Genomic DNA, 68487 nt, shown 5'->3' with positions numbered 1-68487 from the left:
GTCACAGGAGCTTGTTTGCCACCAAAAGTTCCACGCGCCCCTCGCCCCCAGCCTCTCCCTCCTTATCAGTTCCCTTCCCTGGGTATAGACCTGAGGGTGCAGCCTGGATAGCTCCTAGCCACAGAGATGGGACCTGTCTGCACCCTGGGGAGCTCCCTGTGGCCAACTGCAGGTTTGTCAGCCCCTGACGAGGGTGGGTGGCAGGCAGCACCTGGTCCCTTGGTCCAGGTTAGCTCTCCTGGGCTGGCTGCCCCTGCTCCCAGGCTCCCCCCACCACCTCCCCCTCAGCAGGCCGGCTCTGGACATAGTGGTTGGCTGAGTCTGAGCCAGACCCTGTCTTGGCAGCTCTCCATCCTGCCTGCGAGGGCGACTTCACTTTGACTTCAAATCTGCAGAGTGATGTGCAGATTGCAGATTCAGCCCTGAGCCCCACCAGGTTCCTGGTTCCTGGTTCCTGGACGTGCACGTGGGACACAGCAGGGACAGGAGCAGCTGGCCCGGGGGCACCCCAGGCTCAGGTTCCTGGGCCCTCCCACCCCAAGGCCGCATGGGTTTCCCTTCCTCCATCCCTCTGTGCCTAGATGCAGGCCAGACCTCAAGAGGCAGCTGGGGGATGGGGAGAGAACAGAGGACTTTCCCCACAGAGCCCAAAACCCACTTCCAACCTCAGCCCACAACCCCCCAGCGCAGGCCCCCTGGCTTCTCCTTGTGAGGTGAATATGTTCATGGCCATCATTTATTTGTGGGAAACTAGAGTCTTTGGGGCTCCAGTTCCTCTCTGCTGCCCGCTCTCCTCTGCTGCCCGCTCTCCTCTGCTGCCCGCTCTCCTCTGCTGCCCGCTCTCCTCTGCTGCCCGCTCTCCTCTCCGCCCGTCCCACATCCTAAGAGTGCGCCTGTGTAAAGGGGGAGAAGGGCGTCCACCCTTACAGCTCCCCCGGTGAGGCTGAAAGGTGCCCAGTTCTCCCATAGACCCGATGTATACAGCTTCCTTGAACAAACAGAGAAATTGATCCTGCTACTCTTAAAGAAAGTTACATTTGTTTCATCTGAGTTCCCTGAAACTTACCAGCCCAGGACCTGACAATGAGAAGCCAGCCTCTCAGCCCCTATGATTGCCTAAGGCACCACCAGCTGCTGCCTGGTGACCAACTCCTCTTCCTCACCCTTTCCCAATTCCTGTTTTTCCACACATGGTTACGTTTCTTCCTGGCTAGCCCTGCAGGACCCCTAGCCTATCCACTCACCTGGATGTTGAGAAAGGGCTCTCTTGGCCCCCTTCCCTGCCCAGCTCTTTCCGTCCTCCTGCCTCTGCCCAGGTCCCCACCCCTTCCGCAGAGGCCCAGCTCCACAGGGCCTGGCCTCTGAAAAATCGCGGGGGTGGGGGGTGGTGCGCTCTGCCAGGGGAACCTGGGGAGGCGGGGCGGTTCTCCCAGTCCCCTCGGTCGCACCCCCAGCCGTTCCCGACCTTGCATACCCGCGAGCCTTCCCTGCCCTCTCTGTGCGGCCGAAAGAGGTAAACGCACGGCTTGCAAGCGGGCGCACCAGGCGAAAAGAGCGGCTGCGCCTGCAGAGGTACGGGGACCCAGGCTACTGGTGGCCTTTCCAGCATGAGGTTTCGATCCTACCCGCGTCCTGCACCCTACTCCTGCTGGCACCCCGCTCCTAGGAACGCCCTGCCCTGCCATCACCCTCCACCTACCCACTGCCCGGTCCTAACCGCGCCCCGCCCCGCCGGCACCCTGTTCCTACCCACACTCTGCTGTACCCACACCCGGCCCTGCCAGCACCACATCTTACCCGCCCCCCGCCCCCCGCCCCGCAATCACCCTGCCCCTACCGCACTCGTCGCACCCTCCCACGCGCCTCCAGCACTCCGATCCTACCCGCACCACGCGCCTACACGCTTCTCCCCACCAGTACCCCGCCGTGCCCCGTCAGCATCCTGCTCCACCCGGACCCCGCTTCTACCTGTGCCCTGCGTCATCAGCACCCTGCTCCTACCCGCACTCTGCTCCTTCCTGGGCCTGGCCCGGCTGTCATCCTGCTCCTATCCGCACCCTGCTCCTACCTGCGTCCAGCCCCGCGGCACCACATCCTACAGGCGCCCCAATCTGCCAGCACCCAACTGCTACCAGTCGTACAGCACGCCATCCTACACATGCTCGCCGCGCCAGAACCCCAATCTTACCCGCACTCCACTCCTACCCATGCCGTGCCCCGCCAGCACCCTGCTTCTACCTGCGTTCTGCTCCTTCCAGCGCCCTGCCCTGCCAGCACCCCATCCTACACATGCCTAGCCCAGCAATCACCCTACTCCTACTTGAACCCGGCTCCTACTCGCACCCCACTGCTACACATGCCCCACCACTCCAGCGCCAGCCCCTACCTGAACCCCGCTCCTACCCACACCCTGCCCTGCCAGTACCCCATACCACCCATGCCCCGCCCCGCCAGCACCCCAATATTACCCACACCCAGATCCTACCTGCAACCTGCTCCTATCTGTGCCCCGCCTCACCAGCACCCCAATATTACCCACACCCAGATCCTACCTGCAACCTGCTCCTATCTGTGCCCCGCCCCTCGCCCCCCACACCTACCCCCACCCCTGCCCCACCAGCACCCCACCCCTACTGGAGCCCATCCACACTGCACCCTGCTCCTGCCTGCACCATGATCCTACCCCTGCCCAGCTCCTGCCCGCTTGAGGTCTTCAGACTCTTAACATTTAGACAACCACACAATCCATTAGATCCATTCAAAATGTTTATTGATAAACTAAGTAATTTATGACGTGAAAGTCACACACACGTGGGAAACTGAGGACTGGAGAGACTGATATAAGAGTACAGGAGGATTGTTTATTTTAGATATACATTGGCTCAGTGGATTCGCATCCAAAAAGCTGAGCATTAAACAAAGACAGAGCGGAGTTTTTGTAAGTGGACTTATAATAAATAAAACAAAAGCAGCTAATCATATGATAGGTCACATAATTTATAGCATAGCATAACTTGTGGCCTTGCATAGCCAGTGTCCTTGTAGCTGCATTGAAAGAAAAACAAGAACTGGCTAAATACGGACATTTGTAAAACATAATCATGCTTAAGCCTGGGGAAAGAGTAACAGTAAAATAAATTTTCTTTTTCTTTTTTTTTCCTTCATCCTTGCTGTGGAAGAGGGGGTGTCTGGAGTCCATTCCTTTGGCCTTGGCTTCTCAAACAGTCTTATCTAATAACTGTCCTTGAAGTGAGCTGCTAAGCAGAGGAAAACTTGTTCTTTTCTTTTTAACCCTTGCCTTGCCTGTTACTTTTCTTGGAGTGAATAAATGCATATTTATTTTTAAATTTCTGCCTCACACAAAATATGCTGGAATTTAATTTAAAATTAAAGAAAGAGATCTAGGAAATAAGTCACCAAATTCTCAAAAATACATTTATTAGAGTAACATGTAATTTTTAAAAGTAGTTTTAGACAAAACGTAGTTTTAGACAAATCAAGGCAATTTCATTTATGGCACATAAAATTCCATAGTCTTGTGCATAACACTTTACAATGAGAACTTTTGTTAACCAGGACACATTATTTTCTATGTTCATTTTTTTGACACATAGATTCATGTTTCCCTCCTAGACTTTCTTGTAAAAATGCCTGTTTGGGATTCCTCAGAGTACGGAGAAAAAGGAAGGCTTGATCAGCATGTGGTGGATCTGAAGATTCAAAGAGGTGCCACGGCTCAAAAGCAGACATTTTGGTAAATGTGAAGAAGTGAGATTCAATGAAGATGATAAGAAATGAAAGGTGTTGCCAAAAGTGAGTATGTGTAGCTATGCTTGTCACGCAAAATAGGCTTTAAGTCAAAAAAGCACAAAAATAGAAAATAAAGGTCATTATAAAATGATAAAGGGATCAATTCAACAAGAAGGTAGGACAGTTGTCAATGTAAACACACCTGACACAGGAGCCCCAGTTATTAAAGTAAGAGTTATTCGAGCAACAGACAGAGACAGGACAGACAATAATAGCTGGGGACTCCAACACCCACTTTCAGCAACAGACACACCCTCTAGGCAGAAAAGTGACAAAGACCAGACTGACTCCAAGATAAGTCAAAGGGACCTCACAAGTAATTAGAGAACATTTCACCCACCAACTGCAGAACGTGCATTCTTCTCATCAGCTCACAAAACATTCTCCAGGATAGAACACACTTTAGGCCACAAAACAAACCTCAAAAAAGCATTTAAAAAATGAAAATCATAGCAAGTATCTTCTCAGACCAAAATGGCATAAAATTAAAAGCCAATAACAAGAGAAACATTGGAAACTCTCTAGGTACATGGTATATAAATAATGGTAATGGTCAGTGAAAAAATCAAAAAGGACAAAAACGTTTCTTGGAAAGAAAAGGAAACAAGAGAGAAAAAATGCATATAGTAGGTGTTTTTGAAGTAAAAAATGCAGAACAATAAAATTCAAAGATACGATAAAATAAACATTTTCTGAACTAAAAATTGATTTGAATATGTTTTCTTTCATTGCTAACAAAATGACTGGCAGGGAAAGGTGACGTCCCTGATTAGATTTTTTTTTTTTTTTTTTTTTTTTTTGAAACGGAGTGTTACTCTGCCACCTAAGCAATTCTCCTACCGCAGCCTCCCTAGTAACTGGGATTACAGTCATGCGCCACCACGCTCAGCTAATTTGCTGTATTTTTAGTAGAGATGGGGTTTCACTATGTTGGCCAGGCTGGTCTCAAACTCCTGACCTCAGGTGATCCACCCACCTCGGACTCCCAAAGTGCTGGGATTATAGGTCTGAGCCACCACACCCAGCCCATTAGATAGGCTTGTAAAGCCACAGCGGAAGGAGCAGCAATGTCTGTAACCGGTGGCCAAACAGTATTAAACTCCTGGGTTGTTTTGGGAGGAGTCGCTACAACTACAGCCCAACTACATTTATTATGCCAGATAACACAGTGCTGGGGGCACGTACTGGAGTTGACAAGATCCCCTGGGGGCACAAGTGGCAATGGCTGTGCACCAGTGGCTGGATATTTCTGAAAAATGAAATAAAACTAGTGGTCATCCAAGAAGATGTAGAATTAATGTATGGAAAACCATTGATGAACATGGTCCAGCTCAACAGGAAAGCTGCAGGAATCATGTACATGTTCAATGCCCACGCAGCCACTGACATCACTCGCTTCCGGGTTTGGGAACAGGTACAGAATGGACCAGGCAGCAGAGGTGGTCTCTTTTTAAAAGTGCTTTCACGGGCAGGCACGGTGGCTCATGCCTGTAATCCCAGCACTATGGGAGGCCGAGGCAGGCAGATCACCGGAGGTTGTGATGTCGAGACCAGCCTGACCAACATGGAGAAACTCCATCTCTACTAAAAATACAGAAAATTAGCCAGGCATGGTGGTACATGCCTGTAATCCCAGTTACTCGGGAGGCTGAAGTACGAGAATCTCTTGAACCCGGGAGGTGGAGGTTGCGGTGAGCGATCGCGCCATTGCACTCCAGCCTGGGCAGCAAGAGCAAAACTCAGTCTCAAAATAAATAATAAAATAAAAGTGCTTTCACATATGACAGACATTACCAATAGTAGTGTCAAATAACAGTTGGTATCTTTTCATTTTATGTATGTTCATCATATAAGTCTGATCTTTTTTTAGTGTCTTGAATGGTTTTCTGCAAAGACAGTATTGGCAAGCGGCACAGGATGGTATCCCAGTTGTAAGAGGGTTGCATGATTCCTTTGTCTTTGATTTGAAAAGCCTAGTCTTGGACCGGGCTTGGTGGCTCACGCCTGTAATCCCAGCACTTTGGGAGGCCCAGGCGGGTGGATCACGAGGTCAAGAGATCGAGACCATCCTGGCCAACATGGTGAAACCCCGTCTCTACTAAAAACACAAAAAAATTAGCCGGGTACGGTGGCGGGCGCCTGTAGTCCCAGCGACTCGGGAGGCTGGGGCAGGAGAATCACTTGAACCCGCGGGGCAGAGGTTGCAGTGAGTCGAGATTGCGCCACTGCACCCCAGCCTGGTGACAGAGTGAGACTCCATCTCAAAAAAAAAAAAAAAAAAAAAAGAAAGAAAAGCCTAGTTTTGTCACTCAAGAGCATCTCACACCCAGGACATTTTCTAATACTACATTCTGTTCAACACAGTAAATGCTTCACTGCATAAAAAACACTTTGAAGACAAAAAGAAATCTCATTTTTTGTAGCCTTCCTGATATTTATAGTAATACTATTAACTGTTTATTGACAACAAAGACGAGATATTTGCAAAGTGATGTAATTAGGATTTTTTTTTTTTGTGATGGAGTCTCACTCTGTTGCCAGGGCTGGAGTGGTGCGATCTTGGCTCACTACAACCTCCACCTTCCAGGTTCAAGCGATTCTCCTTCCTCAGCCTCCCGAATAGCTGGGATTACAGGCGCCTGCCACTACACCCAGCTAATTTTTTGTATTTTTAGAAGAGATGGGGTTTCACCACATTTGCCAGGCTAGTCTCAAACTCCTGACCTCGTGATTCACCTGCCTCAGCCTCCCAAAGTGCTGAGATTACAGGCGTCAGCCACTGTGCCCAGCCATTTTTTTTTTTTTTTTTGACCAAGTTTTGGTCTTGTTGCTCAGGCCAGAGTGCAGTGGCACAATCTCAGCTCACTGCCACCTCTGCCTCCTGGGTTCAAGCGATTCTCCTGCCTCAGCCTCGCTAAGGAGCTGGGACTACAGGCGCCCGCCACCATGCCCGGCTAATTTTTACAGTGACAGGTTTTCGCCATGTTCAGCAGGCTGGTCTCCAACTCCTGACCTCAGTTGATCTGCCTATCTTGGCCCCCCAAAGTGCTGGAATTACAGGCATGAGCCACTGCGCCCAGCTGAAATTAGATGTTTTTTAGTGTAACAAGGAATTGCCTTCCAAAATGAAGTTCATGTATTATGCTCATTTGCAATATATAATTAACTGTGCAAAATGATTTTTAAATATAGTCAATAACAAAGATTGTTCTGTATATGGTAGTGTTTAATACCTTTTTTTTTTTTTTTTTTTTCCCCTGAGACGGAGTCTCACCTGTAGCCCAGGCTGGAGTGCAATAGCATGATCTCGGCTCACTGCAACCTCCTCCTCCTGGGTTCGAGAAATTCTTCTGCCTCAGCCTCCCAGGTAGCTGGGACTACAGGCATGTGTCACGACATCCAGCTAATTTTTTATTTTTAGTGGAGACGGAGTTTCACCATGTTGGCCAGGCTGTTCTTGAACTCCTGACCTCAGGTGATCCTCCTATCTTGGCCTCCCAAAGTGCTGGAATTATAGGAATGAGCCACTGCATCCGGACAATACATTTTTAAAAATCTTGTATATTGATTTCAGGCCTGTTATTTTCTTAACAGTAGCAGCTATTTCGCCTAATTCTGAGCAGTGTTTTGTTCTCTGGGCCAGCAGGATTTTATGCATGCTTTTTGTGATCCGTGTTCAAAATCTGCATTGCCAACATTGCAGCTACAATGTAAGCTTGTTATTCAAATAAATATTTAATTTTTAAACTTGCTCCTGTATGGCTGGGTGCAATGGCTCATGCCTGTAATCCCAGCATTTTGGGAAGCTGAGGTGGGTGGATCACCTGAGGTCAGGAGTTCGAGACCAGCCTGATCAACATGGTGAAACCCTGTCTCTACAGGTTCAAGTGATTCTCCTGCCTCAGCCTCCCATGTAGCTGGGATTACAGGTGCCAGCCACCACACCTGGCTAACTTTTTGTATTTTCAGTAAAGACGGGGTTTCACCATGTTGGCCAGGCAAACTCCTGACCTCAGGTGATCCACCCTCCTCGGCCTCCCAAAGTGCTGAAATTACAGGTGTGAGCCACTGCTCCCGGCCGGGATACACATATTTAAAGTTGTTACCAAACTTCAAGGATCAAAGAAAGATTCCTAAGGAGGGTACATCTGAGAAAAGAAAAAGTTTTATTCAAATATATTTTTTTCTCAGAGTTTTCCATAGCAATGTTTAATGCTAGAAAAAATGGAATAATATGACACGTGTGTGTATACTGTACATATAACTAAAGACATATAAAATGGTCTGAAATTACAATGCACAAAGCCAATAGCATTAGTTGCGTCTGAAAAATGTACTGGAATTGAAAAGACATTGGTCTTGTGTAAAATTTTAATTTTTTCAACAGAATATGAAACAATATTAATAATAACCACCGCAACAATAAGAACAATGCTGAAGCAACCTCTTCCAAGTTATCAGGACAAAACCATGTGATCCAAACAGGTATATTCAAGTTGTTTTTTAAGTAGAAGGAAGCAAACCTCATTTTCAAATATACAAGGATAGACCCATCTCATGAAACAATTTTGATAAGCCAGAAATGACTGGAGAAGCCATGACTTTTAAAAAATTGACAGTAAGCAACCAATCCATTATAAAATTGTTAGACGATTATAAAAATGGTTATAGAATTACTTGCTGTAATTCCTCAAGGAGGAATATGGTGGGTGAGTTCGTATATATGTAACATTGATAAATGTGAATGATGTCTTACAATTTAAATTATGCCAAAAGAAGAAATGTGTTTTTGATGGTGTTATCAGATTAGATTCTTCCACAAAGGTTGAAGGATCTTTCGGAAAGATTCTAACATTAAACAAACCAGAGAATAAGGTAATAGATAGCCACTGTATGTTCCTGGATGGTATGGCAGATTATATTACTCTTAAGAAGCATTTGTTCCCTCCCCGCCCCCAACGCCACCTGCATGTACTACCCCATTTCATTAATGTTGGACTTGACCACGTGACTTTCTTTGCTCAATGTAGCATTAGCAGACTTGGTTCTGCCATTACTATTACAAGAATAACAGAAAGCTGACCATTCTTCTTCTTTAGTTCCAAAAGTAAAAATAAAATGAGTGTTAAGAGACAGAATACAAGCCACAGACTAGGAGAAAATATTTGCAAAACACATGTCTGAGAAAGGGCTTATATCTAAACTAGATAGAAAATTCTTAACAACTAAAAAAAACAATTTAAAAGTGAGAAAAAGATCTGAAGAGACATCTGAACAAAGAAAATACACAAGGGACAAATCAGCAAATAAAAAGATTCTCAGCCAGGTGCGGTGGCTCGTACCTTTAATCCCAGAACTTTGGGAGGCCAAGGTGGGCAGATGACCTGAGGTCAGGAGTTGGAGACCAGCCTGGCCAACACGGTGAAACCCTGTCTCTACTAAAAATATAAAAATTTGCTGGGAGTGGTGGCGTGCGCCTGTAATTGCAGCTACTTGGGAGGCTGAGGCAGGAGAACTGCTTGAGCCCAGGAGGTGGAGGTTGCAGTGAGCAGTGATCACGCCATTGCACTCCAGCCCAGGCAACAGTGAGACTCCATCTCAAAAGAAAAAATAATGCAATTTTACAGTAAATACGAAATTTCATTTCTGAGGGCCCCCCAAGCCCCAGTTAGGTGATCCATTTGGTATGGTTGGGAGATGTAACACTCAAGGCTGGTACATCAAAACCACGTAGTTACTGATTGAGAAATGTACATCACTGAGAAGAATGGATGGACTGCGTGTTCTCTATGCAGCTATCAGTACACCTCTCTCTAAGCTGGCTTTTGAAAAATGTGGCTGTGAGTTTGAGGTGATAACACTACCCCCTCTCCAGCAGCTCCTGTGTCGTGGTGCACGTATCAGGTGGTCTTTGTAGCCAGTGAAGATAGAATCCAGATTGGAATATGTGTTAAACAGAGGCTGAATCAGGACATGTGCCAAGCTGAAAGACTTTTCCAGTTCTGTACAACTGAGCCTCAACAGTGTCTGTTATGACAAAATTGTTCTCCAAACATTAATTTGTGGTCTGCTCCCATACACAAATAATACCAAATAATGGACTATGTGTCCATCTTGTCCATCTTTGACACTGTGTTCTACCAAGAGAGACACCTCCCAAAGCCAGAAAATCTTTATTAAACAAAATCAATGCAATGTCTGAGCACAGTCCAGGTGGCAGAGGTTTACTTCTTGAATAAATGACTTCATCTTTTAACACCATTTCACACTGAAGTCCAAATGGTCTCACAAATATTTCCTGGATCCTAACAAAGAAAATAATCTCAGTTGAAGATCCTGTATTCAATTATTTTGGCAACTATTTCTTACGTGTTTTCTTTTTCTTTCTTTTCTTTTTTTTTTTTTGAGAAGGAGTCTCGCTCTGTTGCCTAGGCTGGAGTGCAGTAGCGCGATCTCAGCTTACTGCAAGCTCCGCCTCCTGGCTTCACATCATTCTCCTGCCTCAGCCTCCCGAGTAGCTGGAACTAGAGGTGCCCGCCACCATGCCCAGCTAATTTTTTTTTTTTTGTATTTTTAGTAGAGATGGGGTTTCACCATGTTAGCCAGGATGGTCTTGATCTCCCAACCTCGTGATCCGCCCACCTCAACCTCCCAAAGTGCTGGGATTACAGGCGTGAGCAACCGTGCCCAGCCATCTTACATGTTTTCTTTGTCTAAAAGACTGAGCTGGGTGCTGAGGAGATGATGTTGGCCAGGATGGTCTCTATCTCCTGACCTCATGATCTGCCCGCCTTGGCCTCCCAAAATACTGAGATTACAGATGTGAGCCACTTTGCGCAACCAAGACTGAAATCTTGATGAAAAAAAAGCAGTTTGGAAACTTACCTGTTTTTTATTCAAAGCCTGTCCTCTCCTTCCTGTTCCTGAATGGCAGGCGTCCTGTGGTGACTAAAGAAGGGCCTACCAGCTAAGGGACTCCATTGGCCCCAGGAGCAGCTTCCGCAGGAGCTCCGGCAGGTTCCTTGGAAAACGCGGCAGTGCCGGGCCATGGTGCCCTATTCAGAAATACAAGACTCAGATTTAGTAAAGCCAGCTGTGTAATGTGAAATTCGTTTAAAAAATCCTGAACCAAAACATTTCATTTCATAAGAGCAATGTATTCCATCAACAGTTTTTTACTGTATGTTCATACTTACGGCATTAAGAATCAGCGTGATTGGCCGGTGACGTGCATCTGGTTCATCAATGTTAGTGGCAAAGCTTCCAGCATCTACAACTCTCGTCACCGAAATCAAGAATGTCTTTCTCTTCTCTTTTTACCTAATTACAAAAAAGGGACTGATTTATGAAAAGCAATATATTAACAAATAGCACAACTTATGTTCATAGCATTGCCACTTCCAGCCACAAATTAGGAGTCAGGATTAAGGAAAACTTACCTAAGTCTTCCCAGGCTATTTTAAAATTGCTTTTTTTCTACAAAAATAAATGTTAAATTCTTCTTTTGAGGTAGTCTCAATTAAGTTGCTGCTAATTGGAAAAGACTATTAGATCTTAAGATGAACTGACAATTTTATAAAATAAATAGACTTCGTTTTCTACTATTAGAAAGTTCTAATAATGAGTTCTGTTGTTATAATAATACTTCTGAATTCCCTTTTAAAATATTGTTACTATCTTGGCATTTTTCAGACTTAATCGGAAAATGTTTTAAATACCAAAATAGACATATCCGAAGTTTACAACAAGGGTGTGCAATCATGATGGACTCACTTCCTCAAACATGGAGGACCAACCCAACTCAGACCCATCACACCCTCAGCGTGTGGAAATGTTAAACTATACAAGAACCATGGCTGGACACCAAAATTTGTAGGTGTCCCTGACATAAAATGCCATAGTACTTGCCTGCAGCCTGGACACACCCTCCAATATCCTTCAAATTATCTCTAGATTACTCACAATACCTAATACAGTGGAAATGCTACTTAAATGGTTGTTACACTTTATTGCATAAAGAATAATGACAAGAAAAAAAGCTTGTACATGTTCAGTACAGACGCAACCATCCTTTTTTTTCTGGAATATTTTTGATCTGAGGTTGGCAGAGAGCAAGAATGCAGGACCTACAGATAAAGAGGGCTGACTATTTAACACACACACACATTTTCTTTTGCCTGAGTAAAAAACAAAATTGTACTTGTAACACAGCTAAAGGGTGTCAACAAAAGCGTTCTTCCCAACCTCAAATTGATAAAGACGACCTTCAAAGTCCACACAGAACCTTTTATTGCCTTTTGTATTTTTAGTAGAGACGGGGTTTCACCATGTTGGCCAGGCTGGTCTCAAACTCCTGACCTTGTGATCCGTCTGCCTCAGCCTCCCAAAGTGCTGAGATTACAGGCGTGAGCCACCGCACCCGGCCATCTCTATTTCTTATACACAATAATTTTATAACAAGAAAGATATAAATTTGCTTAATATGCAGCTTCTGTTTCTGAGTTCTATAGATGTCACTCAATAAGATAAGAAAGCTACTGATGTCATCAAATCAAGGACACAATACTGTTCCCTCAGGTAGCACCAATTGCATGGCCTCAAAATATGGGAAAGACAATCAATATTTTATGAAATGGTGTATTTTAAGGCTGACCTACGGATAGGAAATTTTTTTCCAATCCAAGCAATAAAGCTTTGATGCGAATATTCATTCCACATCCTGTCCTGATCCTCAGCTGCCAGAGGCCAGCCTGCACTTGCCTTCACACTGTGTCTTCCTTTATGGCTTCAGGCTAAGATTGCCGGGAGCCTCCTATAAATGTGGTCATCTTATGGATTAAACACTTTTTTTGTTAGTTTTGTGTTTTAGAGACAGGGTCCCACTGCCATCCAGCCTGGAGTGCAGTGGTATGATCATAGCTTTCTGCAACCTCCAACTCCTAAGCTCAAGTGATCCTCCCACTCAGCCTCCTGCGCAGCTAATTTTTAAATTTTTTTTTGTAGAAACTGGGTCTTGCTATTGTTGCCTAGGCTGGTGTCAAACTCCTGGTTTATAGTAACCCTCATGCCTTGGCCTCTAAAAGGGCTGGGATTACAGGAGTGAGCCATCATGCCGAGCTCAGATTAAATACTACTTCTTCTTTTTTTTTTGAGATGGAGTCTTGCTCTGTTGCCAGGCTGGAGTGTAGTGGTGTAATCTCAGCTCACTGTAGCCCCCGCCTCCTGGGTTCAAGTGATTCTCCTGCCTCAGCCTCCCAAGTAGCTGGGACTACAGGCACACGCCACCATGCCCAGCTAATTTTCATGTTTTTAGTAGAGATGGGGTTTCACCATGTTGGCCAGGATGGTCTTGATCTCTTGACCTCATGATCCACCCACCCCAGCCTCCCAAAATGCTGAGATTACAGGCATGAGCCACCATGCATAGCCCAGGTTAAATACTTCTTTAGAAGATGGACTAGAAATGGGTCATCAGAAATTGTTTTTACTTACATATGAAGAATTCCAATCTTCAAAAAATTTTAGAACTCAATCAGAACTTGAGAACATCTTTCAGTAGGTGCTGTGATTCAATAACCAGAATTCTGCTTTACTTTATAGTTATACAAGTATTTCTGTCATTTTCCTACTAAATTACATGAAGCGGGTTGTCTGCTTATGAGCTGCACCACCGAGCAGCATGCCTATCAGTGAGAAGGTGCCTGACAATTCTCAGTTGAAATGTCCTGACCAAGTTCCCCCAGAAATTTGTGAGTACTCGACTGTATTAAAACTAAATATATTGTTTTTAATGACAAATAGTCACTATTTAGTAAAATGATTACTGTGCTATAATAGAACAAGTCCCTAGCCCAAAATTAAATGGCCACAGATTGACATATGCATAATGCTTATCAACTATCACATATCACATTTTAACAGAAATCAAGAAGACTAATAGATGATCTCTTCTTCTTTTTCTTTTGTGAGACAGGGTCTTGCTCTGTCACCCAGGCTGGAGTGCAGTGGTGCAATCATGGTTCACTGCAGCCTCCACCTCCTGGGTCCAAATGATCCTCCAACCTCAGCCTCCCAGGTAGCTGAGGCCATAGTCGCATGCCACCATTCCCTGTTAGTGTGTGTATGTGTGTGTGTGTGTGTGCAGAGTCTCCCTATGATGCCTAGGCTGGTCTCAAACTCCTGGGCTCAAGCAATTCTCCCTCTTTGGCCTCCCAAAATGCTAGGATTACAGGCATGAGCTAAATTGTACCAAAGAAATGATATTTTAAAAGTAAAGTCAAAGGTAGAATTTAAGAACAAAGGACTTCTATTTCTATACTTACTAGTCCCAGGTAGACAAACAACATGACCTTCCTCAGCCTCTTCCTGAGTCGTTTCAGAAGAGTGTGAGCCATGAGAAATCAGAGCTGTTATTTTCTGGTTGAAACTGACACTTCAGGCTACTGTTTTCATTTGCCTGTTGAAAGACTAACTTAGCTGTATTAATCATTTAAATTAAAATTAAACATTTTGAAGGGGAAAACATGGGGAGCAGACAACATCTACCTTACTCAAGGAGGCAGGTAATCAATGTAAAAGGAATGAGAAAAATCACCATTGGAACCACGGGTGTAATCAATGTTTCCAAGAGGCTTCAGCAATGACGCTGAAACCAGCTTGTGAAGGTTGTCGGGGAATAAGATGTTCACAGTGCTTTGATGTCTCATCCCAGATGACTAATAACAAAAGGGAAAAGCTACCTTCACAAGGAGATGTCCAGTTGACACTACCTCAACCGAAATTATTAAACATAGCATCAGCAATCGTGGGACAAACAGACGCAAACATCTCCTGGTGTGAGGTGGTAAGTACGCAACACTGCCTAATCTGAATTAGGCAGTATCCCTGTTTAATCTGGATCCACTCATCAGAACACTGTTTAATCTGTATTCTTGCCAAAATGCTCAATCTATTCTAGTCAGGAGAAGAAAAAAGCAACCAGATATATCTAGATTATGGGTCACTCTACAAAACAAAGAGCCTAGATTTTTCAAAATGTTTCATGTATTAAAAGAACTACTCCAAAGTAAAAGAATAGAGAGACGTGACAACCAAAGGCAAGGTTGATCTTTGATTAAACTTTGGATCTAAAACAAAAATAAAGAACATTTTGGAGACAATTAGGTAAATCTGAATATGGGCTGTACATCAAATTACTGTATTATAGTTAGATGGTAGAACTGTAATTATGTAGAAATATGTCATTATTCACAAGAGATAAACACTGAAGTGTTGGGGTAAAACATCATGCTCTCTGCAACTTACTTTCAAATGATTCAGAGAAGAAAGTACTAACGGAAAGAAAAAGAAACTGCAAAAGGTGGCAAATGCTAGCCACTGGTTGATCTGAATGAAGAATATGTAGATGTCTATTGTTTTGCCTTTTAATTTTCTGTAGGCAAGGGAAAGATAGGAAGGAGGGAAGGTGCAGGCATTTCTTATCAATTCATACCTGTAAAAAACAGAGTTAAAAGAAAACCAAAGGTTTAAAATTCATGTAAACATCCAGTGAGATCAATAGTGATTTTCTGTCAAATTTCTGAAAAGCCATTAAGACTGTAACATACCTGACGAGGATCACCTGTAGGTAACTTTAAGTACTTTTTCTGGAGGTTCCAGTCCTTCTACTTCATATGTTTTATTCCATCATTCCTGGAATTGCCAGTTGTTCAAAATAAACCTCTAAATGATCATTGTAAGACATTTCATCATCAATATCATCCTTTAATAAAATTAAGAAAAAATAAAACAGGCTCTAAGGCAGTGACTAAACAATAAATAATTTGTAATAATTTGCTGAGATATAAATGAGTCAATAAAATTAAGAAAAAATAAAACAGGCTCTAAGGTGCTGACTAAACGATAAATTATTTGTAATAAAAAAGACTAAGACATAAATGAGTCAATAAAATTAAGAAAAAAATAAAGCAGGCTTTAAAGTAGTGACTAAACGATTTGTAATCAAAAATACCCATCAGACATAAATGAGTCAATAAAGTATACAATTTTTTTTTTTGAGATAGAGTCTCGTTCTATTGCCCAGACTGAATGCAGTGGTGTGATCTCAGCTCACTGTAATCTTCACCTCCCAGGTTCAAGCCATCCTCCCACCTCAGCCTTCCGAGTAACTGGGACTACACGCGTGCACCACCTCGCCTGGATAGTTTTTGTATTTTTTTTTTGTAGAAATGGGGTTGTCCCATGTTGTCCAGGCTGGTCTCAAACTCCTGGACTCAAGCGTTCCACCCACCTTGGCCTACCAAAGTGCTGGGATTACAGACGTGAGCCACCTCGCCTGGCCTGTTTTTATACTTGACATGAGAAAACTGTTATAACTTCAGTCAATTATAAGTCATTATAAAAAAATATTTAACCTCTTTGAGAGGACAGGACAGAAAGATCCTGACACGTTATCAAAGCTTAGGGTAGGATAAATGTGCCGTCACAAAGAATGGGGAAGAGAGCAGGCCCTTCAGAAAATGGTGTGGCAAATGGTTACCTCTATCAAAAAAGTACAGACGAGCCTATCCTAAGAGAAGTAAAAGGAAGAAAGGGAGGAGAGAGAGAGAAAGAGAGAAAGAGGGAGGGAGGACACTGCAGAAGGTTTCAATGTTGTAACACCCAGCTCAGCAAAGATAAGGTAAACCAAGAGTTCTCAGTCACGGTCTAAGCTGACACTGGCTTTTTTTTTTTTTTTTTTCAAGATGGAGTCTCACTCTGTCACTTAGGCTGGAGTGCAGTGGCGTGATCTCGGCTCACTGCAAGCTCCACCTCCTGGGTTCACACCATTCTCCTGCCTCAGCCTCCTGAGTAGCTGGGACCACAGGCGCCTGCCACCACATCTGGCTAATTTTTTGTATTTTTAGTAGAGATGGGGTTTCACCGTGTTAGCCAGGATGGTCTCGATCTCCTGACCTCGTGATCCGCCCGCCTTGGCCTCCCAAAGTGCTGGGATTACAGGCGTGAGCCAGTGCGCCCAGCCTACCTTTTTAGAGGTTAATTTTGCAATTAACATTAAGAGTCTCAAAAACACTCATCACCTTTGACTTAGCCATTTCACCTCCAATAGTCTAGTATACTAAAACACTCTAAGATCAGATACATTTAGGTCAATAATTCTTTATCCACCAATTACACAATCCAAAAAAATTTTAAAAACTCTTTTGGCAGCAAAAGCTGTCCTCAATAAATGTGATACTATTTATAGTTTCTATTTATACCACTCAGCTGGCCTTGAAAGCCATGCATACTTTTAATGTAAGTAGCCCCAGCCTACTTCTCTGGGCTTATTTACCAATGCAGCCTCCCACAGATGCTGTAAACCTGACACAGAAAGCCCCTGGCTGTACCCCAAACACTGCCCACATGCCTCACAGCAGCACCTTTGCTGATACCGTTTCTGCTTCCTGACACGCCCTCCTTCTCCCATGTCTAAGGCCTGGCACAGGCCCCATCTCTTTTCATAAAGCTTCAGCCATACCTGCCTCAGAGGTAAATTTCTGAGCCCCATGATTCCCAGGCACATTTTGGTGCTGCTGGGTGTACATAACACAATCTGCAATGCGGTTCTGCATCTCTTCTTTGCACCCGGCTGAGGTCTCAGAGAGCAGAGACTAAATACTTCATGGCTCCCTCAGTTTCTAAACACAGTGCTGTATATTGAGTGGCACCTCTAGGTGACTACTTTGTACCCTAAATGTTAAACTGAGGGATGAGTGAAACCATATCAGGATTAATAAATAAATAAATTCTTGAATTCCATCACTTAATAGAAGTGGCCATTTGAATGCTGGCAGGTAGGAAGAAAAGAGGAGGACAAAGAACCCCAAAAGTTGGCATCATAACTACTGCCACAGAAAAGGCGAATCAAGCAGAGTGGTAAGGTAAATACCAGGGAAACACAGGTCACCGCAGGACAGAAGAAACTTCCAAGCTTGTCAGTAATGTAAGTTTCTCATTTTCCAATAAACTAGTGTGGCATAGGTTACTGTTTAGAGTCTTGTCTTCAAAATATTTTCCAGCATCAAGGACAACAATCTACAAGAAACAAAATGGTGAGAAAAAGCAGCACTCATTGCTCTGAAGAGCACAGCATAAGGCTACAAAAAGGACCAAGCACCTTCTCAACCTGCAATGCGCTCAGTGTCTGTAAATCACAAGTTAGGTGATGAAGGGCTGGTAGTTTCCCATGAATTAATAACTTTCCTTCTTGCCCCCGTGTTATCTCCCTCACCTGACCCCCCCAATAAAACATCCTTAAAAGGCTCCTCTCAAATTCCTTGCAAATATTAGGCTCCTCTCAAATTGCTTGCACACGCATGGAGAGGCTCACAGTAGTTAGTACACTCATACACAACTGAACTTGAGCAACGCGAGGCTTACAAGACAGCAAAGACAACAGCAAAGCTGGGCCCAGCAGCCATCACCTAAAGAACTCTTCACTCGTTACATTGGAGCAAGTGATCTCTCTGGAACCAGGAACCACAGAACCCTGAAGGACACAGAGCTAGTGGCTAAGGATTCAAGGCCTGCAGTGAAAATGTAACATTTCCCTCCAAGTGCTTATTTCTGCTATAAACTGTTAAGTTTTGCAATGAACAACTTGATTTCTAACTGATATTAATATTAATATTTTTTCTTTTTTAAGACAGGGTCTTGCTCTGTCACCCAGGCTGGAGTGCAGTGGTGCATTCATGGCTTACTGGAGCCTCAACCTCCTAGGCTCAACCAATCCTCCTGCCTCAGCCTCCCAAGTAGCTGGGGCTACAGATGGATTCTACCGTGCCCAGCTAATTAAAGAATTTTTTTTTTTTTTTTTTTGGTGGGGATGAGGTCTCACTATGTTGCCCAGGCTGGTCTTAAACTCCTGGGATCAAGCAATCCTCCTGCTTTGGTCTTCCAAACTGCTGAGATTACAGGCGGTAGCCACTGCACCAGGCCATTAACACTTATATATGTAAAATACATACAGAATATAAATCACTACAAAACATAAAAATACTCCATCTTGATGTAACTTACCGTACTATGGATTTGTTTTAAAAATGAGGTAAAAGTCATTAAGAAAATGAAAGCACGAAAGAAGTCTATCAAAATTACAAAAACTTAAAACCGAGTAAATAAAACTTCGGAAAGAATGAAAACAATTGGAAAATAACTTCAGATAAAAATGTAAAATGGAAACAATACAAGAACAATTTGTGCCCTCTGAAAAACAGAGGTTAAAGTCAGAATTTTTTTTTTTTTTTTTTTTTGAGACGAAGTCTCACTTTATTGCCAGGCGCTGGAGTGCAGTGGCATGATCTTGGCTCACTGCAGCCTCCACCTCCTGGGTTCAAGTGATTCTCCTGCCTCAGCCTCCCAAATAGCTGGGACTGCAAGAGTGTGCCACCACGCCTAGCTAATTTTTGTATTTTTAGTAGAGACAGGGTTTCACCTTGTTGGCCAGGTTGGTCTCGAACTCCTGACCTCAGGTGATCCACCCGCCTCGGCCTCCCAAAGTGCTGGGAATACGGGCATAAGCCACCACACCCAGCCAGGAAAATATTTTAAAAAAAATTAAGCAAAGATTATAAAAGTTTTGGCTGGGTGCAGTGGCTCACGCCTGTAATCCCAGCACTTTGGGAGGCCAAGGCGGGTGGATCACGAGGTCAGGAGATCGACACCATCCTGGCTAACACGGTGAAACTCCGTCTCTACTAAAAATACAAAAAATTAGCTGGGCGTGGTGGCGGGTGCCTTTAGTCCCAGCTACTCAGGAGGCTGAGGCAGGAGAATGGCGTGAACCCAGGAGGCGGAGCTTGCAGTGAACCGAGATAGCGCCACTGCACTCCAGCCTGGGCGACAGAGTGAGACTCCGTCTCAAAAAAAAAAAAAAAAAGTTTTTGGAATAACACAGTTCCCGAAATGATCACGATCCACATCAAGTCTGAGCCATGTTGATGTCCCCACATTGGGGCCCTTCCTGTGTTCGAGGAATCTGCAACACAGACACAGGTGCAGGGGTCACTGGGGAGGCACAGAGGTGGAGGGGGAAGGGGCTCCCTGGGATGGGTGTGCAGTTCTGAGAGAGCTCCTTGGGCCCTGGAAGGTGACCTTGGGCCCCTGAGCTCCCCACAATCAGGTCTACTCAGATGTCAAGGCACTGAGCCCTGTGTGCTGCTCTCTGCTGAGGAGTTATCTGTCCACAGAGAGTGTCTGTGAGTATCATGGAGGAAAAACTGAACCTGGGCGCTCACACGGGCACCTTCAGGGGCTGGTTCCCCGGAGGGTAAAACAGACACAGAGAAACGGGGGAATTTCGAGGATACCAGGATCAACAGGCAGAGTCCCATGCCCCTGGGCCCTAAGAGAAGCAGGAGGTCTCATGACACAGGGTGGAGGTGGTGACCCTGCCTTGCCACCCAGATCCTCTGTGCCATCCACACAGAAGAGCTGAGCACGTTGAATATGCATAGTTTCCTGGAGCATGTCATTGTTATTGCCTAATAAGACCTGGTCTTTCTAGCATCCCCACCGGACCTGTCTTTGCTTAGTAATTTTTAAAATTATGCTTTGGTAAGACATAAATTTCTCATGTTCATATATTCTAGCATAAAAGGGTTACAGAAGACATACATTTGAAAGCGTGAAAAACAGTGTATATGTACACACACACACACATTCATATGTGTACCTTATTTTAAGATTGGAAAATATATTAAAAAAACAGAGGCTCCCTAAATCATGCCGTCAAACCCTCCCAAGTGAGCATGGCCCTGAAATGTCTTCAGGGGTTTGTTTTGTTGGCATTTGGCCCAAGCCAGTGCTCTCTACATACAGAAGCCTCCAACCTCATCTTGAAAAATGGAGCCATGAGGCCACCCCAGGCCCCCACAGAGGCTGAAGGACCCCTGGGACTGGAGGCCCCCAGACCCCCACAGAGGCTGAAGGACTCCTGGTACTGGGCACATTTCAGTGCTTCTTGGATCCTGCCGTGTCCCCTGCTTGACACCAGGACCTACTGAGTGCCAGCTGGCCTGCAATACTGGGTCGGGTGGGCTGCTTGCTTGTGTGACGAGGAGCCTGGGGGTGCCTCCATCCCTCTCACACCTTTCCCAGGAGGCCTGAACCAGGGGGATTCATGTCAACCCTAGTGTCTCCTCAGGATGAACTAGTGATGCTGCCTGTTGTCCTCAAGGGGCTGAGAGGACAGAGCTAGGTCCCCCCAAATGAGATGTTGGTGAGCTGAAGTGTCACTGCAGACAAATAACACAGCGCACAGCCCTTGGAGTCCTGCACATGGGGGTGCGACCAGCACCTCAGTGTCTCCCTCACTAAACAGCCTGTGGAGGGCTCAGCCCAGCAGGCTCAGGGGCTGCTATGGAGTGGGTGTCTGTTTCCTGGAGCATGTTCTCAGGGCATCCTTCACTTACATTCAGAGGTCTCTAAAATACATTAAAAATGTCCCAACAGTTCAGGACATTCCACCGGGTTTTCTTCCTGGGCTTCCTGGTTTTCTTGGGCTTTCTGGTTTTCCTGATGGGACAACAAGAAAGTGAGCATAGCCAAGAAGAATGTGGGCACGTGCCTGCTTCCCTCATCATTCTGCCTGCCGCACACTCACACTTCCTCTTCCACTTTGGTCTTTCCTGTTGCTTCTTCTGCAGGTGCAGAGGAAGGACTTGCTGACATCTGTGAGGAAGAGAACAATTGTGCATGTCCAGAGACGCCAGTGCAGGAAAAGTCCTATCTGTGAAGGGGGTGCCCAGAGCAGACCCAGATGTCACTGGGGGTCCCTCCAGCAGGGTGGGGTCCAGCTCTTCTGACCCCAGCCCAGCCCCCTCCCCTGGACCCTGTAGGGTTATTCAGCAAGATTCAAAGCTGCAACCTGGGGGCCAGTAAACAGGGCAATGCCAAGGCAGTGGGCAGGAGGGCTGGAGAGGGATTTTATCGACACTGAAGACCCGAGGATCTCAACTGTGGGATGAGACCAGGTCCTTCAGGAGAACAATCACAAGAGAGGGAAAGAGGAAAAGGGCTAGAGCTAAGAAAGGAGCTCATGAGTCAGAAAGAGGATAAAAGACAGACAGCATATGAGGAGATCAATTATCTGCCGGTGGCTGCCTTGTAATGGTGGAGTCTTCCAATTCTGTGAAGCAAGCATCAGAGTGTCCGGAGGAGCAGCAGTGATGGGGTGGCCATAAGAAGGAAAGGGGAGAGTTAGAGTCGAGAGAACCACTCAGACCCCGCTGTCCTAGGGCTGTGGAGCCCACCCCAGAGCCTCTGATGTGCTCATTTCTGGAGCCTTCTCCACAGCCTGTATCATTTCCTCTGTGCTATGAGGGAGGGACCTCTGACTTCCCACATACTTTTCCAGCCCTCACATTCCATAACTGAGCCAAGGGAGGGGAGGCCGTGTCATTCTGTTCCTCCAAGAGGCGGCCGCCCTCTTCACAACGTTGTGCATGACGTGGAATTGCCTCCCTCCTCCTCCTGTAGGGCCTGTTTCTGTTCCCTCATGAATCCCATTTCCTTTCTCCCTGTGGACCTCCACCAGTCCTACTGTTCTCCAATATAAGAACATTGGAAAGAAGGTCAAGGCTGCACTGCCAGGGCCTCCAATCAACCCATGGATCGCACCCTGGGTTGGCAGCACCTCCGACAGGCCTGGGGTTGTGCTGAGGCCTGTGGGAGGCCATGATGGCCCATGTCACTGATACAGCGACTGTTCTATGCCTGGAATGACCTTAGAGACTTGGAAAATATTCAGCCCTCAAAAGAATCCCACCAGCTTCTGAATATTTGGAAGCGATGGAACAGAATTCAAGGTAAACCCCTTGTCCCAGTTGCCTTAATCTGCAGGTGAGGCCAGCAGTTGCCAGCACAGAAATGAGGGGGCCCTCCCAGGGTTTGCCTGAGCTGTGGGAAGACTAGGAGGAAAGGCACCTGGCAGGCCTGACACAGAGAACAAGCTGGGCCTGACTGGAGTGTGAGGAGCAGGACAAGGCTACTGCGCCAGAGAGAAGGGTGTGACAAGACAAGTGACCACTGTGCCAGCTGCCCAGAGGCTCTGCCCTGGGCCCAGTGGATTCCAGGGACCAGGCTGCAGGGAGGGTGAGAGCCACTGCCTACAGCAACGCAGCAGCCCCTCCACACATATCCCGTAGGATTCCTACCAGCCACAGAGGGCCCTGAGCAACAGCTGGACTTGGGCCTCTCCAGTGAAAGCCAATTTAGGTTTCATTCAAAGCACAAGGATTTGGGATTGGATGGGACTGGGCGAGGGGTGGAGGCCAAAACTGTGCTCAATCATGTGTTCTGCCCTCAGGACTCCAGGATGCTGGGACATACGTAGGAATCCCAGAGGAAGGATTCCCTATGTCATCCGACCGAGGGAGCACCCTTAGAGCACGAGCAGACAGTGAGGACGGGACAGGAAGGTGCTGTTGCAGGTCCCGAGAGTGTAGAGAAAGACAGTGGGCTCCTTTCACCTCCGGCACATGTATGATTTGTCTTCAGGAGCACATAGCACCTGTGTGGGGCCGTGTCCCATCCCACACTCAACTTTACACCTGCATACTCATCTTGTCATCTCTATTCACAAAAAAATGCTACCTCATCAAAACCCAGGGCTCTGGTGCTTGCTGTGGCAAAGGCAGGAATGATCTGGTCTTCTGCAAAATGTAATCTTTAAACACCAGAGCAAGAAATGATGGTGACAAACACAACTCGCACAAAGCCCATGAGAACAAAACTCTTAGGACTTTCTCATTAAGATACAAAAAAATCCCAAGTCAGACTTCTACACCTGTTTCCTTTTAGTCACTTCACTGATCCCATCCTAGGCTCCAAAACAAGAATAACCCAGTTCCCAAGAACCCTCTGTCACTGGTCAACCCTGGAGTGTTGGTCCCTACCTGACCAGTCTATTTCCTCCTGGATGGATCCAGAGGTGGTGCCCATGAGCCCATGTACAGAGACACAAACATCAACACTACTGCTCTGTCCACTGTGATTCTCCCTGGACTCTGTGAACTCAGGGGCCTTTATGAAGGCACTGCTCACAGTTGTGAGCCTTCAGGTAAGACAGAGGACCTGAAATAATCCCTTTCAATGGTTCACCAACACTGGCTCATAGCATCTCTTACCTCCAATCTGAGAACCTGAGATTCCAGCCTTGATGCAAATGCACTGAGTTAGGTGGGTGAAGAGAACAGAACCTGGGCCAGACTCACAGCAGCTGCTTCCCAGGTGATTCTGGGAGAATGGAGATGCTCTCTTAAGAGTAGACTTTTGGCAACTGGGAACTTCTAGCATGGCTCTTGTGAGGAGGCTATGAATGTTTTCATTTATTTAAACATGAATGGGCACATATGCCACTGAGGACCACACCGGAATGCACAGGTCTAAACCCAAAGATGAGGAAGATGTGACTCTCCCCCCTGGTGATTCCTGGCAGAGTGGTTTGCTGCTCTGATCTGATCATTCATGGATGGGTACTTCAGGGGCACAGGAACAAGCTCCAGGCCCCCTGTGAAGTACAGGGATGCCACAACAAAAATAAAAAAGCCTTGTTCAGCAAGGGAGGACTTGTAAACAGAAACAGAGCATCTTGTGCAAAGAGAAAAGCTGAACCAAAGTGGCCAGGGTAGAGATGAGGGGGACACTTCATTGACTTCAGGAGCCCACCCTATTCTCCTGGGACCTTGGATCAGAATCCACTCAGGTTTCTAAATTACCATGAGAGACAAGGATTGAAGAAGATGAGCAGGAAGCCTTTTCACACTGGCGCTGGATCTCAGCAAAGCGGTTGGAAGCATTGGAACATTACTGGGGCCCAAGATGGGCTGCCCAGGGCTAAGCTCTGGGATGAGAAGGAACGAGGAGGACATAGTCCTTCCCCTCCCAGTGACCAGCCACAGCCAGGATTCATCCACACATGAGTAAAACAAAACGGAATATGGGACTAACAATTCCAAGACTATCTCAGAGAAAAAGGCAAAGTGATGTCTTATAGGTCACACAGGAGAGTTGCAAGGACCACCTGGACCCTGGAGCAGCCCCTCTCCCTTTGCTGAGTTCACCTTGCACTGAAACAGGGTCCCTTCTCACCTCCCCTGCAACTAGTGTGCGGCAGCTATCCTGCCTGATGATTATTTCATTAAATACAATAGAATACACCACTGATTATTGTCAGCTTTTGAAAAGGAGCTGAGGAATGACTTCACCATTCTAGACCAAAAGCCTGAGGACTCTGTGTGTTTTACATGAATGATCACACTAAAGCCCACTGTGCAATGTACCTACTCAAACAAACCCTGGGTTAGCTGACCATTGAGGCCATCCGATAACGATAGTGTTTGGGATCTGAAAACCTTTTCATTCTCCCACATGCACACAGAAGTGCTGGAATAACTTGGCCTAGCAAGAAATCATACCAGGGCTTTGTGACAAATTCAGTGTAGTAGCCCATGGCATTAACCTTCTACTCATCCCCGAGTTCACATGTACCTCTTCCATTTAAAAGACCAAGAGCTTGGGAAATTCAACTCTGCAGCATGTCCATCTGAGGACTGGGGAGATTAAACTTATCTTCAGGTACAGCCATGGTGGACGATGAATGGGTAGCTGAGTAGCTGGTATTATAGACATGTGCTCCCTGAGTAGCTGGTATTAGAGACATGTGCTCCCATGCCCAGCTAATTTTGTATTTTTAATAGAGATGGGCTTTCTCCACGTTGATCAGGCTGGTCTTGAACTCCTGACCTTAGGTGATCCGCTCTCCCTAGCCTCCCGAAGTGCTGGGATTACAGGCATGAGCCACCGTCTCCAGCCAGAACATTTTGTACGAGGTAATAAGCAACCTTTCTTCAAAGAGGTGATTTAATTGTAGCCAAAATATTCTACGTATTCACTAACCTTTTGTTTCAAAGAAGACTAAACCAAGATTTGAAAATACTCAATTATCATACCGTTTAAAGATGACCTGTACTTGGCCTGTGATATTTGTCCTTCTGCTCTTTCTTTTAACACAGTGTGCGTGTGTCATGGGGCCCGCTGCTGCTCATACTCACACTGGCTCCAGGAATGGGACAGCCCTTCATGGGTGGCAGCAGGTGGCGGCGCTGACCCTCTGTTACCCAGCTGTGCAGAAGATTCCAGCAGAGGAGATGGGCACCAGGCTAACAGCCAATTGGCTCCTTGAGATCTTGTTGGGTGCTGTGTCTTGGGTATGTGTGCTACTGAATTGGAGCATTTCTAGTGTTTGTGGTGATGATCTCATTAAATACAATAGAATATATCTCTGAATGTTCTCTGCCCTTGACCAGGAACTGAGGAATACCCCATCACTTAAGACCAAAGGCCTGGCAGCTCCCTCTGTATGTTTCATATTAATGACCGCACCAAAGTTCACTGTACAATGAACCTACTCAAACTCTGGGTCAGCTGACCATTGAGACCATTCTATTGTGGTATACAGTGCTGGAGATCTTTATAGGCCAACATACTTCCACATATACATATAGATGCTAAGGACTCTCTGATATAGTGACAAGTTACACCAGGGCCATGTTATAACTTCAGACTAGTAGCCCACAGCATCACCCTTCCACCCATTCCCGAGTTCATCTATGCCATTTCCATTTAGGAAAAGCCTGAAAAATTCAACCCTACATCATCTCCATGTGAGGACTTGGGATATTAAACTTACCTTCAGCTACAGCTGTGGTGAGGAATGAATGGGTTGTTTTTTTTGGAAAAATGCAGTGGTGATCAAATTTTGTTTCTAGAATATCAATCTTTGTGTTGTGCTTCGCATATGGGAACATATTTTCTGGGGAAAAGCACACAAACTCGCAGAGACATTCACAATCACTCCACATTGACTCATTCCTCCATACCTCCCAACCCTGATGCACAACACCCTCTTCTATCCAAATGACACTGTTCCTTCCAGGCACCAGAGTCAACGGTCACATTTCTTGACCAGGTTCTTCACTGGTCAAGACAAAAGTGCTTGAACCACATTTCTGGCAGGAAGTTCAAACCAGAGTGGCTCTCCAGAAAAAATGAGGCAAGAAAGTGTCACCTTTGTCAACACTAGAATTTTTCCTCAGCATAGGGGTGATTCCAGAATACGTACTGTCTGTCTGTGTGTCTTTGTCCACCTGCATTTAGAGAAAAACAAAACACTACAAGGGTCAGACCATGCTGTGTCCTGTGTGCACAGGTTTTCCTTTTCCCTCCCTCTCTCCCTCCCTTCCTTCCTTTCTCTTTCTTTCTCTTTCTTCCTTCCTTCCTTCCTTTCTTTTCTTTCTTTCTCTCTTTCTCCTTCCTTCCTTCTTTCCCTTCCTTTTTTCTCTTCCTTCTTCCCTTCCCTTCTCCTTCCTTCCTTCCTCTCTCTCTCTCTCTTCCCCCCTCCCTCTCTCTCTCCCTCTCTCTCTTTCTTTGCTGGAATCTCGCTCTGTCACCCAGGCTGGAGTACAGTGTCATGATCACGGCTCACTACAACATCCACCTCCTGGCCTCAAGCGATCCTGCTCCCTTAGCCTCCCCAGTAGCTGAGATTACAATAGCCGGTCAGCATGCCCAGCTAATTTTTTTATTTTTAGTAGAGATGGGGTTTCACCATACAAGTCTTTTCTTTACTTGGTGACATTAGAAAAGCAGATGGGAGACAGTGGTTGAGGTCCTAAAATAAAGCCTTGAAGACACTTCTGGAAAGGCACAAGATTTTTATGCAAGACTTTCAAGATTGTTTTGGTTGTATAGTCACAATGTTGTAAGAAGAAAGCTTTTCCCCTAAGAAAATTCTTTCTGCCATATAATTCATAACTGAAGGTGTCATCTAAGAATGCCATCTGAGATCATTTCTTACCTGGTAATGAACCCTCACATTTTCCCACCAAAACATTCTGTAAGTCCTCTATAATGTACATGGTAAGATTTTCATATCTCAATTCAAATAAAATAAAAAAGAACCAAGAGCAACAAAATTTCCATCTCAGAAACATAAAGAACTTATCATGTGAACGCCTGGGACATCTTCAGATGAAGTTTCCTGCACCAAGTCCTCATCGTGATCTAGGAAACACAGAGTAACTGTCAGCATGTTGGTTCCACCGAAGGAATCCCTTAGGCAACGTTGGGTGCTGAGGACAGGGGGCTGGCGTGTGTAAAGGAGGTGGGTTAAGGGTAGAAACTTGGCTGCCACTGGGACACCCTCCTGGGTGATGAGGGAAGGCAAATGAGACCATCAGGAAAGCCACAGAAGTTAGGGCCTTGTTCTCTGGCTAAGCCCCCCTCACCACTTTGAAAAAGGCAGAGTTCACACAGGGTGGCACACAAATGCACTGCTGATTTCATGACAGTGTCCCATCACCCCCTTGTGCATTTTGAGGCCTGGTAAATTTCCTTTTTTTGTTGTTGAAATGTTATAATGTCATTTATCTTTCCTTGATCTACAAAGGCTCCTCCTGTACTTATCATCCATTTAATTGGCTTTAAAATCAGTATTGTGGCCAAAATACATCATATTTATTACACTTCAGGGGCATCAGTGCCATTCACATTTCTGTGCAGTAAACTAAACATAATCCAAGTCCAGATGTCTTACTTTCCACCTTAGGAAACTGGAGAAAAAAGTATAGTGTAATGTAAACCAGGCAACCCTCCTCCCCCAAAATATAACAATATTTGCAGAAATCAATGTAATAGAAATAATAAAATAAACAAAGAAACTCAACAAAACCAAAAGCTGCTTCTTAGAAAAGATCAATAGAATTGGTAAACCTCCAGCCAGGCTAATCACAAAGAAAATACAGAAGACACGATGTACAAACAATATGAATAGAAGAGGAATTATCCTTGCTGATCCCATGATCGTTAAGAAAATAATAACAGAATACTTTCAACAAATCTATGCCTGCAATTTTTTAAGTGCAGGAGTGAAAGTCTATTGAAAAGTTTGAGAGTAGGAATGACAGGAAGCACAGTAGCCTTTGACGAGAACCGAGCAGGCAACTTGTCAGATTCAAGTGTCTATACCCACAAATTTCCTAGCTTAGATGAAATGGACAAATGCCTTCAAAGGGAGAAACTACCATAACCACCCAAAGGAGAGACAGATAATCTGAGTAGGCCTCTATCATTATAGAATTTAATCAGGAAGTAATAACTTTAAAAAAAAGGCCCACATAATTGTACTGGTGAATTCTGCCTAACACAACGGAAAACGTAGTCTTACCAGCAAGTGATCAAAATTCTACATATTTACCCAGCTAAATTAGAAAATTATGTTCATCTTAAAATCTGCACAAGAATGTAGGCAGCTATATTCATAATTACCCAAACTGGAAGCAGCTGAGATGGTCTTCAGGTGGTGAGTGAACCAACTAACACTGTTTGATGAAACCAATGGACTATTGTTCACTGATAAGAATTATTAAGCTGTTAAGCTTCAAAACGATACAAAAGATCTTACATGTATATTGCTAAGTAAAATAAGTTAGTTATACGTAGCTACATACTCTATGATTCCAACTCTATAAAATTCTGGAAAAGGAAACCTATAGAGGCAGTAAAATCATCCTTGGTTGTCAGGAATCCTCAGAAAAGGAGAGGAATTAGTAGATGCAGCTCAGGTCATGTTTAGGATGTGAAATTATTCCATCAGGGTGACAAAAGACATTGTCAGTTTGTCAAAACCCATAGACTGGACAACACAGAGTGACCCTTGATGCTAACCCTAGACTTCTGTTCATAAGAATGTATCACTATTGGCTCAGTCACTGATGCTAACCCTAGACTTCTGTTCATAAGAATGTATCATTATTGGCTCAGTCATTGTTACAAGCGTTATCACCCTCACAAAGATGGGATCACCAAAAAACACTGAGGAAGGTGGGTATATGGAAATTTTTGTTGCCACTTCCTCCATTTTTTGGTTACTTCCAAACAGTTTGAAGTGATGTCCATTACTTTACAAACCTGGCAACACTGTCTCAGAAAAAGATCCTTTTTAATTAATGTTTTAACAATCAGCAAAATGTCTACAATTTGCACTGAGATGTTATTTACTATTAAAAGTAAACCCAAACCTGGAATGGAAATACACCTTTACTACTCTGGTTGTAGCACTAGTGATTGACTTAACACATTTAAATATGCGCACATGAAATAAAGAATACAGCATCGCAATTTTATACTTGTCTGAAATATGAGACACTGAAGAATCTAGAAATCATGTCATGAATGAACTGAATGACTGAATTTCCACAACACCTTCCGTTGATGCAACTCCAGGGCGTACATGGCTGTGACGCCAGCGATGGAGGATTCGCTTCTTATGCTTGCGGTGGCAGACGGTGGATTCCCTTGGCACCCCGGGATCCACTGTTTCATCCCCTGCAGAACACGCTAGGAAATGAATTAAAATAAAGACAGGTTTTGGTATCTTGCCGCAAAAGATTAGAGAAATGAGTAATTATTCACAGCTTACATGTTTGATTCCATTGTTCATCATCTGCAGAGCAAAGCCCCCTGAATCTGAGTTGGGCTTCAGAAAGACTTGCACTGTGGGTTGCACGTATAACTGTGCAGGAAAATGCCTGTATTGAGATGAGACATTACAGAAAGGTAGTAGATTGGAGTGACCAAGAGCATAGGGTCTGGTGCATAGGATCTGGGCTCAGGGACTTCTGAGAAGCTACTAGAACCTGAGGAACTCCTATAGATCCCTCTGTTCCTCCTAATGGCCTACGTTATGTTAAAAGGGTAAAAATAGTTAAATGCCATAAAGTGTTCAATTATTTCATGTCTGGAAGAATAAGCCAGGCCCTTGGTAGAGGTTAATAGAGAAGCCACCTGGGGGACTCCAGGGCAGTGGAGGGTAAAATTCTCTTCATTCTTGACATGGGTCTCATGCTTTAGAACTCATGAAGAGTTTTTGTTCGAATTTCCTGTGATGCCCACATGGGCCCAGAGAGATGGGCAGAGCAGGGGCTGCCACTCAGAGTTGACGGTTCAGGGAAGTGAAATGAAGAGATTTGAAGCGACCTGCCTAGAGTCACAACACTGACGAATGATAGATCTGGGACAAGAATTTGGTTGGTTTTCTGGGGACAGAGATCCCTGAACACCTGAGGCCTCTAAATCATGGCCTGGACCCTGAACCTGGAGCTCTTTCCACTCCCTTTCTCAATCCTCCTGCACCAAGGGCTCTTCAGGAAGGTTGATGTATTGGAAGAGGTGGTGAGTCCAGAAAAAAGCTCAAATCATTTAACAAAACAAAACTCCTGTCTCTAGGTTTTAACTCCTGGGCTAAAATATGGCGCTTTCCTGCAAAGGAAGCCTCTCTGAGGAACAAATTCAAATGTCTGGTCATCCTACCCATTGCCCTGTATTGTCAGCTGTCTGGCAGTGAGCACCCCTCCATGACCAACTGACCACACCAAGGGACCAAGTTCTACTTGGCCTCCAAGGTAGTTCAGAACTTAGGACATTCCAAACTAACTACCACTTGATGGCTGTGCCAAGAATAAACTTCCCTTCAACTGAACCATCCTGAACAAGCAATTAATGGGAATTAACTGAAAATGTGGCACCCCAGTTGATTTTTCAGTGGTTCATTCTGTATCTAGTCTATGAAAGAGTGTGTGTGTCGGGGGGAGGCCAGGTGTGGTGGCTCACACATGTATCCCAGCACTTTGGGAGGCCAAGGTGGGCAGATCACAACCTCAGGAGTTCGAGACCAGCCTGGTCAATATGGTGAAACCCTGTCTCTACTAAAAATACAAAAATTAGCCAGGCATGGTGGCAGGCACCTGTAGTCCCAGCTACTTGGGAGGCTGAGGCAGGAGAATCGCTTCAACCTGGGATGGAGAGGTTGCAGAGAGCTGAGATTGTGCCACGGCACTCCAGCGTGGGTGACAGAACGAGACTCTGACAAAAAAAAAAAAAAAAGAAAAGTCCAGGCACTGTGGCTCATGCCTGTAATCCCATCACTTTGGGAGGCCAAGGAAGGTGGATCAGGAGGTCAGGAGTTCAAGACCTCCCTTGCCAACATGCTAAAACCCTGTCTCTACTAAACATACAAAAATTAGCCAGGCGTGGTGGTGGATGCCTGTAATCCCAGCTACTCAGGAGGCTGAGGCAGGAGAATTGCTTAAATCTGGGAGGCAGAGTTTGCTGTGAGCCATTATCACACCACTGCATTCTAGCCTAGGCAACAGAGCAAGACTCTGTCCAAAAAAAAAAAAAAAAAATTGGCATTGGAAACAGTGTATTTTCTAGAGAAAAGTATTTGAGGCAAAAATCTTGATAGAAGAATAAAAAAATACAAATTGAGTAATAAAACTCTAAAACATATTTATAAATCTGTACACAAATAGGGGCTGGGGAAATAAAAAAAAAATCAGAATGACCTTTAACACACAGGAAAACTGGCCCATCTGAAGAAATTGCAGTCAGAAGATAGAAATGAACATACATAGCTCTGAGGCAACAACTACAACAAGCACTTCCCATTGTGAGTCCTCTGGGACAACTAAGCTGCGTTTACTGCCAACGTTCAGTTGCCAGAATGGCAGTTAAAATGAAAGGCAAGACCTACATCATCAGATCACCTCAGCGACAGGTCACAGTAGCATTTTCACAAGCATACATGTCACAATATGGGGCCCAACTGCTGTGATCTAGAGCAGTCCACTGTCACATCAACAAGGGGTCACTTAGACTCCATGTTTCATTTCAAAAACTGAATCTCAGACACACAGTATTATTCTGTGTGTATGAAACAAACATTAAAGGAGGAAAAAGATTTGCCTCTCAAATATATTTGATAGTGAAAATTTCAGGGTAAAGATAAGAAAAGCTAATAAATTGAGAATAAAGGGAGATTCCAGGCTCAATGTGAAATGCCTTCCCCACCAATTTCTACTATTCCTGAGTCACCAGACAGTCCTGGTTTCAACAATTCTAAACTAGTTCCAAATTACATTTAAAATGCATTAGTGTAACTTCAATTTTAAAGCCAATCTCTAACAATATAATTCATAGTAATAAAAAAAAGATATGAAATGATTCAATACAACTTTCCATCACTGTTGATTCATCACAAGTTTTAAGAACTATTAAATCCAATGGGTCATTAATGAGGCATAAAAACTGCATTAATAGGGTCGTGGAGCCAAGATGGCCGAATAGGAACAGCTCCAGTCTGCAGCTCCCAGCGTGAGTGACGCAGAAGACGAATGATTTCTGCATTTCCAACTGAGGTGCTGGGTTCATCTCACTGGGGATTGTCGGACAGTGGGTGCAGGACAGTGGGTGCAGCGCACCGAATGTGAGCCAAAGCAGGGCGAGGCATCGCCTCACCCGGGAAGTGCAAAGGGTCAGGGAATTCCCTCCCCTAGCCAAAGAAAGGAATGACAGACGGCACCTGGAAAATCAGGTCACTCCCACCCTAATACTGTGCTTTTCCAACGGTCTTAGCAAACGGCACACCAGGAGATTATATCCTGCGCCTGGTTCAGAGGGTCCTATGCCCATGGAGCCTCGCTCATTGCTAGCACAGCAGTCTGAGATCAAACTGCAAGGGGGCAGCAAGGCTGGGGGAGGGGCGCCCGCCATTGCCGAGGCTTGAGTAGGTAAATAAAGTGGCCGGGAAGCTTGAACTGGGTGGAGCCCACGCAGCTCGAGGCGGCCTGCCTGCCTCTGTAGACTCCACCTCTGGGGGCAGGGCATAGTCAAACAAAAGGCAGCAGAAACCTCTGCAGATTTAAATGTCCCTGTCTGACAGCTTTGAAGAGAGTAGTGGTTCTCCCAGCACGCAGTTTGAGATCTGAGAACAGACAGACTGCCTCCTCAAGTGGGTCCCTGACCCCTGAGTAGCCTAACTGGGAGGCACCCCCCAGTAGGGGCAGACTGACACCTCATATGGCCGGGTACTCCTCTGAGACAAAACTTCCAGAGGAACAATCAGGCAGCATCATTTGCTGTTCAGCAATATTCGCTGTTCTGCAGCCTCCGCTGCTGATACCCAGGCAAACAAGGTCTGGAGTGGACCTCCAGCAAACTCCAACAGACCTACAGCTGAGGGTCCTGACTGTTAGAAGGATAACTAACAAGCAGAGAAAGGACATCCACGCCGAAACCCCATCTGTACATCACCATCATCAAAGACCAAAGGTAGGTAAAACCACAAAGATGGGGAAAAAACAGAGCAGAAAAACTCAAAATTCTAAAAATCAGAGCGCCTCTCCTCCTCCAAAGGAACGCAGCTCCTCACCAGCAATGGGACAAAGCTGGATGGAGAATGACTTTGACGAGTTGAGAGAAGAAGGCTTCAGATGATCAAACTTCTCCGAGCTAAAGGAGGAAGTTCGAACCAATGGCAAAGAAGTTAAAAACCTTGAGAAAAGATTAAACGAATGACTAACTAGAATAACCAATGCAGAGAATTCCTTAAAGGACCTGATGGAGCTGAAAACTATGGCATAGAACTACGTGACAAATGCACAAGCCTGAGTAGCCAATTCGATCAACTGGAAGAAAGGGTATCAGTGATGGAAGATCAAATGAATGAAATGAAGCGAGAAGAGAAGTTTAGAGAAAAAAGAATAAAAAGAAACAAAGCCTCCAAGAAATATGGGACTATGGGAAAAGACCAAATCTACGTCTGATTGGTGTACCTGAAAGTGACGGGGAGAATGGAACCAAGTTGGAAAAGACTCTGCAGGATATCATCTGGGAGAACTTCCCCAATCTAGCAAGGCAGGCCAACATTCAAATTCAGGAAATACAGAGAATGCCACAAAGATACTCCTTGAGAAGACCACCTCCAAGACACATAATTGTCAGATTCACCAAAGTTGAAATGAAGGAAAAAATGTTAAGGGCTGCCAGAGAGAAAGGTCGGGTTACTCACAAAGGGAAGCCCATCAGACTAACAGCTGATCTCTCGGCAGAAACTCCACAAGCCAGAAGAGAGTGGGGGCCGATATTCAACATTCTTAAAGAAAAGAATTTTCAACCCAGAATTTCATATCCAGCCAAACTAAGCTTCATAAGTGAAGGAGAAATAAAATCCTTTACAGACAAGCAAATGCTGAGAGATTTTGCCACCACCAGGCCTGCCCTAAAAGAGCTCCTGAAGGAAGCACTAAACATGGAAAGGAACAACCGGTACCAGCCACTGCAAAACCATGCCATATTGTAAAGACCATCGAGGCTAGGAAGAAACTACACCAAGTAACGAGCAAAATAACCAGCTAACATCATAATGACAGGATCGAATTCACACATAACAATATTAACCTTAAATGTAAATGGGCCAAATGCTCCAGTTAAAAGGCACGGACTGGCAAATTGGATAAAGAGTCAAGACCCATCAGTGTGCTATATTCAGGAAACCCATATCACATGCAGAGACACACATAGGCTCAGAATAAAGGGATGGAGGAAGATCTACCAAGCAAATGGAAAACAAAAAAAGCAGGGGTTGCAATTCTAGTCTCTGATAAAACAGACTTTAAACCAACAAAGATCAAAAGAGACAAAGAAGGCCATTACATAATGGTAAAGGGATATAAAGGGATCAATTCAACAAGAAAAGCTAACTATCCTAAATACATATGCACCCAATACAGGAGCCCCCAGATTCATAAAGCAAGTCCTTAGAGACCTACAAAGAGACTTAGACTCCCACACAATCATAATGGGAGACTTTAACACACCACTGTCAACATTAGACAGATCCACGAGACAGAAAGTTAACAAGGATATAGAGGAATTGAACTCAGCTCTGCACCAAGCAGACCTAACACATATCTATAGAACTCTCCACCCCAAATCAACAGAAAATACATTCTTTTCAGCACCACACCACACCTATTCCAAAATTGACCACATAGTTGGAAGTAAAGCACTCCTCAGCAAATGTAAAAGAACAGAAATTATAACAAACTGTTTATCAGACGACAGTGCAATCAAACTAGAACTCAGGATTAAGAAACTCACTCAAAACCACTCAACTACATGGAAACTGAACAACCTGCTTCTGAATGACTACTGGGTACATAACAAAATGAAGGCAGAAGTAAAGATGTTCTTTGAAACCAACGAGAACAAAGACACAACATACCAGAATCTCTGGGACACATTTAAAGCAGTGTGTAGAGGGAAATTTATAGCATTAAATGCCCACAAGAGAAAGCAGGAAAGATCTAAAGTTGACAACCTAACATCACAGTTAAAAGAACTAGAGAAGCAAGAGCAAACACATTCAAAAACTAGCTAGCAGAAGGCAAGAAATAACTAAGATCAGAGCAGAACTGAAGGAAATAGAGACACAAAAAGCCCTTCAAAAAATCAATGAATCCAGGAGCTGGTTTTTTGAAAAGATCAACAAAATTGATAGACCACTAGCAAGACTAATAAAGAAGAAAAGAGAGAAGAATCAAATAGACGCAATAAAAAATGATAAAGGGGAGATGACCATCGATCCCACAGAAATACAAACTACCATCAGAGAATACTATAAATACCTCTACACAAATAAACTAGAAAAACTAGAAGAAATGGATAAATTCCTCGACACATACACTCTCCCAAGACTAAACCAGGAGGAAGTTGAATCTCTGAATAGACCAGTAACAGGCTCTGAAATTGAGTCAATAATTAATAGCTTACCAACCAAAAAAACTCCAGGACCAGACGGATTCACAGCCGAATTCTACCAGAGGTACAAGGAGGAGCTGGTACCATTCCTTCTGAAACTATTCCAGTCAATAGAAAAAGAGGGAATCCTCCCTAACTCATTTTATGAGGCCAGCATCATCCTGACACCAAAGCCTGGCAGAGACACAACAAAAAAAGAGAATTTTAGACCCATATCCCTGATGAATATCGATGTAAAAATCCTCAATAAAATACTGGCAAACCGAATCCAGCAGCACATCAAACAGGTTATCCACCATGATCAAGTGGGCTTCATCCCTGGGATGCAAGACTGGTTCAACACACGCAAATCAATAAACGTAATCCAGCATATAAACAGAACCAAAGACAAAAACCACATGATTATCTCAACAGATGCAGAAAAGGCCTTTGACAAAATTCAACAACCCTTCATGCTAAAAACTCTCAATAAATTAGGTATTGATGGGACATATCTCAAAATAACAAGAGCTATCTGTGACAAACCCACAGCCAATATCATACTGAATGGGCAAAAACTGGAAGCATTCCCTTTGAAAACTGGCATAAGACAGGGATGCCCTCTCTCACCACTCTTCTTCAACATAGTGTTAGAAGTTCTGGCCAGGGCAATCAGGCAGGAGAAGGAAATAAAGGGTATTCAATTAGGAAAAGACGAAGTCAAATTGTCGCTGTTTGCAGATGACATGATTGTATATCTAGAAAACCCCATCATCTCAGCCCAGAATCTCCTTAAGCTGGTAAGCAACTTCAGCAAAGTCTCAGGATACAAAATCAATGTACAAAAATCACAAGCATTCTTATACACCAATAACAGACAAACAGAGAGCCAAATCATGAGTGAACTCCCATTCACAATTGCTTCAAAGGGAATAAAATACTTAGGAATCCAACTTACAAGGGATGTGAAGGACCTCCTCAAGGAGAACTACAAATCACTGCTCAATGAAATAAAAGAGGATACAAACAAATGGAAGAACATTCCATGCTCATGGGTAGAAAAAATCAATATTGTGAAAATGGCCATACTGCCCAAGGTAATTTATAGATTCAGTGCCATCCCCATCAAGCTACCAATGACTTTCTTCACAGAATTAGAAAAAACTACTTTAAAGTTCATATGGAACCAAAAAAGAGCCCGCATTGCCAAGTCAATCCTAAGCCAAAAGAACAAAGCTGGAGGCATCACGCTACCTGACTTCAAACTATACTGCAAGGCTACAGTAACCAAAACAGCATGGTACTGGTACCAAAACAGAGATACAGACCAATGGAACAGAACAGAGCCCTCAGAAATAATGCCACATATCTACAACTATCTGATCTTTGACAAAGCTGACAAAAACAAGAAATGGGGAAAGGATTCCCTGTTTAATAAATGGTCCTGGGAAAACTGGCTAGCCTATGTAGAAAGCTGAAACTAGATCCCTTCCTTACACCTTATACGAAAATTAATTCAAGATGGATTAAAGACTTAAATGTTAGACTTAAACCATAAAAACCCTAGAAGAAAACCTAGGCAATACCATTCAGAACATAGGCATGGGCAAAGACTTCATGTGTAAAACACCAAAAGCAATGGCAACAAAAGCCAAAATTAACAAATGGGATCTAATTAAACTAAAGAGCTTCTGCACAGCAAAATAAACTACCATCAGAGTGAACAGGCAACCTACAGAATGGGAGAAAAATTTTTTCAATCTACTCATCTGATAAAGGACTAATATCCAGAATCTACAAAGAACTCAAACAAATTAACAAGAAAAAAACAACCCCATTAACAAGTGGGCGAAGGATATGAACAGACACTTCTCAAAAGAAGACATTTATGCAGCCAACAGACATGTGGAAATGAAAAAATGCTCATCATCACTGGCCATGAGAGAAATGCAAATCAAAACCACAATGAGATACCATCTCACACCAGTTAGAACGGTGATCATAAAAAAGTCAGGAAATGACAGGTGCTGGAGAGGATGTGGAGAAACAGGAACACTTTTACACTGTTGGTGGGACTGTAAACTAGTTCAACCATTGTGGAAGAGAGAGTGGCGTTTCCTCAGGGATCTAGAACTAGAAATACCATTTGACCCAGCCATCCCATTACTGGGTATATACCCAAAGGATTATAAATCATGCTGCTATAAAGACATGCACATGTATGTTTATTGTGGCACTATTCACAATAGCAAAGACTTGGAACCAACCCAAATGTCCAACAATGATAGACTGGATTAAGAAAATGTGGCACATATACACCATGGAACACTATGCAGCCATAAAAAAGGATGAGTTCATGTCCTTTGTAGGGACATGGATGAAGCTGGAAACCATCATTCTCAGCAAACTATAGCAAGGACAAAAAACCAAATACCACATGTTCTCACTCATAGGTGGTAATTGAACAATAAGAACACATGCACACAGGAAGGGGAGCATCACACACTGGGGCCTCTTGTGGGGTGGGGGGAGGGGGGAGGGATAGCATTAGGAGATATACCTAATGTTAAATGACGAGTTAATGGGTGCAGCACACCAACATGGCACATGTATACATATGTAACAAACCTGCACGTTGTGCACGTCTACCCTAAAACTTAAAGTATAATAAAAAAACAAAAAAAAACTGCATTAATATAGATGTTGCAATTTTTTTCAGGAATTATCTAATTGAATGGGTGGTTAACAGAATTTGGGAAGGAACACATATTACCTGTGTAAATGGAGAATTTTAATTGTCAACAACTGAATAGAAAATTGGGCAGGTGTGCACATATAAATATACACATATATAAGAGTGAGAAAATTCAATTAAAAAATACTAGACCACAGATTTATATCTCTTAATGCCAAATTGGGAAAGACTTTTTTTTTTTTTTTTGAGACGAAGTCTCGCTCTGTCGCCCAGGCTGGAGTGCAGTGGCATGATCTCGGCTCACTGCAACCTCTGCCTCCCAGGTTCACGCCATTCTCCTGCCTCAGCCTCCCGAGTAGCTGGGACTACAGGTGCCCGCCACCGCGCCCAGCTAATTTTTTGTATTTTTAGTAGAGACAGCGTTTCACCATGTTAGCCAGGATGGTCTCAATCTCCTGACCAAGTGATCCACCTGCCTCGGCCTCCCAAAGTTTTGGTATTACAAGCGTGAGCCACTGCGCCCGGCCCCTGGAAAAGACATTTTTAAAAACAGAATATGTTAGGAAGAATAAAAAGGAATGAGCATAAGGCTTTCCTCCCTGGTGCCACCTAAGTGTTCACAGTAAATGAAAATAAATGAGTCTTTTACACTGGTAGCCAAAGTCCTTTGACAATGCTTTGTCATGGTGTCAGTGCTATACGATTGTTCAATTAATAAATCTGGAAAAATGTGCAGAAACTTAACAGTTGTTACTTTCAGAGGCAGAAGCCGGCAGGCTACAGAAGAGGAAAAGACAAGTCCAGATTTCGGTGTGCATTCTTCTGTACCTCGTGAATGTCCTACAAGTGTGTTATTCCTGATGTCTTTACTGTGATTATTTTTAAATAAAAAAAACTAATACCCCCAAATGCTGGTAGAAAACAAACATTTCAATTTGCTAATGCTTCACAGGGACAAGAATTCAGTCAAGACACAGAAAAGATAGCTTATTGGTCCTTGTTGATGTCTGGGGACTGCAGAGAAGTCTTATGGAGCGGGACTGAATCCACAGCAGGAGGTTGGAATCATCTGGATATGCCGTCATGCACAGGTCTGCAGACGAACTTGGCCTTGGATGGAGAACTTACACGACCACCACCCACACTTCCACACCCGCTCAGCCCAGCTGCAGCAGCTTGGCCAAGATAATGGGCGCTCCTGCTCAAACGAGATTTCCCAGCTTTTGCGGAGTTCATCACCAGCCTCGCTAGCAGTGACTTCTCATTTCTATGCAAAGGAAACTGCCAACGAGGTTACGATCAATTTTTTTTTTCCTAGAGTGAGGCTGGCAGGAAAAGGGCGGGCCATCCTAGTGGCCTGTGAACGACCTTGTGAGGGTCACCAGGCCCCCTCGGCTGCAGGGCTCCAGAGCCCTCCCCTGGCCGACTACATCATGCACTGGCCCTAGTCTGTCTGGGGTGATGAGGCCAAGGCATCACCAGCTTTGACCCTGGTGCCTCTGGCCTGGGCAACTGTCCCCTGTGCACTCAGCAAGGCACATGCTAATTTAATCCAATCTGTCAGCCCAGGCACCTGGAGCTGAAATGGCCTGCCCAGTTTTGCCCCACCCCAGCCCCTTTTCAACATTAACCTTGAGAGTCTGTGGTGCATTCTTCGCGAGTGGGCCGGCTCCAGGTGCTTCACCCACATCGCGTACTTCATCAAAACCACTGTCAGAGGTGGGGCCTGTTAGGATCTCTGTCTCACAGAGGAGGAAACTGAGGCAGAGACAGGGTAGGTACCCCAACTGAGGACACACAGAGAATAAGCTAGGATGGAACCTGGTGGCAGGCCTGGACTTCTCTGCTCAGTGACAGGCATGCAGAGAAGCCGGGGCACCTTAAGCTGCCATCCCTGTGCCACTTACCCACCTGCTTGCGGCCCAGGCCAAAAACATCCCCATAAATAACCATCCACAGCTGCTCTCAGCCTCCTCTAGAAGGCAGGTGCCCCAGAAGCTTCCTCACAAGCTCTTTGACATTTCAGCGATATGCGGGTGGCTGAGGAGCCCTGAAACCAGGTGAAGGTCTGGGAAGGTGAGAAGGGGGATTTAGCTCAGGCAGTGCCCTCCGGCAGGGGCAGGCACTGCAATGGGCACCTGCTCGGGAGGAACACCTGACGTGGTTTTCCCGATGCTCCATGCTCGGGGCCTCACTCATCCTTGCTGGACATAGAGAACTAACTGGGCTTCGAGGGGTCCTTCCCTCAGCCCTGCCGGGTCCTGGTGCCACCAAACACTTAAGAGTGTGGATGTGACAAAGTTAAAGAGGTGAGTGCCTGTGCACACCAGTGACATGGGACTTACAGCTGGGGATGGGTCAGGGCAGCCCTGGCGGAACAGCTGCCACATGGGGCACCCCCTGCTGTGACAGTATCAGATGTGTCTCCACCTTCCCAGGGTAGACTGTGGGGTAAAGCTGGGCTCCTCTGAGACCCACTGCAGCTCTGGGGCAGAAAGGGGTCTGGATATATCGTCATCGCAGGCTGAGAGGAGCAATGTGGGTGAAGTGGCAGTCAAGGACCCAGGCGGGGCTGACATGGACTCTGGAGCAGAGTCCAAGGGGAGCTTGGGAAGTGAGCACAAAAAGGCCTGAGGGTCTGTTGGGGTGGAGGGTAAAAAGAAGTCTGGAAACCTCTAGAGCAGATTCCAGCACAGACTGAAGGTCACACAAGCCCAGGGCACAGCCAGGCAGCCCAGTGCTGGGGCACAAGTCACCTGCATCTGCACACTGCTATGCAACGTCAGAAACCTCAATTAAAACAGATCTCAACTTCAAGAGCAAAAATTTCCATAGCTACTCTGGGCCCGGTGAGATGGCACGTGAACATGTGGTCTGGGGCCAAGGAGGACAGCTGTGAACACCTGTGCCGGGACCAAGGAGGATGGCTGTGGACAGCTGGGCTAGGCCCAAGAGGACAGCTTGGAATAACTGGGATGGGCTCAGAACGTAGGGCTACGAACACTTGGGCGGGCCCCAATGTGGACAGCTAGAAACCACTGGTATGCGCTCAGGAGTTCTGTTCATTTTGGCTGAGCCAAAGGAAGACACGTGTGAACATCTGCACTGGGCCTAATTAAGACAATGGTGAAGAGATGGGCTGTCCCCATTAAGGATGTTTGTGAAACCCTGGCCTGGGACCATGGAAACTGCTGGAAATAACTGGAAGAAGGCCTGTGATGAAAGCCATGAACACCAGGGCTAGGATCAATGGGGACAGGTGTGGACACCTGGGCTGGGCCCAGTGTGGATGGCTGTCAGTACCTGGGATGGCCTCTATGAGGGTGGCTGGCTCCAATTAGCACACGTGTAAGCAAACTGGCTGGCCTCGATGAGGACCGCTAGGGACATCTGGGCTGGCTGTCACGTGGATGACAGAGACCTTCTTGGCTGGCTTAGACGAGGACCACTGTGAACACCGGTGCAGGCCTGGATGAAGACAGCTGGGAAGCCCTGGGCTGGAAACAATGAAGACAGCTATGAACAGGTGGCCTGGGGCCAATTAAAATGGCTGTTAACCCTGGGCTTGATGTTATTGAGGGGTAGCGTGAACTCCTGGGCTTGCCTTGATATTGACAGCCATCAAAAACTGTTGCTATAATAAACTGAGTTCATACAAACATGGAAGGCTGTGAACCCCTGGGCTGACCTTGATGGGGATGGCTGCGAACACCTGGCCTGGGCCCAGTGAGGACAGCTATGAAGGGCTAGGCAGGGCCCAGCGAGGTCAGCATGGAACTCCTGGGCTGGCCCAATAAGGATGTCTGTGAACACTGGTCTGGCCCACTGAGGACAAGGACTAACACCTGGGCTAGCTACCAATGAGGACAGCTGTGAATGCCTTGGCTGGGCCCTCTAAGGACAGCTTGGAGTGTTTGGGCTCGGCCCAGAGTAGACAGCTGTCAAGCCCTGAGCTGGGCCCACTGAGTGTGGCTATGGAAACCTGGGCTGGGCCAGTGAGGACAGCTGTGAGCACCTGGCCTGGGTCCAACGAGAACAGCTGAGAACACTTGGGCTAAGCCAATAAGGACAGCTGTGGCACCAGGGACGATTGCCCTGAAGACAGCTGTCAACATCGTGGCTGGTCGCCTTGAGCATAGCTATGAATGTCTAGGCTGGGCCCAATGAAGACAGCCAAAAACACCTGCCCTGGTTTCAGTGAGAGCCACTGTGAGCACCTGGGCCTGCCCCCATGAGGATGCCTACGAACAGCTGGCGGGGCCCAAGATGAATAGCTCTCGACACCTAAACTCAGCCCAAGAAAGACGCTGTGAACAACTGGAAATCCCACTGATGATGACTATTAACACCTGGGCTGGGCCCACGCGAGGGCGACTTCGGCTGGACCCGGAAAAAATGGCTGTGAACACCTTGGCTTTCTCTGATGAAGATGGCTACGAACCCATGGCCTGGGCCCAATGAGGAAAGCTGTGAACACCTGTGCTAGCCCCAGTGAGGGAAGCTGGGAAAACCTGGGCTGGGCCCAGTAAAAGCAGCAGTGAACAACCAGGCTGGCCTCAGGAGGACAGCTTTGAACACTGAAACTGATCGTGATGAGGATGGCTGTGAATGCCTGGGCTGGCCCAGATGAGGAGCACTATTAACTCCTGGGCTCGCCCCCAATTAGAACAGCCATGAACACCTGGTCTTGCTCAAATAATGATTGCGAGGAACAACTGGGCTCAGCCAATGAGGACAGCTATGAACCCCTGCACTGAGACAAATGAGGATGGCTGGGAACACCTCAGCTGGGAACACCTCAGCTGTCCCCAGTGAGGACGGCTATGGATACCTGAGCTGTGCTCCATGGAGATGGCAACGTACACCAAGATTCAGCCAAGTGACAGTTCTGAGAAACCTGGCTGACACCAGTGAAGACCGCTGTGAAAGCATGGGCTGCTCCCAGTTAAGACAGCTTTGCATACCTGGTCTGGGCCCAGTCAGATCGAGTGTCAACATCTGGCCTGGGGCCAAGGAGGATAGCTCTGAACACCTGTGCTGGACCAATGAGGATGGCTGTGGACACCTGGGCTGGGCCCAAGGAAACAGCTTGGAATAACGGATTGGCCCAGAACGCATGGCTACCAACATCTGGACTGACCCCAATGTGGAAAGCTATAAATACCTGGTGTGGGCTCAGGAGAAGAGCCTTGTTCATTTTGGCTGAGCCCTGTGAGGCAGCAATGGGCATCTGCACTTGGCCTAATTAAGACAACGGTGAACATCTGGGCCGTCCCCATTGAGGACACCTGTCAACACCTGGCCTGGGACCGTGTGAATTGCTTGGAACACCTGGATTAAGTCCAGTGAGGAAAACTATGAACATGCGGGCTATGCCCACTGAGGACAGCTGTAGACACATGGGCTGGCCCCAGTGAGGATGCCTGTAAATACCTGAGATGACCTCTATGAAGGTGGCTGGCCCCAATAAGCACGATGGCTTATTGGCTGGCCTCGATGAGGATGGCTATGGACATCTGGGCTGGCTGTCTTGTGGATGGTAAGAGAACACCTTGGCTGGCTTAGATGAGGACCACTGTGAACACCTTTGCAGGCCTGGATGAAGCCAGCTTTGAAGCCCTGAGCTGGGCACAATGAAGACAGGTATGAACAGGTCGTCTGGGGCCAATGAAAATGGCTCTCAAACCCTGGGCTTGATGCCATTAAGGAGAATGGCGAACACCTGGGCTTGCTTTGCTTTTGATTGTTATGAAAAACTTAGCTCATGCAAATGAGGACCTACAGTTGTGAGCCACTGTGCCCCACCCTACTTTGTGTTATTAAAACACTTGCCAAACCGGGCGTCGTGGCTCATGCCTGTGATCTCAGCACTTTGGGTGGCGGAGACGAGTGGATCGAGGTCTGAAGTTCAAGGCCAGTGTGGCCAAGATGCTGAAACCCCACCTCTACTTAAAATACAAATACTACCCGGGTGTAGTGGCAGGTGCATGTAATCCCAGCTACTCAGGAGGCTGAGGCAGGAGAATCGCTTGAACTCGGGCGGCAGAGGTTGCCTTGAGCCAAGATTGTGTCACTGCACTCCAGCCTGGACAGCAGAGCGGGACTGTCTCAAAAAAAACAAACAGAAAAACATGCCAATAGGATAAAAAAAAAAAAAAAAAAAAAAAAAAAGACAAGTACTGAGCTTTAAAATGAGTTGAAATCTCCTTTCTGCCACCTTCTATATATAAAAAAACTATCCTAATCTCTTTGAGTCTCATGTTCTCTAACTAGAGAAACACTTGACCAGAATGTTTAACACAGGTTGAAGTACTAGAGGTTATTTTAATTGGTCCTATAATTCCTTAAAATTCTGTAATTCTATGTGCTTTTGATTCTGTCTATAAGAAAATTGGGAATACACAGTCAGCAGATTTTGAAAAAATAATATAACAAAAGAAAGACCAAGAAAAGCAGAGAAGAAAAAGTTTTACAACATCAAGACAGGATTATAGAAATGTCATGGAAAAAGAAAAAAGTCTAAAAAAAAGTATTATGGAAGTAAGCAGAAATAGTAGCCTGAAGGGAAAACCAAACTGGGAAGTCAAATAATTTCTAAGACTTGTCTAATCTTGCTTTTGTAAAATTATAATCCTATGGCCAAACCTTTACTTTGCCCTAAAGCCTTTGATGGTAAAATAAGATATTGGCTACCACTGAAACTGTCAAATTTATTAGGAGAAACTCTTGGACTAACCACATTTCTAACAATAACCTTAAATGAGAGTTAACATATAACTAGATTTGACTGTCTAAATTAATCTGATTCAGACATATACCTTGATCCAAGTGCTGCACAGATCTCTATCAGTCTATGCTGAGGAGCAAGATAAGGGATCTGGAAGCCAGACAGGCTGATGGTTTAACTGTGGGTCAGCTACTTTGTTAACTACGGGATCATGAGCCAATTAATCAACCTCTAAACCACAGTTGCCTATGTAATAAACAGCAGGTTATAAGAACACAGATGTTGCGATGGCTTTATGGGATGATAAATGCATAGCACGCAATAGGGGTTTAACCCAGAATACAACACTCAACAGATATTAATCTCTTCCATCTACATTTCCTTAGTTAACATAATTTTTTAAATCTGTAAAATCCTACCTGACTGCAGATTCATCAGAACTCCCAGAATCTATTGAAGAAAAAGGTATATAATGCATTATAAATAAATAATAATTGTATAGAATATTAAAAGCATAAGAAAGCACAGTGATACATGCCTGTATTCCCAACTACTTGGGAGGCTGAGGCAGGAGGATCACTTGAGGAACCCAGAAGTTTGAGGCCAGCTTGGCAAACAGCAAGACTCTACCTTCACCAAAAAGTTATGCACACTTGTGCGCAGACTTCAGACCATGTTTTTTTCTTTTCTTTCTTTTTTTTTTTTTTTTTTAAAGCATAGGACTGATGCTTTGTTATAAAGCATTCCTTTGGGAGCATAACTGGGACCTTATTAGAATTAATATTAATTATACCTATTAGTAGATAATTAATGCAGTAAGAACTCTTACTTCCCTTACTTTGTATTTATTAAATGCAAAGAAGAATAAATTTATAAAATTTGATATCTACAAGTGAACCGCAGTATACAAGTTATCCTAGCCAAACCCTATGAGACTGACTAAAAGTGGTATTGTTAGCAGAATAGGTGTGATGAATGAACAGTGTCAAAGAGCATGATTTCAGGACCAAAACATGACGGGCAGTTCAAACAGAGTATACAGTAGTACCCCTTATCCACTATATGTGTGGAAAAGACACATTTGACCTGTTTTTCTCTGCTCTCACATCACAGCAACAATCATCAACAAAGAAGGCTCCTGTGACCAAACGTGTGGAGGGTTTTTCCCCACCAACAAGCAAGAAATCATTTCTGCAAATGACACAAACTGGGCATCCTCTAAGTCAATTCTCACACTCTATCTGCAGATAGCATCAGATTGCACAGGTAAAGGGCTCAGTCCCATGAAACTGCCTCCCTACATCAGTCGTAGATTGCACAGGTAAAGGGCTCAGTCCCATGAAACTGCCTCCCTACATCAGTCGTAGGTCTGAAACTCCAGAACTTCTGACCAACTGTCTTCAAATTGGGGTTCCCAGGACTCCCTCTTTGGGTTAAACTGAATTGCTGGAGTGGCTCAAAGTACTCAGAGAAACACATTTACCAGTTTTCTATGAATGACATTACAAAAGATACAGACGAAGAGCTGCATAGTGCAAAGTATGGGGGAAGTGGCACGGAGATTCCATGCCCTCCCAGGACACACCACCCTGTAGAAACCTCCATGCATTCAGCCATCTGGAAGCTCTCCAAGCCCAGTCACTTTGGGTCTTGATGAAAGCTTCATTATATTGGCATCATAATCACTGGCCTTTGGTGACTGACAACCTTCAGCTCTTCTCTCCTCCCCAGAGTCTCCAGAGTGAGACAGAAGATCTCAACACTCTAATCAATCATGTCTTCAGGATGGTGACCAGTTCCCATCCTGAAGCTACCTAGGGGCTTCCAGCCGTCGATCATTAGCATACAAAAAAACATCACTTTGGAAATCCTAAGGACTTTAAGAATTTTACCCAAGAAGTGAGTTAAGATCCAGAGATTTTACATCTGCAGTTTTGATTTCTGTGGTTAGTTACTAATAGTCAACTGTATTCCAAAAATATACACGGAAAACTCCAGAAATAAAGAGGTCGTAAGTTTTAGTGTGCCATTCCGAGAAGCACAGTGAAACCGTCAGCCCACTCTATCCAGCCCAGGGTGTGAATCGTCCTGCAATGCATCCACACTGCACATGCTGTCCACCCGTTAGTCATCAACACGGTCTCCTCCTGTACCCAGCCACCAGCATCAAGGCCTGACGATCTAGGATCACATCATTCACCTCGGTTCATCTCATTACACAGGCATTGTATCACTTCACATCATCACAAGAAAAAGGGTTAGCACCAGCCGGGCGTAGTGGCTCACATCTGTAATCCCAGCACTTTGGGAGGCCGAGGCGGGCGGATCACGAGGTCAGGAGATCAAGACCATCTTGGCTAAACACGGTGAAACCCCGTCTCTACAAAAAAAATTTAAAAATAAAATTAGCCGGGCATTGTGGCAGGCGCCTGTAGTCCCAGCTACTCTGGAGGCTGAGGCAGGAGAATTGCTTGAACCCAGGAGGTGGAGGTTGCAGTGAGCCGAGGTCACACCACTGCACTCCAGCCTGAGTGACAGAGCGAGACTCCGTCTCAAAAAAAAAGAAAAAAAAGGGTGAGAACCGTACAATATATTTCAAGAGACCACATTCAAGTAACTTTTATTACAGTATAATTTTTTATTTTAATGTTCATTTCTTACTGTGCCTAATTTATACATTAAATGTTATCACGGTTATGTATGCGTAGGAAAAACCAGTGTGTGATTCAGTACTATTTGTGGTCTCAGGCATTCACTGGGGGTGTCTTAGAATATTATCTCACAGAGTTAACGGGGAACTACCGCACTTATTTTGTTGTAACACAACACAGCCTCTCTAGCTCTTCAGTTAAAACTTTTCAGTTTAGAATAAAACACCCTATCACCAGAAGCCAGCAGAACATAGGAATCAGACCAGCAACAGGGATCCTTGCAAAAACTTTCCAGCTGCCAGTGGAGAAGAGCTCAAGAGATCAATGTGTTACTCTGGATACTACTCTTCTGGGGAAGGTGCTGGGTGGTTTCCTTAGTTGTAGCTATATACTCTGCCCTATGTATAACAAGGCCCAAATTCACCTGCCATTTTACCTCCCACAGAAAGAACCACTGGAAAGATCACTCCTTTAAGAGCTTATCCACTCTGAACCACACCTCACATTCAGAGAGAAGCTTAAGAAACACTAGCGAGGTGTGCCAGGCAGCCAGGCAGTACTATATGATGTGAAAAATATATAGAAAGAAAACTATCAATGCCCTCTTGCTGCCAGAATGTGCCAATGCTTGCCCCTTTCCCTAGTAGGAGAAAAAAATTCTTTTTCACCTCACATAAAGCAAAACTGCCGTCCCTCATGACAGAGAATCTAGTTGCAGGTGAGTCGTGTCATCATAACACAGACTGTTTTCAAACTCATCCCTCAAAGAAAGAGGATCAGTGAGGAACATATGTATTTACCTGTAACATTCACTGCCTGGTCTTATTTCCAACCCAAAGTAAGTATGAAAGACTTTGTGATTCCATTTTTTTAAAGTACAACCTCTTGAGCTTCTCCCCTTCCATTGCTAGGGAGTCTATCTGGACCCACCTCACAGAGCAAGATGCTCCAGTTTGTGCTGTGTGGTATTGCGTGGTGTCATTTTCCTCAACCTTTTCCATTATGTGGCAAAGGTCTATACAAATCATGTTTCCTAAGTATGTAAAGCGTATGTCATCAGACCTTACAATGACAAAGAAGCTAAAGAAAAACAAAAGGACAAGGAACATCTTAAATGACTACATTCAATTACCATGGAAGTTTACTTTTTTAACTATTCAAAAAGATATCCGCTGTATTATTTCAACTATGTGACTCTCCTGAAAAAAGTAGAACTATGAAGACAGATAAAAGATCAGTGGTTTCCAGCAGTTGCTAGGGAGAAAGGGAGAGATGAACAGGCACAGAATAGAGCATTTTTAGGGCAGTGAAACTGTTCTGTCTATAATAAATAGATACATGTCATTATACATTTGTCCAAATTCACAGAATGTACAGTATTAAGAATGGAGCCTGATGTCAACTACGAACTTTGAGTGATTATAATGTGTCAATGTAGGATCATGAGTTGTAACAAATGTACCACTCTGGTGGAAAATACTAATCATGGGGGAGGCCGTGCATGTGTGGGAGGCATGGAACATAAGAGAAATCTCTGTACCTTCCTCCGATTTTGCTGTGAACCTAAAACTGCTATAAGAAATAAAGTTATTGATTTAAAAAACATATTCACTGTCTATGCATCCCAGGATTTCCAGAACAAAAATAAAAAATAAAAGATATTCACTGAATCTGTTATGATGATATATTTAAGCAGGACACAGTGGTAACCCCCAAAATTGGAGATCATTAAAGACCAAAGTAACAGCATGTGGGCATGATTTCTCAAATCGCAGTACAGAAAATACATAAAACAAATAAATTCAATTGCAAGCTTAGGCAAGAAAATATTGATAAAATGATTGAATACCTTGTCTTATTTCGTAACTCTAAACAGGAATTTAGCACGATATGAAAACTAGATTCACATAATCAAAATAAAAGACCATTTTTATTCTAATTTTAACTCAGAAATTATTATGCTTGTTCAATTTAACACTTTCACTGAAAGGTTAAAGAGATAAGGAGGACAGATTATAATTGCCTAATATTGCCATGGTAACTTTCATTCAAATACCTGTGAGTCACCAGAAGTCAAAAAAGTAGCCAGCATGCAACACAGGATGGATCATACAACAGAAACTAGTACCAGGTTACCTTACAATATTATTTGCTGTTAAAATGAAATTTTAAAACAGCACCAAAAATTAAGTTGGGGCTAAAACTGTTGTGCAGAAAAGATTTCATACAGCAGGCGAGAGACTGCCGTCCTTAGAAAGACCCACATGCAAGACTGGCCCTTGGCTGTTTAGGAAATTGGAATTGGGAGGGTTCCCACCATGCCCTAAGACTGGCTCACTGTGTCTAAAGTGTTTATAGAAACAATGTGGTTACTCTGAACAGCTGCTTTCCTTCTGAGAGTCTGGAATGTGGGTACATGTGAAGGAGAGTAACCTCCATAAAAAACACTCGGTACTGAGTCTCTAATGAGATTCTGGTACTGGTAGACATCACTGCACATGGGTTGTCAAAATGTGAGGCTGGGAGAATTAAGCAGATCCTGGGAACTCCACAGGAGAGAACTTCTGGAAGCTTGTGCCTGGTTTCCTCCAGACTTGACCACCACATGCACCTTTTCCCTCTCATTTTGCTTGTACCCTTTCATTGTAATCATTAAAGATCTCAATATGATTATTTGCTGAATCCTGTGAGTCCTTCTAGTGAATCACCAAACCTGGGGGTGGTCTTGGGAACCCTTGTCACAAATGCATTATAGAAGGTTTTTATTAAGTTGACATGATATACGTGACTATAATCAGATGGTTATTTCACAGAATAACTTTCCCTAATCTGTTTTTCTTTTCTTTCCTTGATATTTGAGTTGGAGGTTCTTGTATTTCTATATTCAACTGATTAAAGCCATAAAAGAAATAAGTGAAACAATTGTTAGAAAATAATGGGAAATAAGCAGCAATCCTAGTTTTACCAGAATAAAAAATAGGGAATCTTGATGATTGACAATATGTTCTACAATATGAATGTTTCTAGGAAAAAAAATGAAAAGGTGGTCAATTTTCTGCAACTCAACTGGGGTTAATTCCTTTTTATAATAATTGTGCAGGCCAGGTGTGGTGGCTCACATCCGTAAAATCCTAGCATTTTGGGAGGCTGAAGCAGGAGGATCACTTGAGCCCAGAAGTTCCAGACTTCCAGACCAGCCTGAGTAATATAGCGAGGAAAAAAAAAAAAAAAAAACCTTAAAAGGAAAATTAGCCAAGCGTGGTGGTGCACGCCTGTAGTCCCAGCTACTTGGGAGGCTGAGGTGAAAGAATCATTTAAGGCCAGAAAGCACAAGTTGCAGGGAGCCAAGATAGATCACACCACTGCACTCCAGTACTGGCAACAGAGGGAGACCTGTCTCAAAAAATAATAATAATAAAAATGAATAAACAAATAAATAAATAAATGATTGTGTATCCAGCTAGATGTAACTACACGTGGCTATAATCTCAGCTACTCAGGAGGATGAGGTAGGAGGACTGCTTGAGCCCAGAAGTTCCAGGCTACAGTGAGCTATGACTGTACCACTGAATAGACACCATATTCTAGCCTGGGCAACATGGAGAGAGCCCATCTCTTATAATAATGATAATAAATTAATTGTGCATCATTCAAGTAACTTGTATAACTGGAAAAAAACATAACCATTGAATATAGTATAATAGTCTACTACTGATCATAGAGTTCCTTTTACTTGCTTCTAATCTTTTCATTTCTTATAAAACTAAAACATGGTTGACCCATTAAAGGCAGTTCGTCACAGAACGAGTCAAAAAGCCAAAAGAATTGCATCCAAACTGTAGGATGTGTTATCCACTACTCCCTGCAAACAGTGGATTTGGTCATTAAGAATCAGCAGGACTTTTAACTTTGTGTGCGTGTGTGTGTGTGCGCACCCGAACGCTCATGTGTGTATGTGTGTGTGTATGTGTGTGTGTGAACTATGACAGATAAAACCATTTTGCTTATGTAAGAATATGTAACATAACTTGTGCTTCTCACAAAGGAATCACTTTTCTGTCTTCTGCACTCAGTAGGTATCTTCAAAAAATAATCTCCTATTCGTATGGGTGCACACTGGTTCACTTTTACAGTTCTTACTGCCGTTTATTTATTCCACGAGAAAGGGATTGTTGAGTTCCCGGTTCTAAAGATACTTTCTTAGTGACACAAATTAACAGGTAATACAGTTCACCCTTGAACAGCAAGGGTTTGAACTGCAGGAGTTCATTTATATGCAGATTTTCTTCTGCCTCTGCAACCCAGAGACAGCAAGACCAAGCTCTCTTCTTTCTTCTCAGCCTAATCAACCTGAAGATGATAAAGATGAAGACCTTTGTGAGGATCCATTTACGCTTTATGAAAAGTCAATGTATTTTTCCTGCTGATTTTCTTTCTAACAGCTTCACTTCTCTAGCTTACTTTACTGTAAGAACACAGTACATAATAATGCAGCACAAACAAAATAGGTGTTAATCGACCGTTTATGTTATCAGGAAGGCTTCCAGTCAACAGTGGGATATTAGTAGCTAAGTTGAGAAAATCAAGTTATACTTAGATTTTCAGCTGCACTGGAATCAGAGTCCCTAACCCCCACATTATTCATGGGTCAACTGTAATTATTTACTAAATATAAACAATTTATTATAAAAATAAACAATTTATTATAAAAATGAACTAGAAGATCCATATGTATAACAAGTCCAATTTGTTACAATGTGAGTATAGAGAAAACATATATATTATATAGGATTTTCAGGATCATAAGTAAACGAATTTTTTTCAGATAATAGTGTTTCAGGTTATAGATTAGCCACAACTACCTCCTTAAATAACTCTGAATTCCAAACTAAAAAAGTTAAATTTAAGAAACTAATTCACATATATGTATATATGTATACATACATGCAATTTACACATATTTTTAAACTTTTCTTTTTCCTTCAAAACTACCTTAATCTTACATCTTAATTTTTTTTAAATCAAGAGTAGGACCGCCACGAGAAATGAGAAATTCACTATCAGAAGTCTTACCTGGATTGTAATTTTTAAGAACCTTCTTTTTATGTTCCAAACTTTGGTGTCGAATTCTATGTATAAAAAAGTAATAAGTCAAATTGCTATTTTAATACTGAAATAAAAACTACCATATTAAATTCTTAATGTTTGGTAAATGTATAATCAAACTGATTCTTTTTTCCTCGCTGGCTATAACAAAATACACATCTTCGCACATCAACATACTTGTATATCTTATTGTCACCTTCAATGGTCACACATTATTCCATCCTATGGATGCAACTGAAATTCACTTATAAGACCCATTCTATGGGTTCTTTTTAAAATAAATGCTGTGAAAAACAAAGTGCATATATCTCTGTTTCCCAAGGGTGTTTTAGTATAACGGAATTGAAGGGTAACGGGCATACACATTTTTAAAATGTAGTACTTACCACCAAATCTATTTAAATCTTTTAAAATCTATTTAAAAAGTAATCAGCAACTTAAACTTCAGGCAGCAGTATAAAAAACATCCTCACACATATTGTGGATAGAAAACAGTTTCATTCCTCTTTTAATTTAAATTCTTATACCAGAAACGCAAAGGCTTTTTTTCCTATGTACATAAGAAACTTGCAGATCTGCAAAAAAGTACTTTGCCCCCTTTTAGAGTTTTTGATTATTTGATTGGAAAGAATTCCCTGTAAAATGAAGATGCACTTTTTCAGGCCGGGCGCGGTGGCTCACACCTGTAATCCCAGCACGTTGGGATGGCGGCTCACTGCAAGCTCCCCCTCCCGGGTTCACACCATTCTCCTGCCTCAGCCTCCGGAGTAGCTAGGACTATGGGCGCCCCCCACCACGCCTGGCTATTTTTTTATTTTTTATTTTCGGTATTTTTAGTAGAGACAGGGTTTCACCGTGTTAGCCAGGATGGTCTCAATCTCAATCTCCTGACCTCGTGATCCGCCCACCTCGGCCTCCCAAAGTGCTGGGATTACAGGCGTGAGCCACCGTGCCCAGCCCTAAAATTTTTAAAAATGTCATTACAATAGTAAAAGACAGTAGGTGTCACGCAAAAATGTTAAAACCTTGATTTTTTCATTCGGCTTATGTAAAATTGACAATCACAGAAAGAGCTCACATTTTGAGAAAAATGTGTCTTCCCATTCAGGAACACAGAACCCACCTCCCACTTCCAAGTTTCCCTCTAAGAACCTTCAATAAAGAACCGATCTACACAGGTGGATACGGATGTAAAACGGACAGTTTTAGGTGAGAGTTTTTCGCTACTGAAAATGACTCACGGTATTTTTTTTTTTTTTTTTTTTTTTTTGAGACGGAGTCTCGCTGGGTCGCCCAGGCTGCAGTGCGATGGCGCGATCTCGGCTCACTGCAACCTCCGCCCCCCGGGTTCACGCCATTCTCCTGCCTCAGCCTCCGGATAGCTGGGACTGCAGGCGCCCGCCACCACGCCCGGCTAATTTTTTTTTTTTTTTTTTTTTTTTTTCAGTAGAGACGAGGTTTCACCATGTTAGCCAGGATGGTCTCGATCTCCTGACCTCGTGATCCGCCCGCCTCGGCCTCCCAAAGTGCTGGGATGACAGGCGTGAGCCACCACGCCCGGCCGACTCACGGTATTTTTTGATAGAGGAATGAGTTCTCTTATTAGGCACCTCCCATAACGTATATAACACCATGTCTTAAACGTGTAGGTTAAAAATAACACTGTATATGCTTAGCTTTGTGAGTTAAATCACTCACATTCTCCACCAAGCGCTCCAGCCGGGGAATTATGAGGGATGCAGAGCAGCTGAGGCTCCGTTTGGCAACCCCCCTCTGAGGGTGCCCTCCAAGGCCCCATCCCAGGGGCTGCGGGGGAGCCGGGCCTGGGGACCCCCTCCCACCCTGGGCTGAGCCCCCACCCCACTACCTGTGCTGCCTGTCCCAGGCTTCCAGGTCTCTGCTCCTGCACGCCAGGCTTCGCCCTTGACAGCGCCCTGTGGATCTTCCGATTCGGTAACCCGAACCCCTGCAGACGTGGCCTAGGGAGCCCACGACCGCCGGCCCCTGCAGCTCCCAAAGCCGAAGAACTTCTTCTTCAAGGTAGTGAGTTCTTCTCAGACCCCCAACTACCGGCTCCTGAGCCGCGGCAGCTCCCTGTCACCTTTTCACCGCCCCCGCCCCACACCCAGCCCCAAATCCCCAATCCAACTCCAAATCCCCTATCCAACCCCCAATCCGCGATCCAACCCCCAATCCGCAATCCAACCCCCAATCCGTGATCCAACTCCAAATCCCCGATCCAAATCCCAATCCGCGATTCCAAGTCTGCGTTCTAGCCCAGAATCCGCGATCCCGCCTGGTCCACCCTTCAGCAGCGACACCGGCAGCCTCCGACCTCTGGGACCTAGTGAGCCTGGCAAAGCCGTTAGGCGCGCGCCTGCACCGCGAGGGGCGCCCGGCTCCCGGAAGCCGCAGGTGCAGGCGCCGCTGGGCTCGCGGGTTCTCCTGGGCGGGTCCGGGCTGCCCCAGGACCACAGGCGGAAAGTCGCAGGCGCGCGGCCCACCCCGCCTGAGGGGGACGGCCTGTCTGGCCGTGCGGCCCGCCCCGCTCCTCCTTCCGAAGAGAGATCTGGTGCTGGCATGGGCACCCCGCGGCCACCGGAGTGGCTTCCCGGATGAGCCTGGCTTCAGCGCTGACGCTCTGGCCCTGGGGGCTGCCTGGCTGGTGTCAGGTAGCGGAAGACGCCTGGAGAGTCACTCGCTCCTTCCCCCACCCGCCCCCACCGCCGCTCGTGCCAGGACGCGCAGTTTGCAGTTGCAGCTCTGGCACTGGCGCGGGATGGCGGAGCTTCCCTTGGATGGCGTCAGGGTCACCGAGTGCACAGCCTACCTGGTCTGAGGGTCTGCTCCTCCTGGACACCTCTCCGGATCCTGATCCCCGGCGCTGGGCAATCCACAGGATGAGACTGATCGGCTGCTGGCGAAGCCGACCGCCTGCTTTGCTGCCTGGGCGGCTGGCCCCGGGATCCGCGCTGCTGGGGACGTGGGCCTGGTCTGCGGTGTCCAGCCACTTGCTGCGGGCGCGCCACGTCTAGGCTGGTGGCTGCAGCCGCAACTCCGCGCCTGCGGGGGCTGGCGGGCCTGGTACCTGATGTCCTCAGGGTCAAGTGCATCGCTCACCCACCTGAGGGTCTGCTCTGCCTTGACCTCCTCCAAGAGCGCAGGGGCCACCGGGGAGGCAATTTAGGAATGCCTAAATGGAAGGAACCATCCTTTCTCTGTCTTTAAGAAATAAGTGGCTTTTGTCGTTGTTGTTTTTGTGATACCCAGCTACAGCAGAAAGCAAAGGGGATGCAGAGGTGAAGGTCCATAGCCAGTTCCTCTACTGATTCCCTCCAGGCATAAATGTTCAATCTAACGACTTTGGTTGGCACTTTCACCTCAGCACTTACCTATGCCTGCAGATTTGTTCAATCGCAACTCTTGGATTTTGAATTAATACCCAATTATTTCATAATTTAATACCCAAACTATTTTAATAGTTTGCCATCTCTGCAATCCTGAATTAATTTTTTGTTTATAAAACAATCGCTATGGTAAGATAAAAATCACAAAACACTTCCACATTTCATTGGGTTAAAAAAGCATTAAAACATTATACATAAAAGATAAAAAATATATGTTTCATCATAAAAATTATGGCTTTGCAAAATTTTACATTTAGCTACATTCTTACGATTCTTTAACTTTTCACTGTTATTTTATACATTTTTAAAACAATGCATACCAGTGTTTAAAAAATAAATGCAGCATTTCATCTAGAACTGAACATATAACGCTGGTCACTGGTCAGCTTTTTCAGCATCGTGCAGGTGTGGGCCTCAGGCTACTTTCTATTTACATATATCAAATGACATGACCATCTTAACTGCACAGATACCATCTTCTCGGCTTCTTTCTTCTCCCCCAAAACTATTTAATGTTACTTTAATGGCAACATCAATTTAACTAGTTTTGTAATTTCTGTATTTAATTGTCACATAACATTATATCAGTTCTTTTTCTTTTTTAAAGGAAAGCACACAATCTTAGTTGCTGGGCCAGTTCTTCTGAATCAATTTGAAATCACCTTTTTTCTCTTTCATAATAACTACTTATTTTAATCAACAAGTCAACTGTTATTGGATATTAACTTATTTTTTCTAGTTAAAATTTTGCTATCTTTCAAATAATTCCAGCTCTTACACACACATTTAATGTACATAACTGTAATATATACATATGTAAGCACAGGTTAAGCCAGATCTAACATAAATTTAGATATGCCAAGAAAGCCACATGACCATTATTTACATAAATATGACCAGTGTTGACATTTACCAAGGCCAATGAATATTACGGTGATTGCTTCAATAAGAAATTAGGTGAAGAATTATTTGTTGAATATTGTCAAACGCTTTTTTTTTTTTACCTGTTATTTAAGCCTGACCCAAATAATTTTTAATCTTTTTATTCTATCATGCTTATAGACAGCTTCATATATTAAGCATTTCTGCTTTCATGGTCCTTTGAGAATGGTATCTTAGTATGTAAGTGCAATAAATAAACAACTTTTAAAGGAATAAAGAAAATCGATATAAATTAGTCTGGAAAATCTAATCTGTAGCTGGGCAGCCAGGTGCCCAGCTAAACCTCAAGGGATGGTTCTGTCGAAATGAAGAAAAGAATAATATGTAACAGAAGCCTGCTTTGTGCCCCCAGGTTACAGCTGTGGCCACCCAATCTGCCTTGTGCCTCCTTCTTCTCACAGAGGACACATCCCAGCCCCAAGCAAGAAAGACCAAAGTCCCTTGCCAGGCGCAGTGACTCACACCTGTAATCCCAGCACTTTGGGAGGCCAAGGCGGGTGGATCATGAGGTCAGGAGATCGAAACCATCCTGGCTAACATGGTGAAACCCCATCTCTACTAAAAATACAAAAAAAGCCGGGTGCAGTGGCAGGCGCCTGTAGTCCCAGCTACTCTGGAGGCTGAGGCAGGAAAATGGCGTGAACCCAGGAGGCGCAGTTTGCAGTGAGCCGAGATCACGCCACTGCACTCCAGCCTGGGCCACAGAGCGAGACTCCGTCTCAAAAAAAAAAAAAAAAAAAAAGACCAAAGACCGCTTCCGTTACTGTATCCAACCCACCGTGCAGATCCTGTGGGTCATGTGCTATGCATTCCCCCTGGTTCACAAGTGGCTCCTTGATGTCCAGTGACCTATGAAAAATCATGTTAGGCCAGACATGGTGATTCACGCCTGTAATCTAGCACTTTGGGAGGACAAGGTGGGCAGATCACCTGAGGTCAGGAGTTTTGAGACCAGCCTGGCCGACATGGTGAATCCGTCTCTACTAAAAATACAAAAATTAGCTGAGCATGGTGGTGGGTGCCGTAATTCCAGCTACTTGGGAGACTGAGGGAGAAGAATCGCTTTAACCTGGGAGGTGGAGGTTGCAGTGAACCGCTATTAAACTCCACTATTCTTTATTGGGCACAACCGAGGAGGTCAACAAATATATTTTCCTGTTTTTGTTTTATTTATTTATTTTGAGACAGAGTCTCACTCTTTTGCGTATCTGCACTCCAGCCCGGGTGACGAGAGTGACACTCCGTCTCAAAAAAAGGTAATAATAATAATAATAATAATAATAATAATAATAATAATAATAATTCGTTGACCTCCTGGGTTACACCCAATAAAGAATAGTGGCATAGAATCAAAATAGTCTCAATACAATTTTTCTTTATATATATATTTTTTATTATACTTTTAAGTTCTAGGGTACATGTGCACAACATGCAGGTTTGTTACATATGTATACATGTGCCATGTTGGTGTGCTGCACCCATTAACTCGTCATTTACATTAGGTATATCTCCTAATGCTATCCCTACCCCCACCCCACAACAGGCCCCAGTCTGTGATGTTCCCCTTCCTGTGTCCATGTGTTCTCATTGTTCAATTCCCACCTATGAGTGAGAACATGCAGTGTTTGATTTTCTGTCCTTCCGACAGTTTGCTGAGAATGATGGTTTCCAGCTTCATCCATGTCCCTACAAAGGACATAAACTCATCATTTTTTATGGCTGCATAGTATTCCATGGTGTATATGTGCCACATTTCCTTAATCCAGTCTATCACTGTTGGACATTTGGGTTGGTTCCAAGTCTTTGCTATTGTGAATAGTGCCGCAATAAACATACGTGTGCATGTCTTTATAGCAGCATGATTTATAATCCTATGGGTATATACCCAGTAATGGGATGGCTGGGTCAAATGGTATTTCTAGTTCTAGATCCCTGAGCAATTGCCACTCTCTCTTCCACAATGGTTGAACTAGTTTACAGTCACCAACAGTGTGAAAGTGTTCCTATTTCTCCACATTCTCTCCAGCACCTGTCGTTTCCTGACTTTTTAATGATCACCATTCTAACTGGTGTGAGATGGTATCTCATTGTGGTTTTGATTTGCATTTCTCTGATGGCCAGTGATGATGAGCATTTTTTCATGTGTCTGTTGGCTGCATAAATGTCTTCTTTTGAGGAGTGTCTGTTCATATCCTTTACCCACTTTTTGATGGGGTTATTCAATTTTTTCTTGTAAATTTGTTCGAGTTCTTTGTAGATTCTGGATATCAGCCCTTTGTCAGGTGAGTAGATTGAAAAAATTTTCTCCCATTCTGTAGGTTGCCTGTTCACTCTGATGGTAGTTTCTTTGGCTGTGCAGAAGCTCTTTAGTTTAATTAGATCCCATTTGTCAATTTTGGCTTTTGATGCCATTGCTTTTGGTGTTTTAGACATGAAGTCCTTGCCCATGCCTATGTTCTGAATGGTATTGCCTAGGTTTTCTTCTAGGGTTTTTATGGTTTAAGTCTAACATTTAAGTCTTTAATCCATCTTGAATTAATTTTCGTATAAGGTGTAAGGAAGGGATCCAGTTTCAGCTTTCTACATAAGGCTAGCCAGTTTTCCCAGCACCATTTATTAAACACGGAATCCTTTCCCCATTTCTTGTTTTTGTCAGGTTTGTCAAAGATCAGATAGTTGTAGATATGTGGCATTATTTCTGAGGGCTCTGTTCTGTTCCATTGGTCTATATCTCTGTTTTGGTACCAGTGCCATGCTGTTTTGGTTACTGTAGCCTTGTAGCATAGTTTGAAGTCAGGTAGCGCGAGGCCTCCAGCTTTGTTCTTTTGGCTTAGGATTGACTTGGTGATGCGGGCTATTTTTTGGTTCCGTATGAACTTTAAAGTAGTTTTTTTCCAGTTTTGTGAAGAAAATCATTGGTAGCTTGATGGGGATGGCATTAAATCTATAAATTACCTTGGGCAGTATGGCCACTTTCACGATACTGATTCTTCCTATCCATGAGCATGGAATGTTCTTCCATTTGTTTGTATCCTCTTTTATTTCATTAAGCAGTGATTTGTAGCTCTCCTTGAAGAGATCCTTCACATCCCCTGGAAGTTGGATTCCTAGGTATTTTATTCCCTTTGAAGCAATTGTGAATGGGAATTCACTCATGATTTGGCTCTCTGTCAGTTATTGGTGTATAAGAATGCTTGTGATTTTTGTACATTGATTTTGTATGCTGAGACTTTGCTGAAGTTGCTTATCAGCTTAAGGAGATTTTGGGCTGAGACGATGGGGTTTTCTAGATATACAATCATGTCATCTGCAAATAGCGACAATTTGACTTCGTCTTTTCCTAACTGAATACCCTTTATTTCCTTCTCCTGCCTGATTGCCCTGGCCAGAACTTCCAACACTATGTTGAAGAAGAGTGGTGAGAGAGGGCATCCCTGTCTTGTGCCAGTTTTCAAAGGGAATGCTTCCAGTTTTTGCCCATTCAGTATGATATTGGCTGTGGGTTAGTCATAGATAGCTCTTATTATTTTGAGATACGTCCCATAAATATCTAATTTATTGAGAGTTTTTAGCATGAAGGGCTGTTGAATTTTGTCAAAGGCCTTTTCTGCATCTATTGAGATAATCATGTGGTTTTTGTCTTTGGTTCTGTTTATATGCTGGATTACATTTATTGATTTGCGCATGTTGAACCAGTCTTGCATCCCAGGGATGAAGCCCACTTGATCATGGTGGATAACCTGTTTGATGTGCTGCTGGATTCGGTTTGCCAGTATTTTATTGAGGATTTTTGCATCGATGTTCATCAGGGATATGGGTCTAAAATTCTCTTTTTTTGTTGTGTCTCTGCCAGGCTTTGGTGTCAGGATGATGCTGGCCTCATAAAATGAGTTAGGGAGGATTCCCTCTTTTTCTATTGACTGGAATAATTTCAGAAGAAATGGTGCCAGCTCCTCCTTGTACCTCTGGTAGAATTCGGCTGTGAATCCGTCTGGTCCTGGACTTTTTTTGGTTGGTTAGCTATTAATTATTGCCTCAATTTCAGATCCTGTTATTGGTCCATTCAGAGATTCAACTTCCTCCTGGTTTAGTCTTGGGAGAGTGTATGTGTCGAGGAATTTATCCATTTCTTCTAGTTTTTCTAGTTTATTTGTGTAGAGGTGTTTATAGTATTCTCTGATAGTAGTTTGTATTTCTGTGGGATCGGTGGTCATCTCCCCTTTATCATTTTTTACTGCGTCTATTTGATTCTTCTCCCTTTTCTTCTTTGTTAGTCTTGCTAGTGGTCTATCAATTTTGTTGATCTTTTCAAAAAACCAGCTCCTGGATTCATTGATTTTTTGAAGGGTTTTTTGTGTCTCTATTTCCATCAGTTCTGCTCTGATCTTAGATATTTCTTGCCTTCTGCTAGCTTTTGAATGTGTTTGCTCTTGCTTCTCTAGTCGTTTTAATTGTGATGTTAGGGTGTTAATTTTAGATCTTTCCTTCTTTCTCTTGTGGGCATTTAGTGCTATAAATTTCCCTCTAACAGACTGCTTTAAATGTGTCCCAGAGATTCTGGTATGTTGTGTCTTTGTTCTCGTTGGTTTCAAAGAACATCTTACTTCTGCCTTCATTTTGTTATGTACCCAGTAGTCATTCAGGAGCAGGTTGTTCAGTTTCCATGTAGTTGAGTGGTTTTGAGTGAGTTTCTTAATCCTGAGTTCTAGTTTGATTGCACTGTGGTCTGAGAAACAGTTTGTTATAATTTCTGTTCTTTTACATTTGCTGAGGAGTGCTTTATTTCCAACTATGTGGTCAATTTTGGAATAAGTGCAATGTGGTGCTAAGAAGAATGTATGTTCTGTCGATTTGGGGTGGAGAGTTCTGTAGCTGTCTATTAGGTCCGCTTGGTGCAGAGCTAAGTTCAATTCCTGGATATCCTTGTTAGCCTTCTGTCTCATTGATCTGTCTAATGTTGACAGTGGGGTGTTAAAAGTCTCCCATTATTATTGTGTGGGAGTCTAAGTCTCTTTGTGGGTCTCTAAGGACTTGCTTTATGAATCTGGGGGCTTCTGTATTGGGTGCATATATATTTAGGATGGTTAGCTTTTCTGGTTGAATTGATCCCTTTACCATTATGTAATGGCCTTGTCTCTTTTGATCTTTGTTGGTTTAAAGTCTGTTTTATCAGAGACTAGGATTGCAACCCCTGCCTTTTTTTCTTTTCCATTTGCTTGGTAGATCTTCCTCCATCCCTTTATTCTGAGCCTGTGTGTGTCTCTGCATGTGAGATGGGTTTCCTGAATATAGCACACTGATGGGTCTTGATTCTTTATCCAATTTGCCAGTCTGTGTCTTTTAGTTGGAGCACTTAGTCCATTTACATTTAAGGTTAATATTGTTATGCATGAATTCGATCCTGTCATTATGATGTTAGCTGGTTATTTTGCTCATTAGTTGATGCAGTTTCTTCCTAGCCTCGATGGTCTTTACAATATGGCATGGTTTTGCAGTGGCTGGTACCGGTTGTTGCTTTCCATGTTTAGTGCTTCCTTCAGGAACTCTTGTAGGGCAGGCCTGGTGGTGACAAAATCTCTCAGCATTTGCTTGTCTGTAAAGGATTTTATTTCTCCTTCACTTATGAAGCTTAGTTTGGCAGGATATGAAATTCTGGGTTGAAAATTCTTTTCTTTAAGAATGTTGAATATTGGCTCCCACTCTCTTCTGGCTTGTAGAGTTTCTGCCGAGAGATCAGCTGTTAGTCTGATGGGCTTCCCTTTGTGGGTAACCCGACCTTTCTCTCTCTGGCTGCCTTTAACATTTTTTCTTCATTTCAACTTTGGTGAATCTGACAATTATGTGTCTTGGAGTTGCTCTTCTCGAGGCGTATCTTTGTGGCATTCTCTGTATTTCCTGAATTTGAATGTTGGCCTGCCTTGCTAGATTGGGGAAGTTCTCCCAGATGATATCCTGCAGAGTTTCTTCCAACTTGGTTCCATTCTCCCCGTCACTTTCAGGTACACCAATCAGACGTAGATTTGGTCTTTTCACATAGTCCCATATTTCTTGGAAGCTTTGTTAGTTTCTTTTTATTCCTTTTCCTCTAAACTTCTCTTCTTGCTTCATTTCATTCATTTGATCTTCAATCAGTGATACCCTTTCTTCCAGCTGATCTAATCGACTACTGAAGCTTTTGCATTTGTCACGTAGTTCTCATGCCATGGTTTTCAGCTCCATCAGGTCATTTAAGGCCTTCTCTACATTGGTTATTCTAGTTAGCTATTCGTCTAATCTTCGTTCAAGGTTTTTAACTTCTTTGTGATGGGTTTGAACTTCTTCCTTTAGCTCGGAGAAGTTTGATCGTCTGAAGCTGCCTTCTCTCAACTCGTCAAAGTCATCCTCCATCCAGCTTTGTTCCATTGCTGGTGAGGAGCTGCATTCCTTTGGAGGAGGAGAGGTGCTCTGATTTTTAGAATTTCAGTTTTTCTGCTCTGTTTTTCCCCCATCTTTTTGGTTTTATCTACCTTAGGTCTTTGATGATGGTGACGTACAGATGGGGTTTTGGTGTGGATGTCCTTTCTGTTTGTGAGTTTACCTTCTAACCATTAGGACCCTGAGCTGCAAGGCTGTTGGAGTTTGCTGGAGGTCCACTCCAGACCCTATTTGCCTGGTTATCAGCAGCAGAGGCTGCAGAACAGGAAATGTTGCTGTTTGATCGTTCCTCTGGAAGTTTCATCTCAGAGGGGTACCTGGCCGTGTGAGGTGTCAGTCTGCCCCTCCTGGGGGGTGCCTCGCAGTTAGGCTACTCAGGGGTCAGGGACCCACTTGAGGAGGCAGTCTGTCCGTTCTCAGATCTCAAACTGCATGCTGGGAGAACCACTGCTCTCTTCAAAGCTGTCAGACAGGGACATTTAAGTCTGCAGAGGTTTCTGCTGCCTTTTGTTTGGCTATGCCCTGCCCCCAGAGGTGGAGTCTACAGAGGCAGGCAGGCCTCCTTGAGCTGCGTGGGCTCCACCCAGTTTGCACTTCCCGGATGCTTTGTTTACCTGGCTCAAGCCTCAGCAATGGCGGGCGCCCCTCCCCCAGCCTCGCTGCCGCCTTGCAGTTTGATCTCAGACTGCTGTGCTAGCAATGAGTGAGGCTCCGTGGGCATGGGACCCTCTGAGCCAGGCGCAGGATGTGATTTCCTGGTGTGCTGTTTGCTAGGACTGTTGGAACACTGCAGTATTAGGGTGGGAGTGACCTGATTTTCCAGGTGCCGTCTGTCACACCTTTGCTTGGCTAGGGAAGGGAATTCCCTGACCCCCTGTGCTTCCCGGGTGAGGCAATGGCTCACCCTGCTTTGGCTCACGCTCGGTGCGCTGCACCCACTGTCCTGCACCCACTGTCCGACAAGCTCCAGTGAGACGAACCCGGTACTCTCAGTTGGAAATGCAGAAATCACCCATCTTCTGCGTGTCTCACGCTAGGAGCTGTAGACTGGAGCTGTTCTTATTCGGCTATGTTGGAACCCTCCCAGTCCCAATACAATTTTTCATTCAGAAAATAGAAGATGGGAAAAAAACACAGAAATTACTGATCCATTGCAATAGTGGAATTCTGTAGGTCAGATATTATAAAGATTGTGGTGTGTCCATGTAGAAAGTTCTTCGTTCTGACCCTGGATCCACTCTCTGAGGAACTGCCTTGTTTTTTGTTTTGTTTTTTGAGATGGAGTCTTGCTTTGTTGCCAGGCTGGAGTGCAGTGGCGCAATTTCGGCTCACTGCAACCTCCACTTCCACTGCCTCAGCCTCCCGAGTAGCTGGGACTACAGGCGTGCACCACCATGCCTGGCTAATTTTTTTGTATTTTTTAGTAGAAATGGGGTTTCACCATGTTGGCCAGGATGGTCTCGACCTCCTGACCTCATGATCTGCCCACCTTGGCCTCCTAAAGTTCTGGGATTACAGGCATGAGCCACGGTGCCTAGCCTTGCCTGATCTTTTTAAAGATCACACTGTATCTACTCAAAGCACACAGAAGAAATTATACAGAAGAAAAACTTACAGATCCTCAGCTTCCTGCAAGACAATGCTGACTTAAGTTTCTTTGGTCATACTGAAGAGTTCTGATCAGACACTCTCCGGTAGAAGAGCACATAGGCATTCCAATATCTTCAGCATACAACACTGTATAGGTCTGCATTATAATAAAACATTAAGAAGTCTGTAAAAGTTTTTCTTGTCTTGCAAATCTAAAAGAAAGAGTCCATAAATTCAGCAAAAATAACTACTCACTAAACTTGTTAAATGCAAAATATAAATAAAATGTGGGTCTCTGTAGAGTACTGCTTAGAATGGAGCTCAGGGTACTTCAGTTCTGGGTCTAAAACCAATCCCTTACTTGGGAGTGATACTGGGGGGAGGAGGAAGTAAGGGAGTTGTTCAGTAATGGAGTAAGCAAAAGAAATAGCCTTGAAAAGTCTACATTTAAGCTAATAGCAAGTAACATTTTAAAATATGTTCTATGGATCTCTTGCTACAGCAATGCGAGTGGGAGAACCAGGAGCCCAGTCTCGGAGTGGGACACCACGGATTGTTTTATGAAAATGGCAGCTGGGATGTGGAGGAAGAGCCACCTGCAAGTTGGACAGGAGCCACAAGCTGCACTGTGAACCTGGTCACTCGGCACCAATGCCATCGGCCCGTGGGTCTCTGAGGGGACCTGCCAATTGGACTGCCAAATTCCCCAGTTTGCCCCCAGATATTATAGAAAACCATTTGTATAAATAATGTAAAGAAAACACACCTATGGCAAAAACATATACATGTTCTTTAGCACAGGGTGAAATCATAACTGGCGTCATCTAAACATTTCCTCAAAGATCAGCCAAATCTAGGTAAATTCAGGGAAACATACTATATTCAACCTTAAAGCTTACCGCCATTAGATGCATGGCTATGATAGTACGGTATCAACATCTAAACTAGTGAATCTAATACAGTAAGAATTTTAAAATGCCCCCAGATGATTTCAAGGCCAAATTCCAGCTAAGGTCTCCACAAAATGGCTATTTTCAAATAAAGCACATTCTGACTGGGTTTTCTGAGGTGCTTTCCCTCATACGTTTTTTTTGTCCTGGGACTGGGGGCTGTGGAAGGAAAGACTGCTTTGCAATGCTGCATAATAAATATGGTTTTAAAAGTGCAAGTGTTACAAATGTCTTCCCTAATTAATCACACTCCTATATAAGTGAAAAGGTAATCTGAAAATTTGGGGGAAAATTACTTCTTCTGAAACTAATCTTAAGGTTGGACTTCTTTATTCATTAGTTTCTCTTTGATATTCATATCATCCCCTTAACTTACTCCTCTCTCACACCAATATGCACCCCCCAAGGCTGTTGTAAAGAATTATCTTTAAAAAATCTTATAAGCAGCTGCAACATTTTCATTCCAGTTATCAAAGAGGTCGTTCATGGTTCTGTAACTAGAGCAGAAGTATTAGAAAAAGGATAAAATCCATTGTAGTTGTACATAAGGAATATTACTTCCAATGTTATATAGAACTGTAAATTAAAAATAAACTAATGAAAATATCTATTTGTAAATAATTACTTTGATCATAAACTTCTGATCTATATTCTCCTCCAAAGCATTCATACTTCAGGGTCTCACCATTTAGGTCAAAGTCTCCTCTGTGTCATTAAATGTATACCACTTTCCCTTGCCACTCCCCATAGAGCCCAGACATCAGACAAATATAAGGTTAAAAAATAAACATCCTGGCTGGGTGCAGTGACTCCTGGCTGTAATCCCAGCACTTTGGGAGGCCAAGGTGGGACGACCACATTGTGCTCTGGAATTTGAGACCAGCCTGGGCAGCATGGCAAGACCCCGTCTCTCTACTAAAAATACAAAAAAAATTAGCCAGGCTTGGTGGTGCGTGCCTGTAATCCCAGCTACCCAGGAGGCTGAGGCAGAGAATCACTTGAACCTGGGAGGTAGGGGTTGCAGTGAGCTGAGATCACGACACTGCATTCCAGCCTGGGCGACAGAGCAAGACTGTCTCCAAAAAAAAAAATAAATAAATAAATAAATATAAAGTAAAGTATTATTAACTACTTGTTTTAAAAACAAAATCATTTCCAATTTAGGTTGCCTCACATTTCTAAATTTTTGCAAGTGCTGTCTCTTCTATCTAAGAAAAGTGTTTCCACTTCATTTCCTGCAAACGTTGGTATTACGTAACACTCAACTCTGACCTACAAAGAATAAGTCTGACTTCCTATGACATTCGAGGAGAAAGCGAAAGGCAGCTTGAAAAGCATCCTCCCGTCCCTGGTCTGGTATTCCAGTGCACCCACAACTTACCTCCCTCTTGCAGATCCCAACACATACTGAGCTGTTCATGGCTCCATCGCCGGGCTTACATTCTTCCCATTGCTGGAATGGAATGAGCTTCCTCTGCTTGCTTCACTTGGCTTGATAGCTTTTAAGGCTCACTTT

The 68487-nt window shown here is 44.3% G+C and overlaps 1 long non-coding RNA gene across 7 annotated transcripts; it reads right to left on the bottom strand.

Annotated features, from left to right (window-relative positions):
- Positions 1-8167: 8167 nt before the first annotated feature.
- On the bottom strand, positions 8168-48291 carry LOC129056822 (uncharacterized). Of its 7 annotated transcripts, XR_008521423.2 has the most exons (14): positions 48198-48291; positions 46331-46361; positions 42488-42681; positions 30115-30249; positions 26733-27915; positions 21455-21979; positions 21264-21366; positions 17741-17886; positions 15417-15571; positions 14133-14266; positions 13303-13372; positions 11007-11130; positions 10696-10865; positions 8168-10115 (listed from the first exon to the last, which is right to left on the bottom strand). It is a non-coding gene; the product is annotated as an uncharacterized LOC129056822 (long non-coding RNA). The 7 variants fall into 7 exon arrangements; XR_008521427.2 differs by lacking the exons at positions 42488-42681; positions 46331-46361; positions 48198-48291 and adding an exon at positions 36523-36679; XR_008521425.2 differs by lacking the exons at positions 42488-42681; positions 46331-46361; positions 48198-48291 and adding an exon at positions 32256-32507.
- Between the last annotated feature and the right edge of the window lie 20196 nt (positions 48292-68487).

Source organism: Pongo abelii, chromosome 4 (assembly GCF_028885655.2).
Source record: "Pongo abelii isolate AG06213 chromosome 4, NHGRI_mPonAbe1-v2.0_pri, whole genome shotgun sequence".
Classification (NCBI taxonomy): Eukaryota; Metazoa; Chordata; class Mammalia; order Primates; family Hominidae; genus Pongo; species Pongo abelii.
The sequence above is the reverse complement of the archived record's forward strand: the minus strand, read 5'-3'. Positions and strand labels throughout refer to the sequence as shown.